At 40.3% G+C, this 59,117-nt stretch overlaps 1 protein-coding gene across 1 annotated transcript; it reads left to right on the forward strand.

Annotated features, from left to right (window-relative positions):
* Positions 1-272: 272 nt before the first annotated feature.
* Positions 273-34,095, forward strand: LOC134532314 (circumsporozoite protein-like). Its single transcript, XM_063368771.1, has 2 exons — positions 273-827; positions 33,991-34,095. Exons 1-2 carry the CDS (start codon positions 273-275, stop codon positions 34,093-34,095), a joined length of 660 nt encoding a protein of 219 aa, XP_063224841.1.
* Positions 34,096-59,117: the final 25,022 nt, after the last annotated feature.

Genomic DNA, 59,117 nt, shown 5'->3' on the forward strand with positions numbered 1-59,117 from the left:
ACCAACTTTAAAATTACATGTTTGTGTGCGCAGAAGCTTTATCATACTACTAAGACTGTACTACAAGAACCAATGTACGAACCAGAGAACATGGTTATTGTTTATGTTTGTTGGAAATTTTATTTGAAAATAAAATTAAATGTACGCAAAGCATTTCTCTTCTCGTTATTAAAAATTACCGTCCAGTGTTGTGCCTCATGTGGTACAGTACTGGGCAAGAGGTTTATGGTATAAACTATGTACATAAGATCTTAGGCCGTGCTGTTAGGAACATGGTGCGGCGCGATGCTGGGAACATGGTGCGGCACGATGCTGGGAACATTTTCCTGCACGATGCTGGAAACATGGTGAGACGCGATGCTGGGAAAATGGTGCGGTGCGATGCTGGGAACATGGTGCGTCACTATGCTAGGAATATTGTGAAGCGCGATGCTGGGAACTTGGTGCAACGCGATGCTGGGAACATGGTGCGGCGCAATGCTGGGAACATGGTGCGGCGCGATGCTAGGAACATGGTGCGGCGTGATGCTGGGAGCATTGTGCGGTGCGATGCTGGGAATATGACGCGGCGCGATGCTGGAAACATGGTGCAGCGCGATGCTGGGAACATGGTGCGGCGCGATGCTGGGTACACGGTGTGTAACGCTGCTGGGAACATGGTGCGGCGTGATGCTGTGAACATGGGACGGCGCGATGCTGGGAACATGGTGCGGCGTGATGCTGGGAACATTGTGCGGTGCGATGCTGGGAAAATAGTGCGGCGCAATGCTGGGAACATTGTGCGGCGCGATGCTGGGAACATGGTGCGGCGCGATGCTGGGAACATGGTGCGGCGCGATGTTCCCGCGCGCCCGATAGTCAATTGCGAGGGCGCCTGCTCGGCCCGATCACTAAGCGTGACCAATAAAAAAAGAAAGAAAGGCAACACTACCACGCTGTATCGAACACCTGATTTTTTTTCATGCTGTTGTATACGACCGCATATCTTCTGCAATCGGCGACGCTGACACCTTTCCGGTATATTTCTACCTGCTTTTCGGTCGTTCGGCTTCAAAATTTGTTTTTATCTACAGCCACAGATTTTGTAAATGTAATATTACATAGCTCTAAATAGCCGTAAAATGTCCGTGGCACTAAAGATCGTATGCAGAGTCGTTTATGAAGAGGGAGATGTGGTATAACCACTTTGCCCGCTGTTTGCTTTCAAATTATTTCCATTTGTTGGTGGAAACTATACACACACACACCAACACACCTACACACACACATATATATATATATATATATATATATATATATATAATGACAGCAAGGAGTACGCCTTCGGCAGTTCTGCATTCTATACCAAACAGTAACTAATTCTTCCCAAACCACGCAATAAACAAGAGCTTTGTTGTAAGGCCGCTAGGGCACACTCTGACTCGTCCTGTGTTCCCCGGACTCGCACAGTCTGGTCTGAGCTCGGGCTGCTGGCCGGCTCGTCGGGACTATTGTGCTCTGTTGTGCTCTGTTGTGCTCTGTTGTGCTCTGTTGTGCTGTGGAACTGCCACAACTACGCCTGTCAGTGCTCCTATAATTGATAAAAGTAGTGTTACCATGGGCTTAGATCCGGGGGGGGGGGGGGTGAAATTAAGAAGCCCCTCACTGAGAGGGCCTGCTTTCACTTGCAAAATCGTGAATATGAGATGGGGTTGATCGTAAACGTCAAAACTATGTTTTATGGAATACTTTCTGTGTATTTTAAAGTTCTCTGCTTATTGCATGCATACAGGCCATCATTTGGGCAGATACACCATACAAGCACTCTATACAGCGATTACTTGTGTTGTTAAAACTCACGCAGAACTCTCGGGCCGCGCGGCGCCCCTTGCGTATGTGACTGTGGTTGGTACTCTTACTATTGATAAAAACGATATTTGGTTGGTTGGGTAAAGTGTGTTTCATTGAAATTTTTTTATAAAGAGGTATAATTATTAGAATTAAATTTTATATTACTAATGTAATAACACCTCCTAATTTATTTTGGATTAATCGTAGAATTGCGTAAACAAATATGAAGCATCACTCAGGTTGAATATGAGTAGGAGTTACTAATGGATTTGCTGGTGTAAAGTTGTCTTGAGCTCTTAGAATATAAGGTTCTATTCGCGTTTGTTTAGATAGTATCATAGTTATGAAAATAATACCTAATATAACTTTTATTGAAAAATATGGATGGAAAGGAGGACTCTTATAAATATTACTCATTGATCATATTGGACTTTTTCATCCTGTTTCATGTAAAAATAATAAAAGAATTAAAACCATAGCTTGGATTACAAATGGCATTAAGAAGTGCAACGAAAAAATCGATTTAACGTTGCGTTGTCTACTGCCACGTGTCAGGCGGAAATGACGTGTGTGAGGGATGGCAGATCCTTTGGCCGGGCTTTTATTAATTTAAAATACGTGCAAAGAAAAGCATCTTCGCAATGTGTACTGATGATCATCAACTGCCTGTCCTAGCTGCAGTTGTGGGAGAGGGCAGGACTGTTTCAGTCCGAACTGATGGTCGAACTGTGCGTGTATGGGCCCCTCCACCACTCAGGGGGCGGACCTCGATGGCTTGGGGGGGGGGGGAGAAGTCTCGTCTGGTTCGCTCATCGCCGTCAGCCTCGCTCTGTCGAACACTGGAACACTGCACTCCCCGCGTCACCTTACACGTCCATCATATTACACTTAGAGGATATCTGTTCAAAATATTTGTGACAGAACAGCAAATAAAAGGGAGGTATCGAATTAAAAAGGTAGAGATATCCATTAAATAAATAAAGACGATAAAATAAAAAAAAAGTGTGTGGGGTAAGTCCCACGTGACATAGAAGAGAAACTTCTTGCTTATTATTTATAAGGTTATATGGTTATAAGTTATTAGGTATAGATAGAGATAATTTTTTTTTATTTAACAAGAGATAATAGTTGAGAATAGTAAGGATGCGAATATGATCTCAAATAAAAATAACCTGAGGAATAGACAAACACAACAGCGTTACGAGAATTTCGCAGCATTACTGCTGCGTCTTTTCTACCTCCCCTGTCGTCTCCCCATCCGGCCGTTACAACTGGCATGTAGCATGCTAAGCTACGTACCTATCTCCACCCCCTTTTGCCGTCTTCCATTCGACCGCTAGCGCATGCGTTGGGGTGGCGTCGCCGCTGACGCAATCCCCTCCTCTACTGGTTACCCCACCTCGTAACTTACTATTTCCCCTCATGCGATCGGAATTCTCGTAACGCTCGAAAATTGGTGCTCCCTCAGTAAAAAAGGTTTCACTGCAATAACACGGCGTGTAATACGGAGCATTAAGGACGTTTTCACGTCAAAAGTCGCACGTTCGACCGCGCTGCCGAGGTGTGTTCGCTCGCGAGTAGCCCCGCAGCCCGAGTATCGCCCGGGGGATTGCTGGTCCGAGGCCACTGCGTCAGCCGGCGCCCTCGGGCAAGCCATTTGCGTCGTCAGCGCCCGACTCATTAGGGCTCACTGCGGTTCCTTTAATGGTTGAGTGTTATTACAGCATTTGTTCATTTAAAGTAATTTTACGTTACGCACGCAATTTCTGGTCTACACTGGACGTCATACAATAACACAAAGAATGTTACAGCAAAGATGAATATATAAAGAACCTTGAACAAGCTGAAATCAGCTGATGTCAAATGTCAAATGCTTGGACACCACGGAGAATTCCGTGGCATTAATTTAGTCGGACGGTGCCTGATGATGAGAGCAGAGCTCAGTTCTCGGGACGTCGCCACAGTTTAGTGGCAGAACGCCTACCGTGTTCTTCTGTGCTGTCGTCGTTGTGTTGTCCAGACTATCTGCTTGGTTTCATCGCTGGGTTCGTCTGTGCATCGCCGTGCTGCCTCGTCATTGTCAACCCACTGACTGTGTTCGTCTGAGTTGTAATATTTATCTGACTGAATTCCTTCCACGGAATTCCTTGTGCGGTCTAGGCATTTAACATTTGCATCAACTGGTTTTGTCTTGTTCTTCGTGTGTTTATGTATTCATCTTTGTTGTTGTTTCTTGGGTTTATTCTATGACATCCAACGCAAATCATCAATGGCTTAAGTCCATGAAATTGACCAAAATAAGTTTTTGCTTTGGCAAGAATCATTCGAAAAAAGCATTTGTTAAATATTACTGAACGTACAAGCAATACATTATTTTCGTACATTTGCTGTTAAGTGAATTACGGCAGAATATATGCAAATCTACTGCAAAAATATAAAAAATTGGATATCTGTAAAGTCGGTTTACGGACGATAGTTTAACGTGACAACGTCATAACAAAACATTTGTAACGTGTGTACCTGCGTACACTTGCAAAGTATTGTACCCCTGACTTTTCACGGCATACCACCTGCAACACAGTGAGTTGGGCAGGCTTCCCCCGAATAGACGAGACTATTCTTCTTCCAGCTCTTCTGGGAAGCCTGCGAGTATAAAAGGGCATGCGCCCAGACTATCGATAAGCAGAACAACTGGGACATCAAGCGGGCAGGCTGCCTCGCTGCTCCGACACCGCTCGCCGGCCTACACGTTCAATCGCCGCGGAGTTGCTGCCGCCCGAGGACCGACAAGACATTGACTGGGTGAGACCTCTCCGAGTTGTAACCCAGGATATAGACAGTTCATGTGGAAGCGTCGCTGGATTAAGCATAAAATCTTTCAGAACGAACATTAACTTAAAACGACGGTTCAGCCACAAGGGCAAAGAGGGCGTGCACTAGCAAACTCCGTGAGGGCCGAGCGAGCGGAAGTATTGACAAAATCACGACACTATCAAGACACTATCGCGACCAGATCGCGACACAGAATGGACTCTAACTCTACCGCCGGTAACGAAGAATCGTAGGCACAAGAGACAGTGAACAAGATAAAGAACTTACGCGTTACTACGGGAATGCGGAGAGAGCTTCACATGGTACCGGGGGAAGAGTAACGAAAACCAACCTATAAACATTGACAGCGTTACATGACTAGTTGCGTGTATATAATTGTAAATTCTTGTATTAAATATCTGAATTTATGTTACGTGTAAAATTGAGTAATATTTAGAATAAGTAGGCCTATGTTCATTGTGACTTTGTGTGTGGTATAGCCTTAGTAGTTTAAATTGACGGCGTTTCGATCGTTAGCGGGGACGAGCGCACGGCTCGCCACAATTAAGGGTATTGTTTTGTTTTGTTTTAATTGCTCAGGAATCGAGCACTTAGCGTTAATTCGTACGTTTTGTGTTCTAGTGGGAACTTACCACAGGAGTTAGTCTCCACGAGAACCCGACTTGTTTAAGTGTTATGTCAGTTTGAGAATCTATGCTATTCCTTTTGGTGTTATTACGTTGGTAAAAAAATTGTTATTGGATCGAATTTAACTTAGCAACTAATTTCATAACCACCTGCAAACGTCGCTTTTCTTCTTTGTAAGGGTTTTCCTATGTTCTTAGTAAAACCCGCGACACATTGATGAAATGATTGCATAATTTTATGAATAAAATTGAATCATTTTTATTGAATTATCACTATTTTGTATGGATACAAAGGAGGAGTGAAATGAAATCTACAATTTAATTGATAAATTTACTTTTATTTTCACTCATTAATTCAAATATGTTTATTTCTTTAACGAAGAGATTATTTTAACTATAACTTTTATACATGTTTGCTATTTAACTTCAAGATCGTCGAGAATGTTTAACGCTTTTTCGCAACTACACATTTAACAACGAAGTTTGTTCGTCGTGAAATTAAACGTAGAATTTAATAAAAATGCCTTTGCAGTTAATAAAATAAGTATTAGTAAGTTTAAGAAAGAATTTCGGCTTTAATCTCCAACCCAGACGCTCGTGGTGCGCTGGGGCCGAGATTAAAATTCGTCGAGAATATTTTACGTTTTTATGTCTTCCAGTGCTCTAAATGATATGATATTGTGGCCCCGGTCACGAAATTATATTTATAATTCATTAATAATAACGCCCATCGCGATAAACAAAGGAAAATTTGTATTAACGAGTGCCTGGTTGTCGCGGAAACTGATAGATTAGCGAGATTCGTTCGGCTCGCGTCCGTCACCGTATATGACAGCATCGTAGGGAAATAATATTATTTCGTTTTTATAATACGATTTTATAACAAATACGTATCACAAATACACCAAACTTATTTATAATGTGTTACAATATTTTTTTAAAACATTGTGCAAAAGATCCCGGGTGTAATTTGAATTATTATGTGTAACTGTAAAACACCATTGTTCGTACAAAAACGTATTTGAAAATTCAACATTACTTTTAAATAACCGTACCGATTGTGCTGAAAATCGGTGGACGATCGTTAAATTACATAATATTAATAATTCAAACGACGAAAACATGATTGAAAAGTCAAATCGATGGTTGTTCCAATCGAGTGGAAGAAAGATGCGGCGCAAGCGTACATGAGCGTAACGGGACACATCGTAGTAGGACAATGTGCGTTACGGGACACAAAAATTGTGGGTGAGTGACTGCAGTAAATCTTTCTCAAGATTTCTGAATGAATCTCTAACTCAAAGTCTAAGACATGTTATGTCTAAATAAGGACACATTTTCAAATACATAGACATTTTTACTTCAAAAAATTGTGCAGATAAGTGGGGAATAAAACGCGTATCTTGTTATACATGTTATATTATGAATTGTTTTAAATAGAGAAAGAAAAACAAGTTTATTTAAATACAACATACCTACTCTTTAAGTGCGTGGTCTCCACGCTCATTAGAAGTGAATATTCGCCGACTAGTTGTAGTTCCACGTCAACTCACTAATGGCATCGCAGCAAGTGATGTCGATGCCTTTGTGTTTTAGACAAGTAGCGTGATAGCTAGAGATACGGAAATTCCATTTCATTCACTTAGTAGCAAGTTAGAATGCAAACCTTTATACTCGCGCACTGTGTTCATGATTGGACTGCAGTTATTTGGACACGCCCTTTTACGACAGAGAGCCAACGATGCCCAGCTAGGAGAGAAGTAGACGCGAATCAGGTAGTGCCAATTAACAAGGATAAAAAATTTTCTCGCTAAGAAATCAATCACTGGGAAAACCAACATTAATTGAGCACGGCAATAACTTTGAATTCTACCCTGAGGCCAGACGAATCGACGAAATTTCCGGGTCTTTTGGGATCGCTTATTTATTATATGATACATAAATTGCATGATTTGGGGGCTTAAGTGCTAATGATAGGAGAGTATGATATTACAGGTTTTGTGTAAGTTATATGTTTTCAAAATTATATAAACATGAAAATTGGGTTTTTATATTAGTAGTGTGCCGGAAATTAGGCATTTCGTCACTTTTTTAATTTATTCTATAATTTTAAATTTTTTTTGGGGTTTCCATTTTTTTAATTTGTCTGGTGGTTAATGGGGGTGATTTACTTTTTGTTAGGCCGGTGTACGCCACCGATTTAAACTTGGTGCCAGTGGACCGAAGCCCCTTCCCAGGGGGCCAATCTGATATTTTGCTGTCTAATGTGGACATGGTCAGCCCGGTTGAAATTTCTCTCGCCTGCAGTCACGCCCCGAGTTTGTAATTTTAATTCCCTGCATGACCAAAACTGCTTTGAGCAGCTCCTGGGCTGCAAGCTGCTACCTTGTAGAGGCCTGCTGAGGAAAGCATGTCTCGTCACGAAGCAGTCTCCAGTGGAGCTGCGTTCCCACCTTAGTGGCTATTTCTGCCCCCCCTTCCTCTCTCTCCTCCTCACTTTAGTTCTGAGAAATTAAGCTAAGAGCAGTGACCGGACGGGACGATGACCTGATGCAAAAACCTTCTCCCGGGTCCGACAGACACATCCCTGACATCTAGCGGCAAAAAAAGTAACCGCGGGCCTGGTCGCCAGCGTGCAGAGCTTACCCTCATGACACCTGGTGGCAAGTCTGCTCACCACCTCAAGTAGTTCCCCCTTACGCTGCTAGAAGGCAGCGTCGCGGTGCCATAAGGCACTATGCTTTCCTCTCGCGGCCCGGAGAAGTCGATTGTTCTTTGTTTTCGTTTCGGTCCGGTAGAGAGCGCGCATGTCGTGTTGTTGCCACGACCGCCTCGGACTCCTTCGGAAATTTTCGGCTTAGAACCGAACCTACCCCCTCCTTTGACCCGGGGCCTTACCGCCCGATTTAATTAGGGGTTTTGGCCGATTGCGGGGCACTCAGCCCTCTGACCTCGGCTACTGACCTCGTCTCACCTACGTCCTCTGCGCTAAGAGGCTTTTTGCGGGAACGGTGATTTTCGCGTGCACGAGAATGTAGTCAGTTTGCTTAAGGGATGTGATCCCGTTTGTACAGTAGCCAGGCAGAGGTAGTTTTTAGAAAAGTCATGCGTAGTTAAATTTTTATTTATTCTTATTTAATTCTAAAAATTCCGGGTTCGTCCGCGCATCCTGATTTCTCGGTCCGCGGCATCCTGATGTCGGCGCGAGACACCTAGTGAGCTCCGAACTCTACACCCTGGTTGGTGAGTAATTTTTTTTTCCTTTCCCCCCCCCCCCATTCCCGTTTGTTGGCCTTTTGCGCCGACGGTATAGGACTGTCTGGAAGCAAGTCTAATTCGTTTTGGATTTGATTTGGGTTTCAGACAGGGTCGAAGTGCTGGAGAGAGAAATCGCTCCCAGCTCGTGGTCTCGCACCTCCACTGCGGGTCACGTTAGAAGAGAGGTTTCCGCGACCCGACGTTATTTTTTGAAGACCCGGGTGGTAATGTGAAATCAACATCCCCCCCCCCCCCCACTTTCTAGCTACGAACTACATAAATCAAATGAATAGCCTACCAGCGAACAGTGCTTTCCTCAAGAATATGTAGAATCAACAAAACTAATCAGCGATGTAATTGTTGGGACATTCAAATTTGGTGCAATTTTTAAATTTTAATTATGTAATAATTTTTGCTAAGGTGTAACATGTACTGTTTTAATTACTCCTGGGGCGCCCCCTTTAACTTTGTTATTTACTAAGATTTTTATTGTCAGGTTTGAATAATACGAACACAAAATTCCTTAATAATAAACCAGGGAACCTATAGACCAAGCTACTTGTGTAGTGTTAATTTATTAAGATATACCTTCTTCCCTTAAAAGATCCATACTCCTCCCAAGTTGCTTGTGTCAGGGAGATCCAAATTATCTTGTTCTCCACCTCGTGCCACCTCTGGTCAATTACTTAATTTTCTTATTTTTCTTACCCAGCAAGTTTCCAAGGCTCTTTTTAATTAATTTAAAATAATTCAACTTTGAGGCACGAGGGGCGTTACAATTGGTAGCAGAGCATGGTTTGGTCTATAGGCATACCTAAATAAAGTAGGCATACCTAAAATAAAATATAAAAAAAAATTTAAAAGTTAAATTAATTAATTTTTGTGATAGCAATTTTGTAATAATAACATTGTGAACTGATCGCTGGTACACCCGGTAGATATATTGCTTTTCTATTTTAAAGTTATGATTGAGTTTTAAAGTCCCGTGCGGACTTAGTCTGCGCGCAGCGCAAGAAGTCGCGGCGTCCGGTCCGCTAGCAGGCCGGCAGCGAGACGTGTCTTATCTCTCGCCTCAGCTGGCGTCCCCCCCCCCCCTCCCCATCACCCCGCTTGAGCCAGCGACACGCCCGTTATCTGAGGGCGACGACACGGCCCTGTTCCTCCCGCACACCCCTCTCCCTTGTCCATCGTGGGAGACGACCTTGCGAGCGGCAGGTCAATCCCCTTGTGGACATATACAGGTGGTGCAGGTCAACCTGACAGGGGACGTTCGCGCAGTTGTCTGAGTAGTACGGCGACTCTTTACGCAAATAAGTTTGGGCACATACCCCCCCACCTTGAAAGTGTGACTTACTCCCCGCGCATTGGGGTTAGTTGGTAGTTTATATTAATATAGGAAGCCTTAGGAGGTATTTAAAATTAAGATAGTTGTTAAGAGAGGAGTATTTATGGTGTACGTTTGAATCGTACATGTGTGTTAAATTTTTGTTTTAATTAGCAGTAATTTACGTCCGAGCAGTATGTTTAAGCCGGAGTTATTGCTGTCAGATGAGCTGACCTATGAGTTACAGCTACGCAATTTGCCCTCCAGTGGCAATGTCCAAGTCCTCAGGAAGAGGCTCAGGGCCGCCCTTCATGATGGTGTGCCCACTAGTGTAGCGAATTTGGATTTAGATGTAACTGAAGAATTCAACCTTGCTTGCGCCAAGTTTTATGATATATCGGCTTTCGTAAGCTATCTAGATGTGGAGGAAAATTTACCCAATGTCGAGCGACATATAGTCAGGCTAAAACATGTTACCCGACGTTTGCAAAACCTGAAACAGCTTTCGGCAGACCTTCTCCATGGAATTTATATAAAAGAGGTAGAACGATGTTTGCAACAGACGGCAGGTTTCCATTCAAAATTGGCGGCGAGAGCAGCCGTTTTGGAAGACACACGACGCAGTCAGCATTATGTGGCTGGGGCACAGGCTTTAGGCATCGATTGTCCCGCCTTCCCGGAAGGGGACGCTCCTAGCTTGCCCCTGGGAGTAGAGCAACCCGACACGCGACAATCAGAAGTACGGGCGACGGTAAACAGACAGGAGACGGAAACGAGCAGATTACCAGACGCAGCCCCTGACTCACAGCCACTAACGTCGCTTCCAAACCAACCGATACACGTATCTACCACTCATTCAGAGCCGCTTGTGCAGTCGACGACAGCGGCGACAAACATTACAACGAGTCATGTGACAACCCACCCCGTCACTAGCGTGACATTTTCACAGGGATTACCAACCTTGGCACACCAAATGACGCAACCATACCCACCAAACATGTTTTTCCCGTATCCGATCGCTCAGGGCTATTTTAACCCTTATGCTCAATTTCAGCCACAGTTTCCTTCATGGCAAACCACCCCACTTCCGAGTGCTGGTATTCTGCAGCCGCCACTCACAACGCCCCAGCTCACTCCACCACAAATCAGCCCCTTGGGTGCGACTCGGGAACAGAGTCAGTCGCACCCGGTGTCACACCAGCCTTCACCTCAGCCGGCAGGAGCCGCGGCTCAGCCCCACGACTCAGTATTGCGGAGCACGACAGCCCCAGAAACTGGCTACAGTTTCTATGGAAAAATCACCCATCCTGTAGAAAGGCTACTCAAGGAATTGCCAGAGGCGTCGGGTCTGGACGCACACAAACTGATTGATTTCCTTCGAGTCTTGTTAAAGCTACGACAAAAGGGAGGGATTCCCGACAAACAAATTTTTGAAATTGTTTACCCGTACACCCAAGCTCCCCTAAGTGAGAGGATCATGGCAGCCATTGAGAATGACCTCACTTTCGACGAGTTTCATGAAGACGTGTTAAATTTTTGTATACCGAGTAGGCTACTCACAAACATCCGGTTGGAGTGGTTTAACCGACTGCAGCAGCGTAATGAAGCCTTGCCAAATTACGTGGCTGACATACGCGAAGCCAACCAGGTACTCAGGCTAAAGGTTTCCGAGAGAGAGGTCGTGAGTACGATTCTAGACGGTTTGAACCCAGCGGAGCGCTCGCGCTCAGTGTTCCAGGCACGCCCCCAAAATTATGCTGAGCTTGACAAACTTTGCGTACACGCCACAAACATAGAATACGCTGATTTTCAGCGAAATAAACAAGCCACATTCGCTAGTCAACAAGGTAGCAGCGCGGGAACGGAGCGCAGTAATTCGCAACATAAGAATGCAGCACAGAAACATCAGGGCAATACATTTTTCTCTTCAAGGCCACAAGGGAGATATCAACAAAATGCACATTGTACTTTCTGTAAAAGAGACGGGCATTCCCTGGCCCAGTGTTACCACAAAAACAACAAACAAAATGGCGACACTCCAAAAAACGCATAACGCGGTGGCCTGAACAACCTTATTCAGGGCCACCGAAAAATTCAAGTGTTAAAAATTTTTCTTATAAGTGGGAAGTTCAACTTGCGCCAAGTAATGGCAGTACACAAGAAACACCATTACACAAAAACAATAATCCTAACAACAAGGAGTCCAGGAATAAAAGTAACAAGCGAGGTCACAAACATAAAGAAAGAAAGCACAATAGCAGGAGAAATAACAAAAATAAGGGATATGGTAATTCAACGCACACGTACTCATGTAAAACGTGTGTTGATCCTACAAATAAGGGCAAGAGAAAGTGCCACCAAATTTTTGGTAATATTCCTACAGTAATTCCGTATGCAGTAACAACGATTGGCGAACACACTGTACCGGGACTAATTGATACAGGATCAGCGCGCAGCCTGATTTCTGGGCAGTTATTTAACAAGTTAAAACAGAGCAAATTAATTCTAAAGACTGAGACCACTAAGTTACAATGTTTCACAGCTTCAGAGCAGCCATTAAATATTATGTTAGCAGTTGTGATCAAGGTGAAGATTGATTTATATTCATGGAATTTCCCATTTTTGGTGTCTGATCAACTTGCCACAGACCTAATCTACGGGTCTGATTTCATTGCCAAGACAGGTCTAATCATTAATCTTCAGGCGAAGAATTTCGTTTTCAAATTCAACATGGGTAATCCTATTCCTTGTGGGACCCCTGAACAAATAGTTTCAGCTCCGGCCGAGCCAACGGCAGCCATCTTGGATCAGGGTAACACCACTTCACACGAGCACCTTAATACACAGCAGCGGGCCGCCATTGATAAATTATGCAGAACTTTTCCAGATGTCTTGACTAGTAAATTAGGTCGCACAAAATTAGTCGAGTACCAAATTGAGTTAGCGGATAAAATACCAGTGAAATCTCACCCTTATCAATTTTTAGGCCCTAAGATGCAGACGATGCGCAATCATGTTCAGGAGCTTTTGGAAAAAGGGGTAATCGAACCCTCGACCTCCGCCTACAGTTCCCCAGCTTTTCTGGTGCCTAAGGGCAAGGATCAACAACGATGTGTAATTGATTATAGAAAAGTTAATGAGAAAATAGTGATACAAAACATACCTTTGCCAGACCTAAACACTGCTTTTCATTGGTTCAGTAAAGCCAAATATTTTAGTGTGTTTGATCTAAATTCTGCCTACCACCAAATTCCCCTTACTGCGGATTCAAAACCCATCACAGCCTTCTGTGTCCCTTGGAACTTGTACCAATACACAGTAGTACCTTTCGGACTTGCCACGGGAGCCCAAGTACTAACTCGACTCCTGGATCAGATACTAGGAGATCTAAAATTCAAAACAGTGTACAACTACCTAGACGATGTCGTCGTATATTCAGAAACATTTGAAGAACACATCAAACATTTAGAGGAAGTCCTAAGTAGATTTCGTAAAGCGGGGTTAACTGTCAACACAAAAAAGGTTAAGTTTGCAGTCCAAGAACTGTCTTTTCTAGGACACCTGGTTTCTAGCAAGGGAGTCACCATTGATCCTTCACGTACTCAAGCTATTCGTGATTTTCCGCCTCCCACAAACCCTAAGGGTATTTCACGTTTTATTGGTATGGCAAATTTTTACTCAAAATATATTCCTAATTTCGCTGAGCACGCAGCACCACTAAATACGTTGCGTAAGAAAAACACACCTTTCACATGGGGTCCGGAACAAGAAAAAGCTTTTAATTTCCTGAAACAGGCGATTTCTTCCCCGCCTGTACTCCGCATGGCAGACTTCACCAAACCTTTCATTTTACAGACTGATGCGTCCAGTGTGGCTGTAGGCGCAGTACTGTCACAGGAAGTCGAAGGCTGTAGACAGCCCATTGCGTTTGCGTCGCGGACACTTACCCACGCCGAGAGGAAAGCCTCCTCGATCTACGAATTAGAATGCCTCGCCGTGGTATTTGGCATTGACAAATTCCGCCAATTTATAGAACACAGGGAATTCCTGTTAGAGACAGATAATCAGGCATTAGCCTGGCTTTTGGCACACCCGAAACAATTAGGGAAACTCGGGCGATGGATTGCAAAAATTTCCTCTTTGAAGTTCAAAATCCAACATATTCGGGGCACACAGAATATAGTAGCGGACACACTGTCTCGCATGTTCGAAAACCCAACTCAGACTCCGCCCGAAGGAACACCACTCTTATGTCAAGCCCTATTGACAGACTTTCCGTTGGCATTTCAGGATTTACAGAGCCAGCAGGAAGCTGACCCACACATTTCCAGTATTATTAAACGTTTTAGTTCAGGAACGGCGCCAAAATACTTTAGGATGTCTAAGGGGCTGTTGCAAAAACGCACCCCCCAATCAAAAACATACAAAATCGTGCTCCCGCAAAATCTACGTAATATGATATTCCATTATTATCACACCTCGCCGGTGGGCGCACACCTCGGTATATATAAGACCATTCAGGGTATCCGACGTCATTTCGTGTGGGACGGCATGCACAAGGACATCACCGAGCAGGTGAAACTATGCAAAATCTGTGCGCTGAGTAAGCCAGCGCAGAACACTCGTTTCGGTTATTTAACTTCAGATGTGGCTGAGCGCCCCATGCAAAAGATGTTTATCGACTTTGTCGGGCCTTTCCCGCGCTCAAAGACAGGAAACACTATGCTGCTGGTGTGTATTGACGCCTTCACAAAATTTGTCTGGCTCATCCCCATGCGAAAAGCCACCGCAGAAAACACTGTATCTGCGCTACGTAATCAGATCTTCAAGACGTCGGGAGTCCCGTCTATAGTAGTGTCAGATAATGCAACCCAGTTCACGGCTAGGATTTTTAAGAACATGTGCTTCTCACATGGCATTCTGCACGTCACAACCTCGCCTTATTATCCACAGCCCTCGCATGCTGAGAGATTCAACCGCAATCTCCGGTCTGCTCTAATAGCTTACCATGCGCAGGAGCAGGATAAATGGGATTCGAATTTGGTGTGGCTGCAAATGGCCTTTAATTATGCACATCATGAAGGACACAAAAGTACTCCTTTCGAACTCATGTTCACTTACCGACCTAATACCCCTCTTTCAAATCTTTGGTCTTTGAATGACCTATTGCCCGATGATCCGAGAGACATCAGGGAGATTTGGAGACGAGCTCGTAAAAATCTCAACCTGGCTCATGAGAGCAGAAGAAAGAAATACAACGAAAACAGATCTCCTAACCCTTATAGGGTAGGCGATTTTGTGCTTTGTAAGGCACACCCACTCAGCAAGGCAGTGGATAAGTTTTCCGCCAAGCTGGCGTACCGCTGGAGAGGTCCTTTTCAAATACAGCGATTTTTAACGCCAGTTACGGTTAGCCTAGCTGACCCCAGTTCAGGAGAATTCGTGACCAGAGCGCACATCTCCCATCTAAAGAAAACACATGCTGACTTAAAGTAGATGTGTTTAATTTCTTTACCCTAACATAGGGAACTCTCTAATATTAGGCATGCCAGAAATCCTCGAGGTCTTAAAAATCCATGGTACTAGAAATAAGAATGCTAGCTTTACGTTGTATTAGTTTTAAGTGGCCACTTAGTTAATAAGCTCTTAGTTAATAAGTTTGTTTAAGGGTTATCGATATGTTGTGCCTGAGAGGCGGACGCGTCTCAAAGGTGTTAGAATATAAGTAGTAGGATACAGGCGAACCTGGTACTAGTTTTACTGAGCAGTGTAAGTGTTGTTTTTTTCTCTTCCCTATATGCTCCGCATTCAAGCGGGGGAGTATGTGCCGGAAATTAGGCATTTCGTCACTTTTTTAATTTATTCTATAATTTTAAATTTTTTTTGGGGTTTCCATTTTTTTAATTTGTCTGGTGGTTAATGGGGGTGATTTACTTTTTGTTAGGCCGGTGTACGCCACCGATTTAAACTTGGTGCCAGTGGACCGAAGCCCCTTCCCAGGGGGCCAATCTGATATTTTGCTGTCTAATGTGGACATGGTCAGCCCGGTTGAAATTTCTCTCGCCTGCAGTCACGCCCCGAGTTTGTAATTTTAATTCCCTGCATGACCAAAACTGCTTTAAGCAGCTCCTGGGCTGCAAGCTGCTACCTTGTAGAGGCCTGCTGAGAAAAGCATGTCTCGTCACGAAGCAGTCTCCAGTGGAGCTGCGTTCCCACCTTAGTGGCTATTTCTGCCCCCCCTTCCTCTCTCTCCTCCTCACTTTAGTTCTGAGAAATTAAGCTAAGAGCAGTGACCGGACGGGACGATGACCTGATGCAAAAACCTTCTCCCGGGTCCGACAGACACATCCCTGACATCTAGCGGCAAAAAAAGTAACCGCGGGCCTGGTCGCCAGCGTGCAGAGCTTACCCTCATGACACCTGGTGGCAAGTCTGCTCACCACCTCAAGTAGTTCCCCCTTACGCTGCTAGAAGGCAGCGTCGCGGTGCCATAAGGCACTATGCTTTCCTCTCGCGGCCCGGAGAAGTCGATTGTTCTTTGTTTTCGTTTCGGTCCGGTAGAGAGCGCGCATGTCGTGTTGTTGCCACGACCGCCTCGGACTCCTTCGGAAATTTTCGGCTTAGAACCGAACCTACCCCCTCCTTTGACCCGGGGCCTTACCGCCCGATTTAATTAGGGGTTTTGGCCGATTGCGGGGCACTCAGCCCTCTGACCTCGGCTACTGACCTCGTCTCACCTACGTCCTCTGCGCTAAGAGGCTTTTTGCGGGAACGGTGATTTTCGCGTGCACGAGAATGTAGTCAGTTTGCTTAAGGGATGTGATCCCGTTTGTACAGTAGCCAGGCAGAGGTAGTTTTTAGAAAAGTCATGCGTAGTTAAATTTTTATTTATTCTTATTTAATTCTAAAAATTCCGGGTTCGTCCGCGCATCCTGATTTCTCGGTCCGCGGCATCCTGATGTCGGCGCGAGACACCTAGTGAGCTCCGAACTCTACACCCTGGTTGGTGAGTAATTTTTTTTTCCTTTCCCCCCCCCATTCCCGTTTGTTGGCCTTTTGCGCCGACGGTATAGGACTGTCTGGAAGCAAGTCTAATTCGTTTTGGATTTGATTTGGGTTTCAGACAGGGTCGAAGTGCTGGAGAGAGAAATCGCTCCCAGCTCGTGGTCCCGCACCTCCACTGCGGGTCACGTTAGAAGAGAGGTTTCCGCGACCCGACGTTATTTTTTGAAGACCCGGGTGGTAATGTGAAATCAACATCCCCCCCCCCCCCCCACTTTCTAGCTACGAACTACATAAATCAAATGAATAGCCTACCAGCGAACAGTGCTTTCCTCAAGAATATGTAGAATCAACAAAACTAATCAGCGATGTAATTGTTGGGACATTCAAATTTGGTGCAATTTTTAAATTTTAATTATGTAATAATTTTTGCTAAGGTGTAACATGTACTGTTTTAATTACTCCTGGGGCGCCCCCTTTAACTTTGTTATTTACTAAGATTTTTATTGTCAGGTTTGAATAATACGAACACAAAATTCCTTAATAATAAACCAGGGAACCTATAGACCAAGCTACTTGTGTAGTGTTAATTTATTAAGATATACCTTCTTCCCTTAAAAGATCCATACTCCTCCCAAGTTGCTTGTGTCAGGGAGATCCAAATTATCTTGTTCTCCACCTCGTGCCACCTCTGGTCAATTACTTAATTTTCTTATTTTTCTTACCCAGCAAGTTTCCAAGGCTCTTTTTAATTAATTTAAAATAATTCAACTTTGAGGCACGAGGGGCGTTACAGTAGGGACTGGAAAAATTAATGATTTCATTGACATCTAGGAGACTCCTCAATCCTGTACGTACTCGGGAAAATGTCACCTGCTCATTGGCTACTAAATAGTGAGACATTTTGTCTGGGTTGCTTGTGATTCGATACGTCCCACATTGAGGGTTTTCCATTGGCTCAGAGTCCTTCTAGACCACTGTGGTCCAATCATAGACGCAAGAAAAAAGTAAACGTGTTTGGCTTCTAGCCTGTCGTGAAATGAATAAGCGAATTTTTCTGGCTTCTGTGTATTAGTGCTAAAATATTTTGTAATAATGTGTATAATGTGCAATTGACGTATCCGCAGGAGCAAGGCGCCACCACATTCAGTTGTACCGTTTCTCCGTAGAAACGCAAACGGAACAAATTTGCAGTTAAACGACTATCGTCGTAACGCTTTGAGCGTTACACGTTTTTCTTTACTATAATTTTCGTTATGATCTGAAGACTTAATCGCCTCTACTCACCATATCAGCTGTAAAGAAGTTTCACTTCTATAATATAGAATATTGCCCCTTTTCATTCCGGCGCGGGACTTATGGGGAGAGATAGGAACGGAAAAGACACCATACATATTGGTTTTTAAACATGTTTTGCGCCATTACACTTTTGTATCGTTTAATATTAAACATGTTTGCAGTCTATAAGGCAGATATAACTCATCAACAGCTTTTCAAAGGCCATGAAATAGTGTCTAATGACAGGATTATTTCAGTTTTAGTCATTTCCAAAAAAAAAAATGAAATTATTCCTAAATAGTAAAGACTTCACAAGGAAAATTATTTGTTGTTACCAATCACTATTAACTTCAGGCATTCACTAAATTATAAACTATGATTTTGCTTGCTCAAATTTTGGAAATTAAATGATAGAAAACAGTTATGATCTAAAAAATATCTTGAGAGAGTCTTCCAACACTCGCCAGAGGTGTGTAACATCTAACCTCGGCAAAGAGCTAATTCATGTGTTCTCATGGTGCAAATACAACTTATAATATGAAAATCGGACACGAAATTTAACGCAGAATTCTTTAGAATCATGCCGAAAGTAATAAACATACGAAAATTGTAGCTTTCAACAACATTTCTTGACGAGAAACGCACGTAGTTTTCGCACCCACCGCTTGAATCCGCTTCCGGAGCAGGAACGAAGACTATCGAATCATTCGATTTGCAAAGCGAAATTTTAAAGTAAATTATCAAACGGTTCTGATAAAATCCTTTGGCATGATTTTCGTCAAGGGATTTTATTAAAATACTGCCCATATTGTTAAAATTCATTAAACATTTAAAACTACAAATTTTCCCTTTGGCTTTGCGAAATTTGGTTCGCGCCATCCGCCACAGATGGCAGCATACACGAAACTACTCCCACCAAATGCCGTATAGCGAGAGCTAAGATGTTGCACATTAAAAACTGTTGAGACCAAGACTGCGTATTTGGGCGCTGCACACTAGGAGACGTAGAGAGTGTGTATACAACCAAGTGCTCTGCGAAGCACGGAAGAATCTCAGCGGGAAACAAAAGAAGCGCGTGTTTCCAGGCCAAAGCGATGCTAATACGTGGCTCGAGGCGAAACCCTCGTTCCGTAACCGCCGAACATATTCGAACCGCCCGGCAGGTTCGCACGGGGAGGGGCGTATCTGCATTGCAAATCAAAGCAATGTACGTGTAGGAAAAAAAAGGCGGATGTGTTCACTTTTGGAAGCACCTGAAATCTGCATTTCAGTGGCTGTCAAGATGAATAATTTTACCTTGATTATCCCGTGAATATGCTCATGTCTTTAAATAAATTATAATATTACCATCTTAATATGATAAGAAATAATTTCATCACTTTAATAAGTGCATTTTTGATGGTTTTTAAAACATTACATTTTAATATTTAAATATTAAATCCTGGCATGAATCGAGAGCATCTAATAATGGTGTGGTATATACTTTCGAATCTACTGTTGTTTATATGAAGCTTTTTTCGTAATACTGTTTAGTTTTAGTATTTCAATAATAGATTGTTAAACATTATAAGTAGTATAGGAATGGGGTTCCGAGCGCACGGCGCTGGCGCGTGGTGCCGGTGCCTGTGTCCGCCATTTTGGATTGTGACGTCACGGCGGCCATCTTGGAGGAGTGTAACGGGACACAGCGTAACGGGACAAGTTTGACCTTGACCTTTGACCCTCAAAATTCGCCAAAATTGGGCAAAAATTGCCCAAAATTCGTCAAAATTTACATTTCTGTGGAAAAAAATTCCGCCAAAAATTCTCAAAAAATTCCACAAATTAAAAATTTCTCTTTTCGAGGGAAAAATTCCCATTTCGAGGGAAAATTTCCCGTTTTTAGTCCTTAAAAATCCCAGCGGCTAGAAATGTCCTGATAGAGGCTTAAGCATCCTTAACTCAAGCCTCAGTTAAGCCTCTGACGTCATCATGGATAATTACGTCACCGTTGCAATTTTCGTTACGGCCGCCATCTTTACTTTTTTATTTATTATCCGATTTTAACGGAAATTTTTTTAAAAATTATAAAAAAATTCACTTAATAAATTTATAATAATTTTTTTATAAAAAACAAACATTTACGACACGGAGCTTGGAGTCCTCGGTTCGAACTCGACGAGTGCAAAAAAATAAAAATGGCGACCGATCCTTCCCCCGTGGTGGCTGCTGGCATACTGACTCCCACCACTTTTTTTCAAAAGTATATATATCGTTACCTAGTATGACGTCATGTCCGCCATCTTGTCTTCGATGCTGGAAGCCATCATCATCATTGTATCGTCGGCTAGAGTGCACCAACGTCATGTTAGTTTAGTTCGTATCCGCTAGAGTGCAGTAATCATTTATTGCTGTGACACCCGCCATCTTGTCAATTGGCCGCCATCTTGGAATCGTGTAATTATTTAGCTATAAATTCGGGAAAAGTTCCAAAATTCATTAAATAAATCACTCATTAATTTACATATTGATTCGATTGTTCCCCGTCTTTGGTTCGATACCCGACCGATGCAATAATGTTTAATTTATGTAAAAAAAATAATAATTGCAATAAACCATGTTCAAAATTCATTAAATAAATTTGTAATCCATATAATGATTGAATAGATCGACAAAGGTTCTTGGTTCGATCCCTGGCCGATAAAAAAAAACAAATTTAATATTTTAAAAAAGTACCACAAAAGTGACAGGTTTGAGAAAATAAAAACACCGCAAGTTCCTTTAAAAAAAACTTTTATTACATACATACTACACTACTACAAGTACAAAAAAAAAAATACACAGACAAATTACTAAAGTTATGTGGATTTCTCGATTCAACAGTCTTCTTGTTGTATGGTACTGTGCCGGAAATTAGGCATTTCGTCACTTGTTTTAATTTATTCTATAATTTTAAAATTTTTTGGGGTTTCCATTTTTTTAAATTTATCTGGTGGTTAATGGGGGTGATTTACTTTTTGTTAGGCCGGTGTACGCCACCGATTTAAACTTGGTGCCAGTGGACCGAAGCCCCTTCCCAGGGAGCCAATCTGATATTTTGCTGTCTAATGTGGACATGGTCAGCCCGGTTGAAATTTCTCTCGCCTGCAGTCACGTCCCGAGTTTGTAATTTTAATTCCCTGCATGACCAAAACTGCTTTGAGCAGCTCCTGGGCTGCAAGCTGCTACCTTGTAGAGGCCTGCTGAGAAAAGCATGTCTCGTCACGAAGCAGTCTCCAGTGGAGCTGCGTTCCCACCTTAGTGGCTATTTCTGCCCCCCCTTCCTCTCTCTCCTCACTTTAGTTCTGAGAAATTAAGCTAAGAGCAGTGACCGGACGGGACGATGACCTGATGCAAAAACCTTCTCCCGGGTCCGACAGACACATCCCTGACATCTAGCGGCAAAAAAAGTAACCGCGGGCCTGGTCGCCAGCGTGCAGAGCTTACCCTCATGACACCTGGTGGCAAGTCTGCTCACCACCTCAAGTAGTTCCCCCTTACGCCGCTAGAAGGCAGCGTCGCGGTGCCATAAGGCACTATGCTTTCCTCTCGCGGCCCGGAGAAGTCGATTGTTCTTTGTTTTCGTTTCGGTCCGGTAGAGAGCGCGCATGTCGTGTTGTTGCCACGACCGCCTCGGACTCCTTCGGAAATTTTCGGCTTAGAACCGAACCTACCCCCTCCTTTGACCCGGGGCCTTACCGCCCGATTTAATTAGGGGTTTTGGCCGATTGCGGGGCACTCAGCCCTCTGACCTCGGCTACTGACCTCGTCTCACCTACGTCCTCTGCGCTAAGAGGCTTTTTGCGGGAACGGTGATTTTCGCGTGCACGAGAATGTAGTCAGTTTGCTTAAGGGATGTGATCCCGTTTGTACAGTAGCCAGGCAGAGGTAGTTTTTAGAAAAGTCATGCGTAGTTAAATTTTTATTTCTTCTTATTTAATTCTAAAAATTCCGGTTTCGTCCGCGCATCCTGATTTCTTGGTCCGCGGCATCCTTATGTCGGCGCGAGACACCTAGTGAGCTCCGAACTCTACACCCTGGTTGGTGAGTAATTTTTTTTCTTTTCCCCCCCCCCCTTTCCCGTTTGTTGGCCTTTTGCGCCGACGGTATAGGACTGTCTGAAAGAAAGTCTAATTCGTTTTGAATTTGATTTGGGTTTCAGACAGGGTCGAAGTGCTGGAGAGAGAAATCGCTCCCAGCTCGTGGTCCTGCACCTCCACTGCGGGTCACGTTAGAAGAGAGGTTTCCGCGATCCGACGTTATTTGTTGAAGACCCGGGTGGTAATGTGAAATCAACATCCCCCCCCCCCCCACTTTCTAGCTACGAACTACATAAATCGAATGAATAGCCTACCAGCGAACAGTGCTTTCCTCAAGAATATGTAGAATCAATAAAACTAATCAGCGATGTAATTGTTGGGACATTCAAATTTGGTGCAATTTTTAAATTTTAATTATGTAATAATTTTTGCTAAGGTGTAACATGTACTGTTTTAAATACTCCTGGGGCGCCACCTTTAACTTTGTTATTTACTAAGATTTTTATTGTCAGGTTTGAATAATACGAACACAAAATTCCTTAATAATAAACCAGGGAACCTATAGACCAAGCTACTTGTGTAGTGTTAATTTATTAAGATATACCTTCTTCCCTTAAAAGATCCATACTCCTCCCAAGTTGCTTGTGTCAGGGAGATCCAAATTATCTTGTTCTCCACCTCGTGCCACCTCTGGTCAATTATTTAATTTTCTTATTTTTCTTACCCAGCAAGTTTCCAAGGCTCTTTTTAATTAATTTAAAATAATTCAACTTTAAGGCACGAGGGGCGTTACAGTACTACAAATGTGTATTACATAATCCCGTAATTTCAAGTTTTTGATCTTCTCACAGTACGTGCAGTCGGGTGATGGAACACCGCTGGATGCTCCTTCCTTCATCAATGCCACTGGAACTGTTGACAACCATTGTAACACTGCTGACATGTTATATTCTGAAGCCTTTGAGGTCTGCTCTGCGGAAGATGTTGCACGCGTCGAAATCTCCTGCTGTGCTGAGAGAGTAGGTGTAGCTGTAGACGTCATTGTCATCGTGCTCTGCACTGATGATGGTAGACCTTCGATCCAGGTTGGTATATATAGTGGTAATGATGCCATCGAGTTCTCAAGAATAGCTAGATACCGGTCTATTATGTTATACAAGTCTAACTATCCGATCCGTTCATTACCGCAGCCAGAGACGGACTGAAGTCCATATCACCAGGGTCTCACTTATATATAGACTCATCAGTCGGTACAACACATGAGTCAAAACAAGAACCATGTTCATTATACTCACACTTAACTTTCTCGGAGCATTTTTTATAATGAAGATGTAAGCTATCAAGACGTGAAATTAGTTTTTTGCACTTATTGCACTGAAATTGTATTCTTTTAACATTATTAGAACAACTGCTTCTTTCATGTCTGCGAGCATTTGAGGTGATAGTAAATGATGCGTCACAGTATTTGCACTGACGCAATGTATGCTCTTCATTAGTTGAAGAATCCATTGCTGACGATGAAACTTCGGATGATGGTGTAATCACATCTGTTGAAATCTCCTCCAATGTTGACACCGTCGTTGCCAACGGGATCTGCACCTTCTCCATCGTAGCTGTCGTCAAGGTTCCCGTAGACGATGGTACAACCTCCGAGTTCGACGTTAAAGACGGTAAAGATGCCATCGAGGTCTCAAGAACAGCTAATTGACACGACTTATGCACCAGAAGAAACAAACTAGGTGATCCTTACACCGCCGACGTCAGTAACAAACTGAGCGTCCTGCTGTCTAGGACTCGCTTATATACATGCACCGTATGGAATAATACGCTAATCAAATCAAGAACCATTTACAATAATACTAGAGTCAAATCTACAAATTAAAAAAGAGGATCATTTGATCGAAAAAAAATTCGATCTCTCCAATATACGCCAGGCTCCAAGAGCTACAATTCACGTCATCAGATCCATCTACATTTTGCTCCTATGCATCAATTGACCATTAGCTGCAAGTGATCCAACAGCTCCATCAGCTTCAACACGTAATGTACGCAATGTACGCGCAATACATGCAATTTACACGCAATAAATGTAATGATTACACAGTACACACAGGAAACGGAACGTACACACAGTACACACACACAGGAAACGGAACGTACACACAGTACACACAGGAAACGGAATGTACACACAGTACACACAGAAAACGGAACGGACACACAGTACACACAGAAAACGGAACATACACACAGTACACACAGGAAACTAAACGGACACACAGTACACACAGGAAACGGAACGTACACACAGTACACACAGGAAACTGATCGTACACACAGTACACACAGGAAACGGAACGTACACACAGTACACACAGGAAACTAAACGTACACACAGTACACACAGGAAACGGAACGTACACACAGTACACACAGGAAACGGAACGTACACACAGTACACACAGGAAACGGTACGTACACACAGTACACACAGGAAACGGTACGTACACACAGTACACACAGAAACGGAACGTACACACAGTACACACAGGAAACGGAACGTACACACAGTACACACAGGAAACGTAATGATCGCACACATACAGTAGCGGAAACACACAGAGGCTTAGTTGGAAATCAGAACACAAGAAATAAAAACATTAAATTTTTACTTTCAATATTTTATTACTTCTCAACATTACACAAATACAAGTAAAAGAAGCCATTATTGTATGTAGCCAGCTTTCCTCAGTTCTTTGAGTATGAAGGATATTTCTTTGATGCACGGATAGTTTCCTGCACAAAGCGAGCCATGTAGAAGTCTTAGCCGGTCAACCAATATGTTTGGATCTTTCCATGATGTGTAATCAATCTCTTCTACCACCATCTTACTTGCTTGTTTATTATAAATACTTTTAATATCACAATCGTCCCAGTGATCATAATAAGCATTATCAGATTTATTTATTATAACACGACGTTTCCATCGTTTCGGTCTCAGGACATCGCCACATTCTTCGATCTTGTCAGCTCTAGGTGCTTGATCACAGTCTATGCCTTTGTCAACAGCCTCAGAGTCACTGTAACAATCACTGTAGAAGACATCCTCTTCACCCAGATTACCGTATGAATTCGCTATCGATGATGTCGAAGTGTCTTCATAGTCTTAATGCTTCCTTTTTAGGAGTCCATCATTTTTACAAAGAATGGAGGATCTACTGAATATAGGCTTGAATGTATTCTCACTTTTCACGGTGTTGATACTTCCATTAGTTTCAGTCTTCCCGAAGCCATTAGCATCCTTCAATTTATGTTCTTCCTCACGATCGGGTGAGCTAATACCATCACGCTCAGGACAAGGAAAATTATTGTCATAATGCAGATCACTCTTCTTTAGTCTAGTGGATCCATCGGTGTCCTCTATGCCGTAAGTAGTCTTGACTTTACCTGTTCTACCATGTCTTTTTAAGCTGTCAATTCGTGTTAACAGCCTGCTACATCGATTACAGCTTAACATGTTGCGTAGTGGGTTTCTAGCACAATCATTCTTCTCATGACGTCTAGCATTCCTTCTCATGACAAAATCCTTGCCACAGTATCTACAGCAGCTTCCTTCCGATTCAGCTATAGATAACAAACCACGATCCATGGTAGCTTCTGTGACTAATGTTAGATACAAACTGTCAGTTTTCTCCAATTGGAACCATTTCTTAAATAGAGTTTTTGAAATATTTCATCAGCGAGAGTTAAGTTATCTAATGCAAAGCAAATTGATGCAAGTAGTTCTGGATGTCGTCAACAGATGACGCCACGTGTTGCTTGCAGGTAAATAATATATATTTCATTAATGTGGGATGCGGAACGCTCACTATCGATCGCAAAGGGAGGTTGGCTTCGATAGTATCCAAGGAGAAAAAAGTTCGTCCTTCCTGCTAGTGCTTCTCAGATTTCTCACGGTCCGCCATCTTGGATTACGACGTAACGGCGGCCATCTTGTATGGGTGTGACCTTGACCTTTGACCGAAACCGCAGGAATGATCGCAAGCACACGGATTAACCATCAAAATATTGATAAGAATAATCAGGAGCACACGTAGAAAACCATCATAATATTGGCAAGAATAATCAGGAGCACACGGAGAAAACCATCATAATATTGGCAAGAATAATCAGGAGCACACGGAGAAAACCATCATAATACTGGCAAGAATAATCAGGAGCACACGGAGAAAACCGCCACAAGTTTTCTTTGATATCATTAAAATACAAAAAAAATTAATAAACAATTAAAAACAAAAAGGAAAAAAAATCCAGACTTTCTGGCTTGTACTAGAACTCTATCTTTGCTCAACAATGAGAGGTCACAAGCTAGCAGAATGTTTGGATTTTTTTTCCTTTTTGTTTTTAATTGTTTATTAATTTTTTTTGTATTTTAATGATATCAAAGAAAACTTGTGGCGGTTTTCTCCGTGTGCTCCTGATTATTCTTGCCAGTATTATGATGGTTTTCTCCGTGTGCTCCTGATTATTCTTGCCAATATTATGATGGTTTTCTCCGTGTGCTCCTGATTATTCTTGCCAATATTATGATGGTTTTCTACGTGTGCTCCTGATTATTCTTATCAATATTTTGATGGTTAATCCGTGTGCTTGCGATCATTCCTGCGGTTTCGGTCAAAGGTCAAGGTCACACCCATACAAGATGGCCGCCGTGACGTCGTAATCCAAGATGGCGGACCGTGAGAAATCTGAGAAGCACTAGCAGGAAGGACGAACTTTTTTCTCCTTGGATACTATCGAAGCCAACCTCCCTTTGCGATCGATAGTGAGCGTTCCGCATCCCACATTAATGAAATATATATTATTTACCTGCAAGCAACACGTGGCGTCATCTGTTGACGACATCCAGAACTACTTGCATCAATTTGCTTTGCATTAGATAACTTAACTCTCGCTGATGAAATATTTCAAAAACTCTATTTAAGAAATGGTTCCAATTGGAGAAAACTGACAGTTTGTATCTAACATTAGTCACAGAAGCTACCATGGATCGTGGTTTGTTATCTATAGCTGAATCGGAAGGAAGCTGCTGTAGATACTGTGGCAAGGATTTTGTCATGAGAAGGAATGCTAGACGTCATGAGAAGAATGATTGTGCTAGAAACCCACTACGCAACATGTTAAGCTGTAATCGATGTAGCAGGTTGTTAACACGAATTGACAGCTTAAAAAGACATGGTAGAACATGTAAGTCAAGACTACTTACGGCATAGAGGACACCGATGGATCCACTAGACTAAAGAAGAGTGATCTGCATTATGACAATAATTTTCCTTGTCCTGAGCGTGATGGTATTAGCTCACCCGATCGTGAGGAAGAACATAAATTGAAGGATGCTAATGGCTTCGGGAAGACTGAAACTAATGGAAGTATCAACACCGTGAAAAGTGAGAATACATTCAAGCCTATATTCAGTAGATCCTCCATTCTTTGTAAAAATGATGGACTCCTAAAAAGGAAGCATTAAGACTATGAAGACACTTCGACATCATCGATAGCGAATTCATACGGTAATCTGGGTGAAGAGGATGTCTTCTACAGTGATTGTTACAGTGACTCTGAGGCTGTTGACAAAGGCATAGACTGTGATCAAGCACCTAGAGCTGACAAAATCGAAGAATGTGGCGATGTCCTTAGACCGAAACGATGGAAACGTCGGGTTATAATAAATAAATCTGATAATGCTTATTATGATCACTGGGACGATTGTGATATTAAAAGTATTTATAATAAACAAGCAAGTAAGATGGTGGTAGAAGAGATTGATTACACATCATGGAAAGATCCAAACATATTGGTTGACCGGCTAAGACTTCTACATGGCTCGCTTTGTGCAGGAAACTATCCGTGCATAAAAGAAATATCCTTCATACTCAAAGAACTGAGGAAAGCTGGCTACATACAATAATGGCTTCTTTTACTGGTATTTGTGTAATGTTGAGAAGTAATAAAATATTGAAAGTAAAAATTTAATGTTTTTATTTCTTGTATTCTGATTTCCAACTAAGCCTCTGTGTGTTTCCGCTACTGTATGTGTGCGATCATTACGTTTCCTGTGTGTACTGTGTGTACGTTCCGTTTCCTGTGTGTACTGTGTGTACGTTCCGTTTCTGTGTGTACTGTGTGTACGTACCGTTTCCTGTGTGTACTGTGTGTACGTTCCGTTTCCTGTGTGTACTGTGTGTACGTTCCGTTTCCTGTGTGTACTGTGTGTATGTTCCGTTTCCTGTGTGTACTGTGTGTACGTTTAGTTTCCTGTGTGTACTGTGTGTACGTTCCGTTTCCTGTGTGTACTGTGTGTACGTTCCGTTTCCTGTGTGTACTGTGTGTACGATCAGTTTCCTGTGTGTACTGTGTGTATGTTCCGTTTCCTGTGTGTACTGTGTGTCCGTTTAGTTTCCTGTGTGTACTGTGTGTATGTTCCGTTTTCTGTGTGTACTGTGTGTACATTCCGTTTTCTGTGTGTACTGTGTGTACATTCCGTTTCCTGTGTGTGTGTACTGTGTGTACGTTCCGTTTCCTGTGTGTACTGTGTAATCACTACATTTATTGCGTGTAAATTGCATGTATTGCGCGTACATTGCGTACATTACGTGTTGAAGCTGATGGAGCTGTTGGATCACTTGCAGCTAATGGTCAATTGATGCATAGGAGCAAAATGTAGATGGATCTGATGACGTGAATTGTAGCTCTTGGAGCCTGGCGTATATTGGAGAGATCGAATTTTTTTTCGATCAAATGATCCTCTTTTTTAATTTGTAGATTTGACTCTAGTATTATTGTAAATGGTTCTTGATTTGATTAGCGTATTATTCCATACGGTGCATGTATATAAGCGAGTCCTAGACAGCAGGACGCTCAGTTTGTTACTGACGTCGGCGGTGTAAGGATCACCTAGTTTGTTTCTTCTGGTGCATAAGTCGTGTCAATTAGCTGTTCTTGAGACCTCGATGGCATCTTTACCGTCTTTAACGTCGAACTCGGAGGTTGTACCATCGTCTACGGGAACCTTGACGACAGCTACGATGGAGAAGGTGCAGATCCCGTTGGCAACGACGGTGTCAACATTGGAGGAGATTTCAACAGATGTGATTACACCATCATCCGAAGTTTCATCGTCAGCAATGGATTCTTCAACTAATGAAGAGCATACATTGCGTCAGTGCAAATACTGTGACGCATCATTTACTATCACCTCAAATTCTCGCAGACATGAAAGAAGCAGTTGTTCTAATAATGTTAAAAGAATACAATTTCAGTGCAATAAGTGCAAAAAACTAATTTCACGTCTTGATAGCTTACATCTTCATTATAAAAAATGCTCCGAGAAAGTTAAGTGTGAGTATAATGAACATGGTTCTTGTTTTGACTCATGTGTTGTACCGACTGATGAGTCTATATATAAGTGAGACCCTGGTGATATGGACTTCAGTCCGTCTCTGGCTGCGGTAATGAACGGATCGGATAGTTAGACTTGTATAACATAATAGACCGGTATCTAGCTATTCTTGAGAACTCGATGGCATCATTACCACTATATATACCAACCTGGATCGAAGGTCTACCATCATCAGTGCAGAGCACGATGACAATGACGTCTACAGCTACACCTACTCTCTCAGCACAGCAGGAGATTTCGACGCGTGCAACATCTTCTGCAGAGCAGACCTCAAAGGCTTCAGAAGTTAACATGTCAGCAGTGTTACAATGGTTGTCAACAGTTCCAGTGGCATTGATGAAGGAAGGAGCATCCAGCGGTGTTCCATCACCCGACTGCACGTACTGTGAGAAGATCAAAAACTTGAAATTACGGGATTATGTAATACACATCTGTAGTACCATACAACAAGAAGACTGTTGAATCGAGAAATCCACATAACTTTAGTAATTTGTCTGTGTATTTTTTTTTGTACTAGTAGTAGTGTAGTATGTATGTAATAAAAGTTTTTTTAAAGGAACTTGCGGTGTTTTTATTTTCTCAAACCTGTCACTTTTGTGGTACTTTTTTAAAATATTAAAGTTGTTTTTTTTTATCGGCTAGGGATCGAACCAAGAACCTTTGTCGATCTATTCAATCATTATATGGATTACAAATTTATTTAATGAATTTTGAACATGGTTTATTGCAATTATTATTTTTTTTACATAAATTAAACATTATTGCATCGGTCGGGTATCGAACCAAAGACGGGGAACAATCGAATCAATATGTAAATTAATGAGTGATTTATTTAATGAATTTTGGAACTTTTCCCGAATTTATAGCTAAATAATTACACGATTCCAAGATGGCGGCCAATTGACAAGATGGCGGGTGTCACAGCAATAAATGATTACTGCACTCTAGCGGATACGAACTAAACTAACATGACGTTGGTGCACTCTAGCCGACGATACAATGATGATGATGGCTTCCAGCATCGAAGACAAGATGGCGGACATGACGTCATACTAGGTAACGATATATATACTTTTGAAAAAAAGTGGTGGGAGTCAGTATGCCAGCAGCCACCACGGGGGAAGGATCGGTCGCCATTTTTATTTTTTTGCACTCGTCGAGTTCGAACCGAGGACTCCAAGCTCCGTGTCGTAAATGTTTGTTTTTTATAAAAAATTTATTATAAATTTATTAAGTGAATTTTTTTATAATTTTTAAAAAAATTTCCGTTAAAATCGGATAATAAATAAAAAAGTAAAGATGGCGGCCGTAACGAAAATTGCAACGGTGACGTAATTATCCATGATGACGTCAGAGGCTTAACTGAGGCTTGAGTTAAGGATGCTTAAGCCTCTATCAGGACATTTCTAGCCGCTGGGATTTTTAAGGACTAAAAACGGGAAATTTTCCCTCGAAATGGGAATTTTTCCCTCGAAAAGAGAAATTTTTAATTTGTGGAATTTTTTGAGAATTTTTGGCGGAATTTTTTTCCACAGAAATGTAAATTTTGACGAATTTTGGGCAATTTTTGCCCAATTTTGGCGAATTTTGAGGGTCAAAGGTCAAGGTCAAACTTGTCCCGTTACGCTGTGTCCCGTTACACTCCTCCAAGATGGCCGCCGTGACGTCACAATCCAAAATGGCGGACACAGGCACCGGCACCACGCGCCAGCGCCGTGCGCTCGGAACCCCATTCCTATACTACTATTATATTTTACTGAAAACATAGAAACATGATTTTTAAAGGGGCTTCAGGAAAACTAACATTTTTGGTGTATGGTGTATGTAATATAAATAGTTTAACGACGAAAATAAATACGATTGGTAAATTCAAAACTACATACCTTACGATTTCATGTTCTTATTTCATCCTAGGACTGCAATATACATTTCCTTTAATATTTAAAAAAAAATAATGAACATATGTTTAATTGATAAAACCTTTTACAAACTAGCTATATCATGAATTATTCAACATCATAAGTAAAAATACGAAATTATGGAAGCTAAATATTTTAGGATAATTCTATTTGAACTTACGTCTAGCTGTCCTACAGTCGCTGACAGGTTATATTTAAATTTTTTAATGAAGTCTTTTAAGAGATTAAGACAATGAGAGAGAGAGAGTCAGCGAGAGAGAGACAATGAGATAGAGAGAGAGACACTGAGATAGAGAGAGAGACACTGAGAGAGAGTGAGAGCAAGAGAGAGGCAGGGAATTAATTTTTTTTAAATTCACCTCTTCTGTTTATTTTTTTAAATAATATATGGGGCCATAAGCTTAATTACAGAAAAAATAACTAAGGTGCTGCAAGAACTAAATGGTGGGGGGTGGGGGGTGAATAAAATCTGTCAAAAGTACGGAATGTATAGTCATTTAAAGTTAAATATTTCAACTCCCACATGACCTAGGGTAGTAATCTGTACGTTTCAGACTTTCGACCAACGATAAAAATACGTTTCGTCGAAATATCTTTAGTGGCTTTAGAGTTATAAGTGCATAAACATTGCAGAAGACAGACAAATATTTACCAAAGACAAATGCTCGTTTTTTTAAAGGCAATCATGGAATATTTTGTGGATAATCCAAAATGGGGGACGATTGTCAAAGTCCTGCTGCAGGTTAGAACCAATTTCATATTATTTCCTTTTGTTGATGGGAATCATAGATTATTATAATTATGTATATTTTTAAGATTTGGGGGAGAGGATATATCCCCCCTCTCCACCCCCCCCCCCCAAACACGGGCAGCTTTCGCCATTGTCTACGGTGGATTTCGATTTCTGAGTTCTGTGAGCAAGTAAACATGCACGCGGTAATAATGTAAGAGAACGTTTGTTGTGTCGTTTTAATGAGTTGTGAAGGCTTTTCATTGAAACTTTGAGATTTGTTTTTGTTATCACATGTTTATAGCAAGTAAACTTACTACCTGTCAGTTTCGGAAGATATCAGTACCTGCAAAGATCCCTGGAAAGTTTGTAACCGGCACTATGACTGTACGTATAACAGAAACTGCGCCAATATTGCATGAATAAGGTTCTGTTCATCCACGAGCCTTCGCAATAATACTTCCAGCAGTTCAACAGCAACCCCAGATAATACTTTTAAATCGACCAGAAGTTTGTGTTGTGGTTGTCCATCAGCTATAGTCTGTCCGCATCGGATGCACATTGAAATTGTATAGTCTGTTAGTTTTTAGAAACAAAAATTATTAATCTAAAATAATTTTAATAAGTATTTGCGAGACCATAATAAGCAAACTTTGTGATTCGTATAAATATATAGTGTCAATTGCATATGTGTGTGACGCAAGTGATTTAATTTTAAGTTTAGTAAATACTGTATCACGGTGAATTTTTTTAGTCAGTGCCCGGAAGATTGGCCCGTGATTGGTGATGGATAGAACCAATGGGCGTCCTGAAGTCGCTCGAGTGGTGGGAAGGCTGAGTGATTGCACGCAGGGCGGATTCAGGGTGAAGGAACTGCGTGGCGGCGCAGCGGGGGTGATTAGGGTCAGCGGGCGTGCGACCCGATTGAGGGGGGCCGTAGTCCGTGACGGACGGGCTGGCGAGGACCTCATCAATCTCAGTTGCTTGACGCCGTGTCATCCGCGGCGCCGGCACGTTGTTGCCTCGCGCCGTGCGGCGTCGACACGGCGTCGAGGGGTCGGCTCGCACCTCCTGCTGTGACACCTGCGAGCCGGGCCCAACTGCAAGCAATGCACTGCGACTTTTTATAGGTCGCAAGTTGTATAATTGTAGGCTAGTTTTTTTAAATCCTTACTCCGTTTTTCGTACTTTCTAGTTATTCCAACAAGTACTGTACATGTAAATGTGGGGATCCACATGTTGCATGTTATCAGTGTCATTCAACCTGTACATCATATCTTTATCAAAAACAAATGTCACTTCCCGTAGATACACCAGAAGGACAGTTCATCAGCAGCTACTTGCAGCGGCCGCCTTCATTTGTATACACATCTCGCTTAAAAGAAGAGAGAAGAGAAAGTCACCTTGTTGGTGGCTGATTTGAAGTTTCAGGCAGTGAGTGGGTTGTACAAGAACTTCACGAGAATGCATCCGACGGAATTAAAATTTTTGCTGTGTTCAATTAGGCCTAAAAATGAAGTAGAATGACATAACACCCGTCCACACTGGTTCTTTCGTTGAGCCGTAACTTCCTTTGATGTGACGACGAAAAGACCGATCAATGTCGTATCGAGCCCGTTGCCCGTCTTCGTGACACGTTTCGACACGCAACGCTGCAACGAGTCACGTCCACAGCTGGCCGAGCAAGCGAAGCTGCGCGCCTCGTGCGAGCAGCTGGTCGCCACGCCGTGTCTGCGAGCTTGCAGCTGTGGAGCGCGGGGTCCAGTCTCCCGCCCTTAGCGACAGGCAGCCCTCGTTCGGCCAGCCTCTGGCTCTAGCCTCGAGAATGTTTTCAAACTTTGTGGTTAGCGAGCTTGAATTCAGGTACTTCGACTAGTTGAACGTGAATACCTCTAACTTTGTATGTATTTGTAAACAATATATAACGATACAAGAACAAAGTTGCTGTTAGGTCTGGGGTAGGAATCGAACACACAACCCTCACCACATGAGTAACTGTCACTTTTGCGTGTGCCACATACTTTCTCCTCCGTGTAGGTGTTTCATGTGATTTTTATGTTTTTTTATTTTATTTATTGTACCTGGAACCTAGACTGTTGTATGAGTCAGTTTAACTCTGTACTGTCTCTGTTCGGTCTAAGGACGGGAATAGAATAAGTCAATCAACATTTTACAAGACTTTTTTTAATGATTTTTTTTTAATTCTTCCAAAATTGTTTGTTGATTACGAATTTACACTATGGCGACTAAGATGAGGGACAAGATGGCGGAAATGACAATATTTGTCAATCTTGTGATTGATAGTACTGCACTCTAGCGGGTAAAAATTAAACCATAATGGCGGGTGCACGATCTAGCAGACGAAAACAAAATGTTGGCCCAAGATGGCCGTCACGACCTCATACTGGTTGGCACAATATATATTCCTTGATGAAAGTAAATAATGTGGATGTATAATTTAAAATATATATATTAAAATTCTGTTGCTAAGATTAAACCCAGTACCTCCAAAGTCCATGGTATACAAAAAACATTTTAAAAAAAAATTTAAAGAAATTTTTAAGATTTTTTAATAAAATATTTTTTTTTAGTTTTCAGTTAAAAATGGAATCTTAATGTCCAATTACACCCTAGGTATCATATTTCAGTCACATTTCAACATGTCAGCCATGATGTCATAGTCCAAGATGGCGGCCTATTGACATATTCCCCGCTCCACACCCTGCATCTTGTCCCGACTTCGCCATTTACACTCTAGGTACTTGCGTATTTTACAAACGAGAATTTGAGAACGTCCTGTGTTATTGCATTTCTTGTGTAGTTTATAAACCCAGACTTACGGCTGTCACGGATCGCAGGAAGGGAATGACGATGGTTCAACATACGAAGATTCCTCAGATACGTCTGGTAACAAAGGTAGACTTTAATCACTAAGGTCGATATTCCAAGACACATAAATAAGGGTTTAGGTGCTAAATATGCTACGCATGTACCCTAACCGTATTACTAGTGCACGATAAGACACAGTTAGTCCCTTATTTTTAGGGAACGGATTTTAGTGTCCTACCCGTTGCCGACTGTTGCCCAAATTCCGCGCAAGCGCAGAGCTCACTTTCTCGTTGATTTCGCCCAATTGGCAAACTCGCGTCTGGGCCATTAACTCGCATATAGTCACTTACGTGGAAATCGGGGGACGTACCAAGCCTGTTGGTTTGCCAAATGAAACTTTATGATAGCGAAACTATAAATAAATAATAAATTTTGTATACTATAATGGTCATAACAAGAAATAATCGCAACTTAAGTACTTGAGAAACTTAGAAAGGCGTTTCTATTGTTGTGCGATGGTGCTGCTATCGCTTGTATTTTTGCCGTAACAATTATATCGATGGTTGCGAAACATCCGCTAGAATATGTTGAAATCAGTTTCTAACATCGCGCAAAGCACCGTTTATTAAAACGGTTGCCGATCTGTTTCCTAACTGGGATTCGGTTTGGACACGTTCCGGAATACGGCTCGCGAATTAGATTACGGCTGCATCCCAACAAGGCAGTGATTATTCGTTACCTTACCAGAAAGACTTGGAATACTGCCCTGAAGCATAAATTTGCTTTCACTTAATCATTGGTCTACATCGATGTTGAAGCGCCCTGAACAAACCTGAGCCACCGATGAACAATGAAAAGATGTGACGTCCAACACAGTCCCAAAGATGGAAAGTTTCTGATCTGTCATCACAGATATATATATATATATATATATATATATATACATATATACCATGGGTCAGTCTCAGAAGCGACATAGGTGAAAGTAAAATGATCTCTATTGACGGCGTACATATAACGATAACGGTACAATTCAAATCCCTAAGGTTCATCCCGGATTCGGCACAGCAAAATTTGTACCCAATAATGAAAACATTTTGAAACAGAGTTTTAGTCAATTTGGTTCTACCAAATAATAAACTGTCATCCCGACTTCAAAAGTTTCTTGAAGCTTTTCGTAAATAGACGCCACTCGGCTAGAGTACAGTTTATTCAGTCTCACGTGTTCCTCTCGTGAAGCCTTGCACGCAGTGTTGCGGCTCAGGGGACTACCCCTTTCCGATAATTAAGTTATCATCATTATTATATGCGGTTGATAATTTACCTCTTATAGCAGGCTTGATAAAGTACTATATGTATAACTAGCTGTGGTACCTGGCCTCGCACGGGTAATACAAGATCTTTAAAAGAACACGTTTTCTTTAGGGAATCATGATAATTCCACATTTCCTCAATTTTTTTTTATTTGGCCATCAAATTCAAATTATTTTGGAAATATAATGGCAAAGGTAATTACAGAAATACATTTTTAAGATTCGAAAACAGATTTTGTAGGTTTTGTTATAATCATATGTTTAATAAAAAATTAAGTTTCACATCGTTACGTTATTAGGAATAAGATTATTATAAATTGAAATAATAACAATATTTTATTGTTCCTATTGAGCAGTTTTGCTAAATATTTTATCTCTTGATTGATTTGCTTCAGAGATACAATTTTATTTCTATAAAACCAAACTTTCTTCATTTACACCCCCATAGCTGTCCGTTTTCAATTAAGCTCTTAATGCACATTTTTCAAGCACTGTTTTTTTTTTTTTTTCAATCTCCCGCTCTATTATTTCGAAGGTATATAAATTTGTCTTCATAAAACCAAACTTTTTTCTATTACACACTTTAGGGGTGGAATTTCAGAAAATGGTAAAGAGGAGTTGGTTGTTTATGTTTGTTTAAAACTTTCGCCGAATATCAGCTTGATTATCTTCTGAGATTTTTTTTACAGTAAAACCTAATTTGCCATTTGTAATCCCTTAGGACGGGAATTCCGTAGGTAATGATACAAAATGTAGTTTATAATAAGAAAATAAATGTTTAAGTCCATTAGTTTTTTTATTTACTTCTTAGAGTTTAAAAAAACTCACACTTTCTTTATATTAGTACAAACTAACGATTTGTTTCCCTGTTAGCTAATAACCGATTTAATTCTGAAAAGTTGGCCATGCATACAGACCTACTGGCTGCTTCCTGTGCACTTAGCAAACAAACATGCTGCTTCTGCGTGGTAGTGTTAAAGGCGAAACAGTTGATAATTACACTTCAATTAACTTCAAAGTCCGACATAATTAGTGGGATGGGCGGAAAATATCTTAATGAAATTCATACGGAAACAAAGGAAAGCAAACCAGGGAGTTATTAAGTCGTCAAGAGTTTCGCCATTGCAATTATTGTAATATGAATTAATTCCAAATGTAGCGCTAGTGGTAAAATTTTCAGCTGTGTAGTTTAAAGTTATATTAAAACGCAGAAATTTCGAAAAAAAAAAGAGTGTATATAGATATAAAGTCAAGTGTTTGTTTGTACGTGGATAACATAATTGCAAAAAATAGGCGACCTACACTCCACATTTTTTTTTTTACTTTGTAAATGCTCTAACAAATAAATTTCTAACTGAATTTGTGTGTATAATGTCTCCACTTGGTAGCAGTGTTTACTATAATAAAATCTGGTTTACTAGCGATTATTGCTGATATAATTTCCACAACAGCCATAACTTGAAAAAGGTTAATGCCCCTTTGTGACTTCCTTTTTTCTATAATATTTTTTTCTCTTATTGTGTCAAAAATTTAAATATATTTGGAATAACAAATTTGATAATTTTAGCACAATTTTACAAGGTAAGTGTACAGAAAGCAGCGAGTATGCCAGAACGTTAGATAATTGAATAATTGCTAGATAATCTAAAAGGAATGAAAAAAAAATTAATATATCTACTCAAAGCCTTTATTATTCAGCCTGATGTATTATATTACCAGCAGAAATTAACATAAATATATTTAACATGTTCCTCTACAAAACTGTTGTTATAAGGTTGGCCATAATTGAACAGTTTAGTTATCCTCAGCCTCTGGACCGCGTAATCCCTACCCTAATCACTCCTCAACAGTCGACCGCAAGGCCGCATTATCAAATGCAATTGAACGACTTTCTTTGCCACTGCTAATGGTTATCTCGGGACGGAGATAAAAAGTTTATGACGTGTAACATCTTAGCTCTCGGTATACGGAGTTTGGAACGAGTTATTTCGTGAATGGAACGGAAATGTGTAACCACGGTGCTGTTAACTGTGACGGATGGTGCGAACCAAAGTTCGCAAAGCCGAAATAAAACTGATAGTATTAACTATTTATTCAATTTTAACAAAAGAGAAATTTTTTTTTTCAAATCTGTGTCGAAAATCAGGTTCAAAGCCGGGCTTTAGTATTTTTTTCAATATGCTTCGCTTTTATCGGAGCCTTTTCATTATACAATTTTAAATTTCGCTCTATAACTCGAATAATTAGATAGTCGAGGAAGCTACTCCGCCAGCGGATTCTTGCAGTGGGTGCGGGACTACATCTGATTCCCGTCCAGAAATGTAATTGAAAACTCAATTTATGTATATATTTATCACGTTCGGCATTATTTTAAAGAATTATACGCAAAATTTGTGTCTTTTTTTCATATTATTAGTGTATTTGCAACATTAAAACATATTGATTTACTTGTTACCGAGATTATATGTTACACATCCCTGGCGAGTACTGAAAGACTTTCTCACTACAACTGTTAGGTAATGCATGTTCATATAAAATGCACACTCTTGACTTAACACGACATTCGTCCTTAACAAACGACCGTGATTTAATTGCTTGTGAATCCCATCCTTCATTTCAACACTTCAACTAAAGTAGATGTAAGTTTGTGAGTTTTAGTCGTGCAGGATGGATCGAAGTTGATAAAAAATTAATTCCAATAGAAGAAGTTGTGTAAATCATCCTGATGTGTTTTGCTACATTTTTGGAGAATACACATTAAAAGCTAATAGACTGTTAGTGATCTTGTAAAGAGAGCTTATCATTAATATTTTGGTGTTAAGCTCGGTGATCAGGATAAATGTGACACCGCATCAGGTTTGTAAAACTTGTACAGAACATTTTAAGCCAGTGGACTATCGGGAAAAGAAAAAGTTTGAAATTTGGCGTACCGATGGTTTGGAGAGCACCCAAAAACCACATCGATGACTGTTATTTCTGCCCCGTAAAAATATTAGGTACTGTAATCAATCGAAACACCCGTAGCAAGTGGACTTGTCCAGATGTAGTCTCTGCAAGACTCCCGGTCCCTCACTCAGAGGAAGTACCGAGTAAGGAAAAAATTAAAGCAGGAATATTTAACTGCTCATAAATAAGAAAATTCATTAAGGACCAAGCCTTCGTAAATTTCATGAATGAGGATGAGCGAAAATCCTGGGCTTCATTTATTGCAATTGTCGGAAATTTTCTGGGCGAACGAAAATCAGAAAACCATGTTGAACTGGTGAACGATGTGCTTAAAATGTTAAAATCCCTTAGGTGCAACATGAGTATTAAGGTGCACTATTTACACAGCCACCTGGACCGTTTTCCTGAATATTTATGAAACAGCAGTGAGGATCAAGGTGAAACATTTCATTGAGATTTTAAAATTATGGAGGACCGCTATCAAGGAAGATGGGATACACACATGATGGCAGATTATTGCTTGAGTTAAAAAGGCACTGTTATAAGATATATTCAAGAAGTCCACGAAAAAGAAGCTTCCGAAGTGTTGAGTGACTAGTTGGTTCCATCGATGACTTGGTACTATCTTTGTATATATAATAATATTATTGGTATATACTAATAATATTTGTATAATATAATTGTATTCGTATAATATAATTTTATTTGTATAATATAAAAATATTTTTGTAGTTTAGTAATAAGAATTTCATGTTTGATTTTTAGATTTGATTCGTGGATTTAACCTAAAATAACGTAAACTGTACATTTCACTAAAACGTTATATCTTAGAAATTTTACCTCCTAGGCAAAAACTAATGCCATGTTTGAATTCAAGGCACCAAATCCATATGAAATCAGTTCCAGATATCCCGGTCTGTGTTATCGTTAACTTAAAGTCAGATTATTTAAAATGGTAAACAAACAGTGGTGCGTGGCTGCCACGTGCGTTACAAGTGGCTCTTCACAAATGAGAGATATGGGAACATTTCAGGGTACTCCAATATTTGAAACACGCGTTATTAATTGAAATTAGACCTTTATTTACTAGTGTCTGTCCATGGCTTCAATGGAATCAATAAATGAATTAACGAGTTCATGAATACTCAAATACGATTCATAACACTATTGAAAAGTCTACACAATTGTCATAATTATAATGCTAATACCGGACACAATCTCAGAGTTGCTAATTACGAGTTGCCAACGTATGCAAAAGAACGTTAACGTTTACGTAAGTGTTGGAAAGTGTATGGAATAATGCGCTGCTGCTGCCATCTGTAATCCTCTATAAAGATGTTTCAACTCAAAAACATATTTTTCCGACCCCGCGCCATTGAGAAATATTTGTTACGTTCATTACACACGTTAACTCGTTACCTACTCACTTCCGTTACCCTGTGATACTGATTTGGCTCTACCGACTGTAAAAAAAAATATTTCACTTCAAATAATTATGTGTTTGGATATTTTTTTCTGAGCGGGTCCGTTCTGGCAGGCCTCGCGGAGTTACGTACGGAGAGGGCGTGGCCGTTCAGACTCGCAGAGGGCAACCTTGTTCTCCAAGGCACGCGGCTAAGTCACACACAGTCGCCGGCTGGTTCAAGGAGAGCCGAGCGTCAGGTGAACATATCCTCGTGCCAACTCCAGTCTGGTCTTCTTACGCTGGGCTTCAACACATTCGCGGCCTTGAGAAGCTCAGACCACTTACCTCCTCACCAGGTCAGTCCAGGGGGGCAGACGGGGCTTGTGCAGAATAGTTTTTACTGTTTACTACATTGACCTGAATATTGTAGTGTTAGAACACAAAAAAAAAATTGTTGTTGGAGGGCAGATGAACTTAATTATTTGGATTGAAAGATACATTCATGTATATCGTCAGATATAAGAAATATGGTATGTTTCGCGTACTATTTAACTTGCGATGTATTAACAATGAAATGAAAAAAATAAATATAATTAATTACCATCAAAGTAGTATCAAAACAATTTATAATTGTGGAATTAATTGTAGTATCGATTTGAGGTGTTTTCGGAAAAAGTTTTGGTTTGGTTGGTTGGAAAGGAAAAAAAGGGGGAGCGGTGCCAAGATGAGTTTTATTCCCCGGTTGGGAACTAGACTAGTTCTTACCCCGGGTGGGAACTAGTCTAGTTCTTGTCCCAGGTGGGAACTAGTCTAGTTCTTGCCCCGGGTGGGAACTAGACTAGTTCTTGCTCCGGATGGAAACTAGTCTAGTTCTTGCCCCGGGTGGGAACTAGTCTAGTTCTTGCCCCGGGTGGGAATTAGTCTAGTTCTTGCCCCGGGTGGGAACTAGTCTAGTTCTTACCCCGGGTAGAAACTAGTTCAAGCCCCGGGTGGGAATTAGTCTAGTTTTTCCCCGGGTGGGAACTAGTCAAGTTATGTCCCTGGGGCCATCGATAGAAACTAAGGACCTGCCTCTCACTATTATTTAGTGTACAACATTTTAAACCCCACGATTGAAATTATTCTAAAGAATGTAAAATTTACCGTGGTCACAACTTTAAATGGGATCTGCGCTGACTGCGCATATCACATAACTTGTTAGGTTTCCTGTGAATTCTATTGGCAATAGACATGTAATTTTCGTCCTATCAGGGTAGCCCCCATACAGCCCGAGGAGCCTCCCCCCCCCCCCGGTTACTAATACTACCCTCAACTGCACTGCCTTCCACAGAAACGACCGGGGTTAGATTCTCGACGACGTAGAATGCCGAACCTTTGACGAGGGGTTTTCTCGGGGTACTCCTACTTCGTTTAAGGCCATGTCTCACCGCCGACACGGGACACGTCACTAGCGTAGCTATGTTGGTTCGACAAGTTGGATTACATCAGTTCCCAAATAAATATTTTGTATGTTGGCGGGAGTGGGCCTGACCCCGCGGGGAAGGTGATTGTCGCTTGAGGTGTCGGAGCTGTTCCGGCTCTAGTATCCGAGACATGATCCAGCAGGTTCACGGAATGGGTGCAAGGATGAGAATATATAGCCTCTCCACACCAAGTGGCAATCCTCTGCCTCCACGTGGGCACCGCTGTTGGGGGCGAATCGTTGTGACCATGTTGGAATGTACCATGTAGGTACCATGTAGCTCAACCTCTTGTCATAGCCACGCCTTAACTAAAGAGGACCATGCCGGGCGTAACCCTGCCGCAGTACATCCTCAATTGCATGGATGGGACCAGAAATGGTGAATTTGCTTAATCTGCGGGCAACAGCAGATGCGTTTGAAGCATTCTGGGGGTTTTGACTTCCGAGCCTCGGTGTCTCGGTCCCAAGGACCCCATAGTGAATGGATAAGGCCTATGGTAATGGAAACGACCGAGAATAGCGCTGGCGTGTTCGGGGTCACCCGGGCTTAAAAAAATAGCTGTAAACTGCTCGAATATGTGATACGTTTCTCTAGTCCAGTGGTCGGGGGAGGTACCGAGGTAACACCGAGGCCCTCCAGCCCACGCACGATCTAAGCGTAATGTCTAGCCGGGGCTTCCTGCGGTCGCCGCCGGATGAGTCCAGGTACGTCCGGGCCTTAACCGGCTGTAAACCTGTCGGGCCGAGGTACGGCAGGTCGGAGGGTAGTCCGAGGAGACGAGGGCATCCAGTGGAGTGATTCTGAAGAGTGGCGGTCGGCTAGCCTGTTGGCGAACGGTCTCGTTCCACGTAGACGCCGAGTTGGTAAAAGTACGGGAAGAATCCATGAAAGATTGAATGGTGTCCCGCTGAGGTTTCCTCCAAGGCCCTGGATTCTGATTGGGTAGGACTCGTACTTGGGAGTGGTGTTCCGATCGCTTAGAGCAGACTCCAAGGGTTCCCTGGTCCTTTGCGGAGCGACGACACAGCTCCAGTACAAGCCTGGAAAGCTATGAGAGGTTTGGATAGGACCTCCACCGGACCACGGTTTCACTGGGTGTTTTGAGGAGTCCCAGTGTGATGTAGGTCGGGGTAGGCGCCAACTGTGCTGATAAGGTATAAGGGTTAAGTACACAGCCAACAGTCTGGTTAGCTGAGTGAGGTAGGGGGCCGAGGTTTGGATGGGTCTTCCTGGCCTCTGGTCATAGGCGAAACTCTACACCTTCCTGATTGAAAATGGGAAGTTATCCCTGGTTCCCATTCTACCCTATAAGAGCGCACACATGGGAGAGGAAAGTTGCCAGCCATAGACTGGAATAAAGCTGTAAGTTATACGACTGGTTCTAAAGTATGTCCGATATTTGACGAAATCAACCAATCAGGATTGTTTTCAGCGAAAACTTAAAATTCTTCCGTTTCTATCACAACGAATTTTCAAAATTGTGAAAAACAAAGGGGTGATTAAAGTGGTTGTATAGATGAAATAACTTTAACAACGTTATCATGAATTTAATGTGTTATTCATTTTACACGCATAAAGCAAATTATGTGACTATAAATTGTAGAAATAACCGAACATTAATTTTAATATTTAATGAGTATTTATAGGGGTTAAATTTATGGATGTTAAAAAAAAATTTAAATTCACAAAATCATAACAAGTTCAAAATTTGCATCAAGCATTGTGATGCATTATTTAAATTTCAAAAGGAGATTAAAATTGAAAAGTTTGGTATGGCTCAGTCAAAAAAATTGATAGTGTGACCCAATTTAAAACATATTTGAGATTATCTGTCCAACTTTATTTGATGGAGAAGATTAGAAGCCATGTTATTCCGATACTACCCCTGAAATTCTACTGACAAATAAAGTTGTAGTCATAAAATTTGATAGTGTGTCAGGGTCTTAACTGGAGTCTGGTCTTCTTTACTGGCAACAGATTCATTACTTAGTTAATGTTTTTATTTGCGGCCTTGGGGAAAGTGGGAAAGGTGACGTCAACAGGCTACCATCGTGAGACAGAGGTCACGGCGAGGCGCTCAGAACACAGGGTTTTCCCGGGGTACTCCTCCTTCGTTTATAAATGCACTCCGTCGCTTTTCCGTCCTCGTGGCCTCGCCATTCACCCGTCCCCGCCGGCGCGAGGCGTTCTTGTTTCGAGTCCCGAGTTAAGCATGGATGTAGGTTTAATTTCCGTGGACATATCATTTTAAATCGCCTCTGGTTAAAGAAAGTCAATAAACCAATTAAATTGTCCAAATAGTATTAAATAAGTTTTGCGTGATGGTAACGGAAGTTACCAGCGACGCAAAGGCACGCCGCAAGTTTCTAACGCGGATACGTGGTGTGATTGGGAAGTTCAAAACTAGGTCGGGTGACGTCCGCCATCTTAGCTTTCTTCCTCTCCCTGCAGAGTCTGTTCCGTGGCACCTTATCGGAATCGCCACAAGCCGTTTTTCTTCTGATCGTCGTTTCTTGCACTTCCGATTGTATAAATTCGCCATGAAACTTGATATTGTAATGTTTTCGCGCTATCATTTTTAATTTCGTTTCACAGTTGTTACACCAACTTTTTTTAACTTTTCAAACATGTTTCAAATTTTCTGCACAAAATTTTATTTAAATTGATTAACGCGTGTGTCCAATATCCGCTCTCAAAGCGTCGAGTTTTGGATCCGGGAAGGAACCTGACATTAATCACTTACAAAATATTTGGCAATGTTCAGAATATTTACAATTATTTGGTATATGGGCTCTTTTTTGTGTCTGCAATGGGAGTAATGAATTGTTTGTTCTGCGACCTAATTTTTATCATACCTTGCAGTATTTTTCGGTCACACCAAGAAATATTTTCAGACAAAAAAAGGTAGTGTTGATACTGTGCCGGCTAAGGTAGTAATGTCAATTTTTTGTTTTGTTATTCGTCAATCAATACTTTTCCCATGTTGCAAAAAAGGTCCATCTTATCAACAAATTTGTTAAGAGACAAAAATAGTTAGGCACTAATCTTAGGAGGCCAATAACTTCAAACAGATGGAATAATTGTTTTCACATTAATGCATTTACAGTGATTTTTTCAGTTTTTCAAAATAAGTCCCCCAGTTGTACCCCCGTAGGTTCGATTTTTCCCATGTCATATGCCACAGTGTGAAAGTAATTTGTGCAAAATTACGTCGGCTATCATGTCCATAAAATGTTTTACGTAGCCTATATGTATATGACTATGATTTTCGTGTCTAATGGTCATGAAGTAAGTAGAAGAGTTCCGGAAGTCGCGCCATGGTAACGAATGAGATAAATAGTACTTCTTCGACATGTACCCAAACATTTCCCACAAACTGGCCGGTATTGAGGCCGGGACTTTTGGCGCATGAATCACGAGGTAGCGGAACAGGCGCTCGCGAGTGGCCGCGCGCCTCGTGCGAGGAGCGGATCCCGGCTGGACGGGTCAGGCTCCTGCGGGCGCGTGCCGCTGCCGGCCTTGAGGGTCGGCAGGTGCGCCTGTCTGACCCGCGCGGTGCGTCCTCAGCATCAGTGTTCGTTCCTGCAAAGTAGTCAATCACCGGTAGTTCCTCACCCTTTGCACAACGTTTTATTCGAATAAACGCGTATTTTTATATACCTACGTCACACCTGAGACAGGTAAAAAGATATATAAAAATATAGATTGGTAAAAATATACAAATCAATTTTTGTGTGTTAGTATTCTGTTTTGTAAAGATTTAGATAGGAAGAAAAAGACATAGAGAGATAGATATATAGAGAGAGGTATATAGAGATATATAGAGGGAGATGTACAGCTACAGAGAATTATAGAGAAATATAACGAGGGATATATGTGTGTAGATAAATAGATAGGGAGGTAGATTGAGATATAGATATAAATATATACCTATACATAGAGATAAAGTGTTATGGAGAGATATGGACAGATATATACATTTATAGAAATAGATATATAGAGAGATAGAGGTTTGATATATAGACATATATAGTGAGATTATTTTATAGGACATATATAGAGAGATATAAAGATATATATAGAGAAAGATGTTTTGTATATGTGTAGCTATCTAATTCAAACAAATTACAAAAAAAAATTAAAAAAAAATATAAAGAGGCATAGCAACGCATGCCGGGTATAAGGTAGTATCAAACATTGTATAATACAATATAGAAAACTCAGGCACGTTAACATGGACGAGGCACGAGATACATTACAGCGATCCTAGTGGCGTGAGCTGTAAGCATGCATGCAAAATTGAAATCTGTATACGTATGCTTCTACCCATTGCCACCTTTATGAATCATCAGCTGTAATTCTGGAAGCCTACGCTTCACCAGATATTGTAGTAAAAGTCATAAAGACTGCAAATCATTTGATTATAACCCATTTATGCATTGAATAGCAATAGAAGTGATATAAAAAATCAAAAATCTCGCACTAACAACATTGTTTGAAACGCTGAGTACAGCTCATGTCACCAGGATCATTGACATCTCTTGTCACGCGGAATTTCCAAGATTTTCCTATGTATTCCTGCTACAATATTTAGTAATGTACAGAGAACAGCATGACAAATAAATACTTATCTGTACCTCTGTACATAAACCATATTTTTTAAGAAAGCAGTTTAAAGAATTTAAATAGTACCTCACTTATTTACTCAACTATTTTTTAACCAAAATATTTGAATTTTTGACATATCAGAGATCTTAGAGTTGTATGCTATTAGAAATAACGTAAAATGTTTATAAGTGCATTTTGCCCAAAAGTGGGCATGCCTCCGAGGTACAGATATTTATCTTGGCTTTACATGGGCGCTATGTACAACATAGATATGTGTATTGTTACGATTTATAAAGTTGGGAGAACTGAGTTCGTAAAAGATAGCCCAATTATTTTTTTTTCGCAGTTTTATTGATTACTAATATTTATATTAATAATAAATAATTGTACCTAAAAATGTCCGATCACAAATCACTGGCATTTAAAAATATTTATTCTCAAGTCACTCAATGTCTGTCGAGTTCCGCAGTTCGCACTCCTCACTGGAGCTAGGCTCTACAGTGGTTCGCCCCTTACCTCGCGCCTGTCCACACACACACAGTCTCGCGACACTCAGTCGACGCACTCTCACGATCCAGTAGAACTCCGCGTCGCGCCACTCTCAGGAGGGTCTCTCACCCTCTTCGCAGATGTCGCACTACCCTTCGCTCGGAGTCTGCTCGGAACTCCCGCAGAGGCCGGCAACGCTGCTTATGTAGTGTGTGGCGCCCTTCTTGAATCGACGAGATCAGCTGTGACGAGTCGCGTCATCCCGAGCCGACCCGACGTCCGAAAAGACGAGACTAGCGTCACTTGTTCACGCCACTTCGCGCGGCGGTCCACGGAACTACCCAAGACCGCTCAGCGATAGATAATAGCGACGAGGGATGACGATTCGTGTGGAGGGGAGTGGGAGGGGTAGCGATAACCCTTGTAATCCGGCCAGGCGCGTGTGACATGTCTTACATCAGTGGACGTCACGTGACACGGCGCGTGACGCCAGTGGCCGTGCAGGGCCATGGTATTAGGAAGAAAGGAGGTAAGGGCATGGTGTAAAGAAGGGGAGGTGAAACCGTGCGCAGGTTTCCCCCTCCACGCGCTCCCTCGCTACGTCACCTTGGTTGTAGCCAGCGCTCTTCTTCCAGGCGCTTCCCATCCATCTCATCTGCGTCTCGTGCGAACCTTTGTTATTATTGGTGCTTCCATAATCCTGAGTGCTTTTATATAGCTGTGCAGTGTTCGGATTTCACAATTATTTCAAAAAGACTCGAGATTCTGGCATAAAATATTTTTCTTTTCCAAAAAAAATGAAGAACTTTGCAATAAGTGGGTGAACGTATGCAAAAGGAAGGACAAATTCTTTGTTAGCAGACGTCAGTTTAAACAAACGTGATTTTAAATAGAAATTTCCCTCGTTTTATAATACGAGTATTTATTTTTATTTTTTTTGTATTATTAACTGTAGGTTAATATTAGGTCAAGGAATATATTTCGTGCAAAATACTGAGTTATTATCTATAATAATAAAGTATTTCACGGTAAAAAAAATTATTTATTGAATGAATTTATTAAAAATGATATTTAAATGTATTCATATATATTCACATTAATAAAAATTCAAATCAATGTTGTTGTTTTTTTTGTTTTTTTTTAATCTTTGTGTGTTCGGGCATCAGCGAGAACTACAAAATTTATTTCACTTTAACAATTTTTTCTTGTTTGTTATAGAAATAACCTAAACACTAGGTTGTGCAGCATTAATAAAGGGGAGGAAATATTTCATCAATGCATGTAAACAAATCGAATGAAAGTAGGAATTTGAACCTCCTATACATCACAAAGAAACATGCACATTTTTTCTATTGTTCAAAACGTTCTCTTTAATGGAGTGGGGAGGGCGTATGATATTATTACGTTTAAATATATTTAAGTATACACGCAAAACCATGGGATAAGAATTATAAAATATACAAAAAAGAAACAGGCTTACATGCAACCGATTTTGAAATTCGATGCCTTATATGTTTGTTTTAAATGAATTCGTATAGGCTTTGGAATAAATGATTTTTTATTTCATTACGATATGTATTTAACTTAATAATGTTAATGCAAAATACCGCTCAAAATGCGGTGCGTGAAAGTGAATTATTTTTATAGTTACATGTGATGATACTGATTTTAATAATATGTTAGTTACCTAAAGGTATTTTTAAGATTTCAGCATTACAATCTGCTTGTGTTGTGTTATGCTGTTAGTTTACACACAATAATGAAAATTAACGTAAATGAATTTATTGTTATCTACTTTTGACTTTGCCAATTTTTTCCATTCAAGCGTTTAGATAATGGTACAATTTTGTTTGTGTTTTACGCCTTAAATAGCATTTAACGCGTTAAAAAAAACTGACGTTTTAAATACGGTACTTAAAAATAAAGTTTGCAGGGACCATCGCTCAGTACATTCTCAGCATAATGCCTGCAAGCTGTTTTTTGCTGAATCTTGTAGAGCTATTTGGTTTTAATAATATGTTTTAAATATACTTTTTAAATATATTTTCTATCATTATTTATCCTTTTGTTTATTGTTTGTAACGAAATAAAATTAAAATAAGTAAATAATTCAAAGCGCTTATGTTTATGTAAATTACAAATAAGTATTTATAGAAACTTTGTATTGTGTCAGATGTTTTTTTATTTTGTAATATGTGTATTATTCTTTGTCGCCTGCATCCTGGATGTTTATTATCTCTATTTTATTAATATTCATAATACATATTTTCGGAAGTATATTCATTCCAATTCCCATTACCATTCTGTGTCGTTTTATGTAAAATATTTTTTTTTTCGACAGTGCTGACATTCATGGCCATTACGGTATCTAGATAAATACAAGACCCAGTCAACATTTAGAAGTTATGAAACAGCCGAAAAATATTTCTTCGTTAATTTTATTATTAACTTAATATAATCCCCGTGTTTTGAAACTAATATATTTATTTAAACTGAATGTTCTAAATGCATGCTATACAATGCACATAGCAAAGTATTTTCACGCTTCGTGGTAACTCCTACTATTCAAACGATTGTAAATGAACTGTCTGTGCGTCGTATTCCCGTAAGCGCGCTGCGTGTAGACCGGGCGGTGCGACCAAGGTGACGTAGTGCGCAGTGGAGAACGAGTTTGGGCGGCCGGACGGTTTCACCTCCCTTTCTTTACACCATGGGTAAGGGCATGCGCATCTTCCCTCCCTCCACTCCTAGGCCTCTGACGTCACCTGGCGGCCAGGCCATGTGCCTGGAGGGGCGGGCGCTGCACGTGTTTACCAGGAAGTTGTTTTCCGCTCTTGGTACATTGTCTGTGATTGACCTCGTGAAATGTCTAGGCGACGGCAGCGGATTTAAATATACTTAAATATAATATTATTTGTATTAGTTTATTATAAGTTATAATTCAACTCACATATATGCAAGACTTTATTTAGAAACCATGTCATACTGCTCTGTCTTTGGGTGCAATAATAGCAGTAGGCGAAATAAAAGAGTGAAATACTTTCGTTTTCCTACTTGCTCTGAAATTCAGAATTTATGGATCAACTGCTGTCGAAGGGCAGATGTATTTAATGTCAAAACCGGTAAGTAATATTATAATACACAACTGTTAATATTGTTTACACGAGAATTAAATCGTTTCTATGTTGTCAATAATATATGTACGTGTTTTGTTCATTTTCAGCACGAGTATGTTCAGCTCATTTTAACGAAGAGTGCTTCTACAAAAGCTTACGAGAGAAACTGCTAAATTACTCACCGGTGAAAACTCGAAAATTAAAGGACGCAGTGCCTAACTTGAAGCTTCCAAACGTTACCTGCACTGTACAGTTAAATATAACTGAAAGACAGAATATCAGAACAAGGAAGAACTTAGTAAGGGAAATTCTACTACATGCAAACAAAAGAACAGAGTGAGTAGTAATTAAAATCTGTATACTAGCATTAATCTGTCGTAGTAGTAACATTAATTTAACATGCAGAGCGATTTTTAATTATGAATAACACATTTTATATATCTTTCTAAAACATTTTTATGGGTATTTTTTCCTGGCTTGCGTTCTGTTTTTATTTAACAAATAATATTTCCGAGAAAATTATTATTTTTTTATTTTTTACATGCTTTTATATTATCGTGATGATTTAATTATTTAATTTTCACTGGTATTAATTCTGTGAAACCCACAAATGAATTACTCTGCTATACTTAACCGCTTATAATTACGTATTTCTTGATCGTCGCTGTATATTTTATTCTCGTGCAAATTCCCTTACAAAGTGAATTAACTTTTGAATTAGGCTTATATATAACCCTAAAATTCTCAAGTATAAATGTTTAGAATTTTCCTATATTGTATTGTAGGTCTATATACTGTTGAGATAATGTTAGTCCTATTTCAATTACTGCCAAGTGTTTATTGAAGTATAATATAAGTTTTGAAAACTAATACATATAATATAGCATTAATGAATTTCAATAGCTCTAATATGTTTGTAAATAAAATTCAATACAATTAAATTTCATTTGTCAACGCTTGGTTTTTACAGGCTGAGTCTGAACACCGAAGAGCATGAATCACTGCCGCCTGTCTCTACTGCCTGCCAAGACTCGCCTCCTGTTGGTTCCGAGGATGATGTTCGAAAACTTCACGATAGGATTCGAGAACTGGAATTACAGGTAAAAGAAACTTTGATTAAAAATAAAGAACTAGAAAAAGAGAAGACATCTCTGAAGGAAGAAATGGAAGCAATTGAAACACTGCACACTGATTCTAATATTAAAGTGCAGGAAGTGTTAGGGAGAATTTTCACTCCGGGACAGATTCGTTTGATTTTACAGAATAAGAAACGAATGATTTGTTGGTCTGCAGACGATATTGCTGCTGCCATTTCTTTGCAGAGTGTAAGTGCGAAAGCATATCGATACCTTAGAAACAAGCTTAATTCCATTACCTGATTTAAGTACTCTACGGAAGTGGGCTTCGCAGTTAGATTGTAACACGTGCATTTTATACGATGTTGTGGCTTTGATGAAATGCAAGAGCAGGGAACTTGGAGATTTTGATAAAGTCACTGTCATTTCTTTCGATGAGATGAAAATTAGTAATTAGATATGTATGGACAGGAAAGAGCAACAGATTCTAGGTCCTTACAATTACGTACAAGTTGTAATGGCTCGTGGCCTCTTGAGTAACTGGAAACAACGTATTTACTATAATTTTGACGAACCCTTGTCTGAAACAACACTGAAGAAAGTGATCGTGTGTTTAGAAGAAAGCGGTTACAAAGTTTGCGCGGTAGTAAGCGACATGGGAGGAGGTAATCTAGCTGTTTGGAAGCAACTCGGCATATCTCCTAGCAACACATCATTTAAAAACCCTCATGATAGCACCAGGCTAGTTTATGTTTTTCATGATGCGCCACATTTATTAAAACTAGCACGAAATCATTTCATTGATAAAGGCTACGTCTTCAGTCAGAAGTTATTGATAAAACATCTATTGAAAAGCTACTGTGCAAATCAACACATGATCTAAAATTAGCAACGAAACTGACCCAAAATCATCTTGATGTCCAAGGGAGTGGAAGGCAGAAAGTCAAAATTGCTGCACAATTATTTTCAAACACGGTTTCGTATTCACTGAAGTATGCATATGCTAATAACCTTATTGAACTTGATGCTAGTGTGATCTCAATATCAAATTTTTTCAAATTATTTAATGACTGGTTTGACATTTTTAATTCTTCTGTTCTAAAAACTGCATACGGGAAAGGTTTGGTTCATCAAGATAAGATTTTACGTGAAATGACAAACACAATCGAACTGCTGAGAGTTTAAGGCGGGAAACATAAAATGCCTTTTCAGAAAGGAATTCAGATAAACAATCAATCTTTGAAAGATTTATTTTCCTACTTAAATAAGTCACTGAACGTTCGGTACATCACGACTGTTAAACTTAATCAAGATGTATTAGAATGCTTTTTTTTTTTTTTTTTCATATATCAGAGGAATGGGCCATCAAAATACACATCCTAGGCTGTCAAGGTTTCTACGGAGTTGAACATAAACTTTATGTTTTGTGTAGTAAAAATTGTTGAATGCATTATCTTGTTCCGTGAGAATGCACATGTCGAAAATAATAAATATTTTTGTTAATTTTTTGTTTCCCAAGTATTGTTGTGTTCAAATAAAAAAATTGTGTTTCGTAAATGTATACTTCTTTCATAAATTTGTTTTTGTTTACTATAGTAAGTAATTTTTGTAACACGTTTGACTGGCCTACATGTTAATGCAAGTTCTAACTACTTCAGAAATACTCATATATATAATTGCATTTATTAAGTAAAAAATGTATTTGTGGTCGTTCGCAACATTGTCGGCCGGTTCAACATTGTACATTCCGCTGTCACCAATGAGGGAAAATAAACCACAGTAGCTGGCTGGCTGAATAGGGGCCGAGCGTGTTGGCCGAGCGGAGAGACAAGCCAGTTGGCCGCCAGATGACGTCATGCGCAGTAGCTGTCGAAACTCGTCGGCCGCTTGCCTGCCCCCTGGTGCAGGGCCACCAGCCAGCTCCGAACCTGACGCGTGTCACAGTCTTCGCGTTCATAACAATATAAATGGAATTTAAAAATGTAACAAATAGTTATATGCATATGTCACACTTATTATTTTCTTGCGTGCATACTTTTATAATTCTATTTACATTTTAATGTACTTAATTTTTCGTTTAAAAATAACTGAACGGAAAACAAAGTTGGTGCTCTAGATATAATTGTAAAACCCTAAGATTAAGATGTTTCTTAATAAATTATTGTTTTCGCTATGTAAGAATATTTCAGTTTGTTTGTTCTCATCGCGCTACTCATTGGCCAATATTGTACATGAAGTCAGATGAAGATGGTGCTGTCTGACCTCCTAAGTTCGAGTTCGCCAGCTTCGGTCAGACGGATCCGCTCCGCGCGACTGTACCATCAACACCTGACGTCACAAGTCTCGTGAACCAATCAAATGTCATATCATCAGACAGACGTAACTGCGCGATTGTGGCACAATATTTATACTGAGGTTCGGATTCTTAACCGGGCATTTATGCGTTGTGTTTTCCCAGTACCTAAATTGGTAAAAATTAGTTGTAAGCCGTCCCCTCAATAGCTTTCCAGTATTAAATGCGTACATTAATAAGCATCCCAAAACAAAATAAAGTCCAACTGTTGAATATTAGATTTTCTATGCCATGTTTTAAAATAATTGTGGTTGCATAAAACAGCAATAAAAATTTACGACTATGAGCCAATTTTCTTCATAAGCGCGTCCATAAATATTAATTTCTAGTTCCGAAAAAAAAAGTTCATATGTAAAATCGTAATCACAGTCATGTGTTGTAACACTTTACAATATGTTTCTTGTAGTATTACAAACAATTTCTCGGTAACTTGTTTCCAAAAGAATCCTTTGTAAAAGTGCAAACAAAAAAAATTATTTTCTGGTAACCCCTTGAAATGATTGTCGGTGTTCGCAAAGCAAATACATTTGTGACAGCTGGAAAATGGGTAGCACTAGTGCTAATTCTGATAATTTTCATATCTGATACTGGAATGCAGCGTTGTCGCCACTTTCTTCATGATCGTGTGATGTTCGCGCTGCACTTACATGCCGTTGCTTGGTTCGCGCCGCATCCGCTGGGAGTGGTGTCGTCGCTTTCGCACAAACCCTCCTCGTTATCGTGGGTGTCTACTGTAATCTGGGTGTTAGCGAGTTTCCGACTCGCTCCCGGCGCACTGCGCCTCGTGACGTGCGCACGGGAGGCTGTCTGAAGACCGGGCAGTGGACACCTGAATACAAGCTCCTGAACCAACAATTATGATCATTCGACAACCATAACCGTCCATCCTAAAGGCAGACAGTAAATAGTTTAATATATTTGGGAGTGAAACAAAAAAGTGACTACTAAGTTGTATATTTATCTGACATTTTGTGACGCAATTTTAGGAGTTATTCTAAAGAACTACTTTCATTATCCCTCCAACTCACCCATAGAATAAATTTATGAGCATTGGGATCTTTGGGTCGAGAAAGATGAAACCATAAATTTTTTTAATATAAAATATTATTTTCGTGTTAAACGAATTTATAATGATCAAGCCAAAATTAAACAACATAAGCTGGCCTTATTTACAAACACATAACTTTCTTTACGATGTTAAATCATGTGAATACTACTTTTAATTTATTACAAAGATAACGGAGTTACACAAGCGTGAATTCAAAAGCGTTCTGATAAGCCTAAATGTATCATGGACACATTTTACAGTATGTGCATAAAATAATTTCCAAGTAATAATATTTAATAGTATCAACGGTAAACGTTGCAGAGTGTTGGTTCAAAGTTACAATTAATGAGTAACTCAAACAGTTTTAGATAAGCGCATGCGCGAGTACTGCTTGGTTAACCGACTTCAAAAAAGGAGGCGGTTATCAGTTCGTCTGTTTTTTTTAATGTTTGTTACCTCAGAACTTTCGACTGGGTGAACCGATTTTGATTCTTTTTTTATTTGAAAGCTGGTGCTTCCCGTGTGGCCCCAATTCAATTTGGTCCAGTTCTGACAAAGACATCCATTAGAAAACCATATAATTCTTAAAATTGCATTTAGTATGTGCGCGACAAATGGACGAATAACTCAATATCACGCCAACCTAATTCGATGATTCTTTTTTTTTTTATTGGAAAGGATGCATTTCAAGGGTAGTTTGATGAAATTTTGGTTAGGTTCTGATTATGGGATCCATGACAAAGTAACGGAATTCTTCAATTCTTAGGAGCGAATTAACGATACTCGGCCGAATCTTTTATAGGCTATTCGGATATTTTTGTCACCTACCGTAACATGGATCAAGCTGAGACGGCTTGCACGTTGCTCTTCTGTCTCTTTGGATAGACGATCGTTGATCAAGCCGAGACGGTGACTACGTTTTTCGATATTTTCCCTGTTCAAAACTTGTTCATGTAAAGCCGCATTTTCTAAAGTCTATTTTTGTGCTCTGCGCAAGTCTTTTTGAAATTTTCCTCGAGGTAGATTTCCTCTGTTGAGATAGGCGTTTCTCCCTGACTTCGTTTGTTTCATTTGAACGGCGCTCTCTCATATGAACAGCTCGTTTAGTAGGACTACCCATATTCAGACAAATTAGTTAGTGTACTTCAGATTCACTAATAATCAAAAAATAAACACCAATTTTAACAAAAAATACCGACTTAAAAAAAACTATTCCAAAACAAATTAATATGCACTAAAAAGTAAAACAAAATAATTGCTTACTCTTCTACAACTTAATAATCAACTTACTTTTTCTACTCATCAATATGTAAGCACGATCTATGTGTTTACCACGCAAGAAGGTAGGTATAATGTAGTTACAATTATTGTTATTTTTGGAGTCGGTGTCAGCCAAGGAAACACTACAATATACCTAGCAATAATAATACGAGAATACTTTAAGAAATATTTTTTTACAAATTAACTTTTATACGAACGACAATATACTGTGAGTACTGTGACAGAATACCAATACCTACGTAATTTAACCCATTTAAAAATTTAACTTTTATACGTCAATATACTGTGACAATATCTGCGACCTTGAAACGACATAAATAATACCTAATTAAACCAATCAAACGAACTTTAATACGACACTATGCTGAGACATAATGTAGCAAACAGTGATACGAAAATATAGCCGATATTAAACACAAGGACTTACCGTAAGAAGGACGGTGTAGGTATGTGTTGAGTTAGATTTGAAGTGTGACACCGACTCCAAAAATAACAATAATTGTAACTACATTGTACCTACCTTCTTGCGTGGTAAACACATAGATTGTGCCTACATATTGATGAGTAGAAAAAGTAAGTTGATTATTAAGTTGTAGAAGAATACGAAATTATTATTTTTTTTTACTTTTAGTGTATATTAATTTGTTTTGGAATAGTTATTTTCAAGTCAGTTTTGTTTGTTAAAATTGGTGTTAATTTTTTTTCTCACTTGCAGCGCCACCTATTTTGAAATAATGGCTCTTTCCCCAATTCGTAAAAGGTGCACTTGTACTTTATTTGGAAACAGGATGGAGCCCCTCCCCATTGGTAGGGGAAGGCGGGGTAACTGCACGCACTTAACTTTGGCACATTATATTTCTGTTAATAAAGTTTAAAAAGCAATGTAATTAATATGTAGCAAAGAGACATTAAGTCAGTTTAAATATAGCCGAGTATTAGTACTTTGTTTAAAAGCGAAGTGTGGTTTTTTACTTAAACTATTAAAATATGTATTGCGTACGATTACCCGACTTGAGGGGGTAATCGCACGCACTAAATTTATGTTGCGTACTATTACCCTCTATGCCAATTCTGGTGCATAAAAAGTTTCCCGAATATTCCCTGAATGGAAATATAATTTTTTTAAATATGACAATGAAACTAAATAACAAAATAGACTATTTGTACTATACTGGAGACATAAAAATTTATTTTCTTTTCAAATTAAATACATACATGATTTGATATCTTTTTTTATTTTTCATATTCGCTAATTCAAGCTTGCAGTTAAGTATTTTTTAAATATTTTTGCAGGTACTTGAATGAAATTATATATAGTTTAGAACGTAGCTTACTCATTATTTGCATTGCTATTGAACAAATATGAAGAGCTAACACAAAACAACACACGCACTGACAAACCATAGTTGCAAATATATGGTTAAAATAAAATTTTCCATCAAAATAACTAAACACAGTTTTTTATTTGACAAATAAGTAGACTATTTCAGCATTAAGGTTATTGAAATAATTATACTTTCACTTGACGATAATCGCATACAAAATTTGAATGATTTTCTGCAGCACTACAGTCTGAATGGACCCAGCCCGAACACCTGCCATAGCGATACCACAGTTCTCTGTCCTTAACAAACTCTCCACAAAACATACAGATCTCATTAGTGCCATTTTTGTTGGAACGATGAAGCCACCATATCCAAATCTTCAATGTCATCATCTTGACAAAGATATTTTGTATTTTTTTTTTTGCAAGAAGAAACGGACGAATCGCTGAAAATATTTTCCTTGGTTTTATTCTTTTTCATTTTTTTTTTTTTAGCTTCCTGTATCATGTTCAGCTTGTGTTTCCTTTTATTTTTCCTCTTTGTTTCCACTTCTTCCAGCACTATTTTTTCTTGGAGTGGCTGTTAGAATTTCTGAACGCCGTTTTCGTGTCGGCGCCTTCCTGGTCCCTGCAGTCCTTGATGTCGATGGTTTTTAACTGGGGAAGTTAGTTTACATATTTGTTTGTTATTTTCATAATGTACAAAACCATTGATACGATCCATTTAAACATAACAGTTACTAAATTTCGCACAGGTGAATGAAACGCAGATGGGGAATTGGTACGCATCCCTGCGTACGAATACCCCAAACGACGCCATGTCAGTTTACTGACAGTCACAGTTGAAACGATCACAAAGTACAAGCCCTCGCCGCGTTAAGTTATAGCAAAAACACCACTAATTATTTATAAACATCTAAAATTCTACAAAATTACATAGTTTTTTCCTTACCTCGAATGCAATGAATGCAGGATATTATTGGAAAAATATCCGATTTAAAAAACACAAATATCCGACACAACTTCAGCCGCACGCCATCGCCACTCGACTAGAATGAAGTTACTCCTGTCGCCGCATAGTAGTGCCAGTACTCCTGCGTGCGTCTCCTCTTCGTTAGCCAGATACTGACCTGCGTACCATTACCCACTGCATCCAGTTACCCCGCCTTCCTATCTTTTTGTACGAGTGTGGTTGAACATCGAAATCTCTGACCGTTATATTGGTCGTAATGGTCGAGACGATAAAGCTCTTTTTCGCTGGCCTCCACGTTCAACTGACATAACACCATGTTATTTTTATTGGGACTTTATATAAAATCGTGTCTACATTCCAGCGCTACCTAATGATTTGCCAGAGTTGAGTCACATAATTGAAGAGGCTATTGCTTCCATTACTCCGGACGTAGTAACCAAAGTGTGGGAAGAATTGGATGCGTGCCGTATAACTAAAGGTGCACATATTTAAAATTTGTTAAAATAAACTAGGATAGATGATCGTCAATTTGATGTATGATTTATTGTAAATAGTCTATATTAAACGGTTATAATAT

The sequence above is a fragment of the Bacillus rossius genome, chromosome 1 (assembly GCF_032445375.1).
Source record: "Bacillus rossius redtenbacheri isolate Brsri chromosome 1, Brsri_v3, whole genome shotgun sequence".
Taxonomy (NCBI): Eukaryota; Metazoa; Arthropoda; class Insecta; order Phasmatodea; family Bacillidae; genus Bacillus; species Bacillus rossius.

Excerpts from the sequence above, each read along its gene's own strand:
- LOC134532314 (XM_063368771.1), top strand. The coding sequence starts at position 273 with ATGGTGCGGCGCGATGCTGGGAACATGGTGCGGCACGATGCTGGGAAC. Across the intron at positions 828-33,990 it reads GGCGCGATGCTGGGAACATG|CTGGCCGAGCAAGCGAAGCT; the intron begins GTGCGGCGCGAT and ends TCACGTCCACAG.